The sequence below is a fragment of the Leopardus geoffroyi genome, chromosome C1 (genome assembly GCF_018350155.1).
Source record: "Leopardus geoffroyi isolate Oge1 chromosome C1, O.geoffroyi_Oge1_pat1.0, whole genome shotgun sequence".
NCBI lineage: Eukaryota > Metazoa > Chordata > Mammalia > Carnivora > Felidae > Leopardus > Leopardus geoffroyi.
In genome coordinates, this window is record NC_059328.1 from 107,849,792 (window position 1) to 107,916,935 (window position 67,144).

The 67,144-nt window shown below is 42.6% G+C and overlaps 1 protein-coding gene and 1 long non-coding RNA gene across 7 annotated transcripts; one reads left to right on the forward strand and one right to left on the reverse strand.

Moving 5' to 3' along the window:
• Positions 1–32,157: 32,157 nt before the first annotated feature.
• On the reverse strand, positions 32,158–56,040 carry LOC123598739. The gene is made up of 3 exons (XR_006712763.1): positions 55,839–56,040; positions 36,403–36,622; positions 32,158–35,112 (listed from the first exon to the last, which is right to left on the reverse strand). It is a non-coding gene; the product is annotated as an uncharacterized LOC123598739 (long non-coding RNA).
• LORICRIN (loricrin cornified envelope precursor protein) lies at positions 49,357–53,035 on the forward strand. Of its 6 annotated transcripts, none has more exons than XM_045479313.1 (3): positions 49,367–50,477; positions 51,747–51,953; positions 52,017–53,035. In XM_045479313.1, exons 2-3 carry the CDS (start codon positions 51,770–51,772, stop codon positions 52,799–52,801), a joined length of 969 nt encoding a protein of 322 aa, XP_045335269.1. In that variant the 5' UTR covers positions 49,367–50,477; positions 51,747–51,769; the 3' UTR covers positions 52,802–53,035. The 6 variants fall into 6 exon arrangements, with proteins under 6 accessions (XP_045335267.1, XP_045335269.1, XP_045335271.1 ...); XM_045479315.1 differs by having other exon boundaries at positions 49,369–50,477; positions 51,747–51,950; positions 52,053–53,035; XM_045479314.1 differs by having other exon boundaries at positions 49,383–50,477; positions 51,747–52,103; positions 52,179–53,035.
• Positions 56,041–67,144: the final 11,104 nt, after the last annotated feature.

Below are 67,144 nucleotides of genomic sequence, written 5' to 3' on the forward strand. Positions count from 1 at the left end.
ACCCTAATGACATAGACCTGGACATGGGACAGCTAGGACCCACCTCTTTGTATCTGTGCTGAAGCTTTCAGAAAGAGGGAGAGGGATATCACCAAGGAGAGTCTGGATTTAGAAGTTCTAGTTGGTAATCACTAAGGAAAAAAGCAAAAATGGAGGCCATAGTTTGAAGACCAAACACCTATAGCCACATAACTGAAATTTACAATTACCTTGATTTCCCCCCCAAAATGTGGGCTCTGACTGTAAGTGAATTTAAATTTTCCTCATATCAGCATGACCTTACAGCTTCCTTAGCCAATTGGTTATAAACAAGTAAGTTTATTTATCACTGTTCCCCTAAAAGGAATGTAGGTGTCTAGTGGTCAGTCATTATTAGAGATCAACGTACTTCATTGGTCAACTGAGCTGTCACACTCATTTTGTGTGCTTCTTGCCACTTTCAGCTTGAAATCTTCCAGTTTTGTGAACTGTTCTTTTGTTCTTTTCTCTAACTTGATTTGGTCTCAGTTTTGACACAGTTAACTCAGTATGTGACAAGTGCGGACCTATGGGCTCCACAAGTCAAGAGGAAATGTGTCAAGAAAGCATCAGTGGACATTTATGGAGAACCTGCTTTGCGCAAGACACTGTACCAGGCTCTGGAGGCCCTGGTGGGAGAGACCCATGTGAAGACTTTCATATTAGAAACTGGTGGAATATATTTAGGCTAGAAAACACCCGAGGGAGCAGGAGAGCTGTTCTCAATATTCTAAGTGTTTTTATGAGAAAAGGATTGGATTTCTGTGACGTTCCAAAGGACACAGTTGGGACCAATGGATAGAAGCTATGGGTTTGGTTCAGTTTAAGAACTTTCTTATGAGATCTGTTTGCTGGTGACAGGAGCTGTCCTTGGATGTGTCACATTCCCATGAGTTGGAGGTGATCAACTAGAAAGTGATAGCAAGTGTGAGCACTAGGCCTCCTTCTAACCTGTCTGGCATAAGATTCATCTAACTCATCTAACTCTCCTGAGCAAAATTGGGACCCAGGGGCAGAGGACCTTAACAGTACAGCAAGAATCAGAGGATCTGACCCTAAGGTCGAGAGACAGAACATTACTCTGGCCTCTAGAACACCCCTGGGAAGCCCTGGGGACCTGGGAACCCTGGGGACAGTGTGGATCATGGCTTGATGCTAAAGGAAAGGAGGAGGATACATAAGTGATGGGACGTGACTCCTCCCATGTGTTTTGGGGCCCAAACACTTCATCCTTGAGTGGCACTTTACGGAAATTCCTCACTAACTTCCAAATTCAATCTTCCCAGTCCAGGTTTAGAATACCTCTCCCTTTATTCCTTGCTTCTTTGCCTTCTGGACCTCCTTTCTCTCCTGGGCCAGGGTGGACCATCTGTTCCATGTGCTTGTGCACCTGATGACCCATCGTGGCCTCCTTTCCATTTGCACCTGCCTCTCTCCCTCTTACCCAGGATTCTCCCTCTGCTTGTGTCTTTCAGCCCATGGGTTTCAAACTCTCCTCCTCCAGGAAAACTTCCATGTCAAGGAGCCAGCAGGTGTACCTGCACAGGTTCTGAGGGGTCTATTACACCCTTGCAGCTACCTTATATGTAATTACCTATATCTCCTGTCAGCATGAGAGTCCTAGATGACAGCCCTTGAGCCTCACTCTGCTTTTTGCTTGTCTTCATGGGACCAACTACACTGAAGTCTTAGGTACTCTCAGAGTCAGCCAACCAGAATGTCCTTTGACTCAGAGAGGAAAGAGGCTTTTTTTGTTTTTAGGGTGACCAACCATCATGGTTTGCCTGGGACTGAGGGGGTGTCCAGCATGCAGGACATTGGGCTAGTCCAAGACAAGTTGGTCACCCTGACTGTGTACCTGTGTTAGTAGAGAAGATGATGCTTGGGGCTGTGGGAGCATAGAGGGAAAGCAAATGAGAATTCTGGAGGAATTCAAACCCCAAGGTTGGAAGGGGGAGAACTCTCTGGAAAACTATGTGTGTACCGAGAAGGCTTAGTGACTACTGCCTGCCTTCCTCCACAGCTCCATTCTGTGTGTGTGTGTGTGTGTGTGTGTGTGTGTGTACATATGTATGTTGGGTGAGGGACACTAGACCAACAGGCAGGTCCCTAGGTTAGCCTTGTACAGGCACAAACTGTCAGGTCCTCAGCCAGAGAGTTGGGGGACATCCTCATGCACCACCCCCCTGTCCCCACTACCGTCATTAACATCAGGACACCCTGACCAGTAGGCAGCAGGTCTGGACTCACCCACTCCTGTTTTTCCTTCTCTCCCATGGACACTTGCTTACCACCCAGTGGTGGCTAAAAGAAGAGAGGGTGGGCTGGTAGGGCTCCCCATCTCCCCCATGCCCAACCAGTCTCAGAACCAACCAGCCCTCCTTTAAAAGCCCTGAGGACTGCTTTTCTCTTCCCAACAGCACCACCTACTGACCACAGAGACACTGGGCCTTCCATGGGCCATACCAAGCCTGGCCACATGTCAGAGATGGCTGCACTTGGGACTGGCCAATGCTAGGTGCTGGTGCAGGCAAAAGCAGAGATGTAGCATCTAGTAGAGCAGTAGGAAGGCTTAATGTGCAAGATAGAGTTAAATAACGTCTGGAGTGGGGGCAATAGGCATGGTGGTTCAGGACATAGGCTCAGGAATCAGACTGCAGGGATTCAAACCTAGACTTATTACTTCTGTTCTTTCTTTAAAAAATAATTGAGAGCCTTGGCAGTGCTGAGCATTGTTGCAAGCACTGAAGATACCACAGTGGCCTAGATGCATAGAGTTCCTGCCTCCCAGAGTCTATGCAAACAGGAGACAGACAAAAACCACCTAGGCAAATGCATAAAATTTAAAATGTAGGAAATAAAACAGGGTAAGACACTCTTCAGTCAGATAGTCTGGAAAAGCATCTCTGAGTAGGTGACATCTGAGTGGAAACATGAAGAACACAGAGAAGCCAGCCATGCGGGAACTAGGGATTGGGGGCAACTGCAAGGAAGGCCTGCAGGCAGTGGCCTCTGGAGTATCACTCTGGACACACTACATGATACGTGACACATGATACAGGAATACAGGTTTCTGCTGGTAACAGGAATCAAATGGCCCAACAATGAAATGGGCTGCTTATGCAGTAGTGAGTTCTTCATCACTGAAAGTATGCAAGAAAAGACCAAATGACTAGCCAAGGTAAATAGGACATTTATTGATTAGATTTTTATTTTTTATTTATTTTTTAATATGAAATTTATTGTCAAATTGGTTTCCATACAACACCCAGTGCTCATCCCAACAGGTGCACTCCTCAATGCCCATCACCCACTTTCCCCTCCCTCCCACCCCCCATCAACCTTCAGTTTGTTCTGTTTTCAAGAGTCTCTTATGGTTTGGCTCCCTCCCTCTCTACCTTTTTTTTTTTCCTTACCGTCCCCCATGGTCTTCTGTTAAGTTTCTCAGGATCCACACAAGAGTGAAAACATATGGTATCTGTCTTTCTCTGTGTGACTTATTTCACTTAGCATAACACTCTCCAGTTCCATCCACGTTGCTACAAAAGGCATTTCATTCTTAATTTATTGATTAGATTTTTAAAAATCTTATATCAACACTAAATGAACAAAGCTTTTCTAAAATTTTAAAGAGAAAGGAAAAGAGTTTTATTTGACCTCTAGTTAGGATAGCTTCCCAGGAGATGCCTGAATGTCTGACTCTAGATTTTGGCTCAGGTCATGATCTCAGGGTCGTGGGATCGAGCCCCATGTGGGATATGCACTGAGTGTGGAGCCTGATTAAGATTCTCTCTCTCTATCCCTCTGTCCCTTCCCTGCCCATTCTCTCTCTCTCTCTGTCTCAAACTAAAACAAAACAAAACAAAATAAAACATCACCTGCCATATTAATAAAAATATTTTGGGGAAAGAAAAAGGATAGCTGCATGGGACACACAATCTTCACAAAGAAGAGCGCTCTGGGGAAGGAACATTTGGTACAAGGTTATATACACATTTTTTACATAGTTACAAATCATCATGACAAGGAACATTCCAGAAGGCTATAGACTTTATCTTATGTTTTAGTATGTGCAAGACTTTGACTTTAATTTGATGGTTAATCAGACTTTAATCTGATATGAGGGTTTTTTTTTTTTGTTTTTCTTATCTTTATTTTTGGAATTCTCCTTTTTGTTTTTATTTTTTGTTTGTTTTAGGATGCAGAGTATAATGTGTGCTTGGGGCAGAAATAGAGCCCAAGCTTTGAGGTTTTGCCAAGTCATTTTGACCTTTGTAAATGTTAAGGTATAGCTTCCCTGGGGTCCCAAGAACAGAACCAGCAAATTTTGAAAGTTGAGAATTTCCTTTATCATTTTTAAGTCCCATCTACTCTAGCATTTGAATCACTTACAGATTGCTCTGAGTATAGGGAAAACAGCTTTTTCCAGCCAATCACTGAAGAGACATTTTTCCCAGAGTCCTAGGAACATGCCACTCAGGTGCAGAAAACTGGGTGTTGTATACAGAACAGTTTTTGCTCAAACACAGGGTAGACCCTGGCAAAGATGAGAAGTGGAAGTCTTCATCTCCCCTCTGCTCCTTGCCTCCTTTTTCTGTCACAGCACTGGAGACAGGTAAGAACATCCTCCCCTACAGTGGTCTGAGGAAACAGTAGTCCAAACTATTCAAGGAGATATCCTAGTCTTCCCGAGTCTTGAAACTTTTATGTTGCACTCCCTAATAAAAAATTTGTGCATGACCTATAAACATATGAAGACGGTGTTCAGCCTCACTACTCACCAGAGAAATACAAATTAAAACCTCAGTGGAATACCACAACCCACTGGAATGGCTGGAATTAAAACAATGGTTGGTGGAGTTGTGGGAGTGATGTGGTCTGAAGTGCTGTGTTAGGATTCAGAGCTGACATCTTCAGTACAGAAAGGTGGTTTTATTAAAGCACAGAGACAGGACCCATGGACAGAGGAGCTGCCTCAGGATTGTGAGGAGTGGCTGATTATATACCTGGGTGTTGGGGAAAGTAAAGACAGGGAAGTTTCCAAAAGGACTTTTATATGTTCAAGATTTGCAGGATCCTGGAGGCTAGCTATTGTCAAGCTAAGGTTGTTTTTCCCTCTAACAAAGCACTAACATTAAGACAGTATGGAGTTCTTGGAAGAGTGCTATAATCTGCCTGTCTTAAGTACTTGTCAACTGGCTGCAGGTTATAAGGAAATTTAATTTTATCCTAATTTCTTTCTGCCTTTGTTTCCCACATCAGGAGTGCAAATTGGTGAAGCCACTTTGGAAATCTCTTTGGTAATGATTACTGAAGCTGAGTTTGTGAGTAGCCAATGATGAAACAACTCCTCTCCTAGGCATACACCCTGTTCTAAGGGAAAGAATAACATGGAGTAAACATTGCTAAGAGGGCTATTTCAAATGGAGCTGGGAGCACGCTGAGGAGGTGGCATTTATGCGTATCTCCTGTCTCAAATTCTCACAACTGTTGCTGAACTCAGCTAAAAGCCAAGGCATCTGTTGCATGTTAGAATGGACAAAAATGAACTTTCTGCCCAGCACTAACCCTAGCAACCAATCACGCATAGATTAGTGTAACTGTATAAACCAGCACTAATCATATTTTGCTGAAAACAGTGTAGGTAAATTCTCTCTTTCTTCTTTGAAAGCCCTAACCTCCTTTGTCTTTCCAGAGCACACTCCATTTCAGTCCACTCTATCTCTTCCAGACTGCAATCCCTAATATGATAAGAAACATAGGATAAGACAGGAAGAGAGGGAAAGGTTAGGAACCTGAGGTCCCTGGATGGGGGGAAAACACATATTTTGGAAAAATGCTGGGAGCATCTGACCACAGCAAACTCTCTTGGGTGTAAGGTCCCTCTTAAGAATGTAACAGACACCACCTACTCCCCCTCAGGTTCCCCTCAGGAATTTTGCAATCAAAATACCTAACTAAAATAAGTAAACCATAAAACTTACATTATACGAGGGCAGTAGGACCATAGCCTGACTCCTCACACAATGGAGTCAAGCCAATCAAGAATGGACAACCCAGCACCTAGAGTTATCAAGTCATTAAGGGTAGAACCTGAGAAAGAACAAGAAACAGGAGGCTGGGAAGGGGGGGTGTCGACCAGAACTGTATAAAACAAAGACCCTTGCCTATAGTCAGGGTGAGGGGTGGTATTCACTTTCTAATACCCCCTTTCTGCAGAGAGAACTTTTATATTATTCTTTCTAATATTATCCTCTAATAAACTTTTGCCTGCTGTTCATTTTGTGTCTACCTTTTCATTCTTTGAAGTGGCAAGGCAATGAATCCTGAGTATTGAGGTAAAAAAAAGTCCTGCAACACTGAGACCCAAATAAATGTACACCTTTTATTCTGCAGCTTGCAGTTTTATCTTTGGCTGGTCAATATCCACATTTGATCCCTAAAAGTCAGATATTAGAATGTTCATTCTAGTATTAGTCATAATAGCCAAATATCAGAAACTACCCAAATTGTAATCAATGAATACACAAATTTTGGTATATTTGAATAGGGAAAGGGCTAACAGTAGGCAGGGATAGATAAGGGACCCCCAGCGATGCTGACTGCAGCTGTGGTGGCTCCATCCGGGCCATGCCCTAAACTTCAAGGCCCACCAAAGTGGCTGGCTTTGGCCCTCCTATTCCTCAGCGTGTCCACTGCGCCCTGCCCCCACAGTCCCTGGCTGTAGATGCAGGTGGGTTTGGGAAGAAAAAGGACAAATGCATTCCAGACCTGTCCATGCTAGCTGCCATGAATAGAATCTCACAAATTGTTGTTGAGCTGTGACAAGTAAATGAGATGATTCATTTTCAGAAATACTAAATAAAAGCTGTGCTGTCTAGTTAACAATAGGTTTACAACCTATTGGAAATATGTATGAACAACCCCCACTCCACAGTGGAGTCCCAAACCCTTAGACACATCACTTCCTGGTTCTTCTTCCCTCTCCATTTTGCATGTTTATTTTTGCAGGCTTTGCAATGGGCATGCACCAAAGAACAAAGGAGGGACCGAAAGTCTGGGGCATGTCAGGAAATGTACATTTGTTCCAATCAGACTACTTTTTGCCTTACATAGGCATAGGCAACTCTGGGTAAGGCTCTAACCTCTGTAGTACTCAGCCAATGAGGAACCAGAGGAAGGACTTGCATTCTAGGAGATAAACTGCCTGGTGTAACTGCCTCGGGTGTGCCTGTTCCTCAGACACCCACTCTTGCAAGAATGTTGATTAAAGCCTTGCTTTACTGTGCTCTGGGTCTCCGTGTCCCTCCTTTGATTGGGTCAGTGGACTTACTTCTCATACAGTTCCTGATAGGTCTCAATAAAAAGCCAGGGACAAAAATCCTTGGTGGCAACCCAGTAGAGAACCCACTCACCCTCAAGAGCTTTGTAATTTCCCTAGATAAACTCTATCAACTTACTCATTCTCTTTTGTCCTCAAGATTCATTCTTTGGATCCGCGAGACAAGGACCAGTGTCTCTCCTACCCTCCTGTAAAATATTCATATACTAGAACAACATTATTATAGTGGCCAGTGAATTGGGCAACAAAGAATTGTGAAGAGTAGAGTGACAAGCAGGAGAGAGTTTATTCACTCTCCAAGGGAGGAAAGGGGACAGACATCAAGAGAGATGTTGGCCCTGATCCTCTGTTCAGCTGGGCTTTTAACTTAATTTCTTATTTTCTTAAGGGTCTGAGAGTGTTGCATCTGTTCTCATGGGGGTGTGGGGAGGGTGTGGACTCTTGGCCAGGTGGAGCCGCAGGTGGCATGTTTCTCAGCAGGATTCTGTGTGGGGTTCCTCTGGGATGTGAGTTGTGGTCAGGCTAGAGAAGAATATGTTTTCTTCTTGGGGACTATTTTCTGAAAATGTAGGGCCCTGTGACCGAGAAAAATGTAGAATTAGGGTCAAGTACAGGCAGCTGTGAATTTTGTCTGTAAGCTTTCCTGGGGGGTGAGGGGAGCTTTGAATAGATTCCTTTCAAGCATACAGTGATATCACCAGTTGGACCCCAAGACATTACACTTATTTCCTACCTACTTGTACTCACTAACCATTGCCTTACATTTTTCCGTAACTCTTCTTTCTAGCTTACCTCTTGACTCAGGCAAATGAAACCAGAAAACACTCTTCAGGTGATGGTGACTGCCCTGACAAGACCTTCTGCTGACCCAGACCAGTCAGACATTTTGAGCTGAACCCCTGACTCATGCCTGCACAGATGTACCATGGAGTGACCTCTGGAATGACCTAACATTACCTTTACCTCATTATTATGCTAAAATCTCTGTTCCAGCCTCATTTGTGGTAGAGTCCCTCCCTAAGAAATGTGGTGAAAACCTCAAGACAAGGGAAGCCAACCTGGCTATGTGTGCATGCCTAAGATTCCTCAGGACTCTGTAACATAGACTGCCCATTCAGAATGAATGCTACCATATATGGGAGACAAGGTGAAAAATGGTACAAAAGAGAACCACCTCCCCCCACCCCCCGCTGCACTTGGGGCTCATCCTTTTGGGTCTTAGCCCACTGAGCCCGTGCTGGCACAAAGTGGCTTCCTCAAAAAAAGAACCTCAGTGTCCTCACTCTCTGTGTGTGACTCACCACTACATTTCATGGAAGCTCTCCCCAGAGGCAAAGATAATGTTTCACCTCCCTGTCTCCAGGCTGTGAACCTTGGAGCACCAGGAGAGGAGACCTCACCTGGAGGCAGCAGGCCACTTAATCCATAGGAGACTATCCCCTTCTGGCATGCCAGGGTGAGGGCCCTGGATGCACAAAAGAACTGGGTGAGGCCCAGGAACCAGCTCAGGGAGCACTGCCCATCAGACTGGTAAGAACTCGGGTTTGTTCTTATGCCCCTAGAAGGCATAATGTGAGCCTGATCACCTCCTAGAGTCACCTGAGTAGTTCCATAAGGAACAAAACCCCAATTCCAAGGCTCTGAGAACTGGGCAGAGGTTTGGAGTCACTGTGTGGCTTTGTGTGAATGAGATGGACAACAGAATGGTTCCACCTGACCAGTGGGTTGAAGCAAGTGTTGAGTCCCCATCCATGGTTCTGTGGTGACCTCATATGGCTTAGGGTGGCATCAGACTTCTCAGGAATCTGATCCAGGTCAGGGCTTGATAGTCAACCTGCCAATGCTCAGAGGAAATATCTCTGAGAGGAGAGCGACTGGAAACGGAGGAAGCAAGTGTGCATCCTTAACAAATCAGTCCCTCCCTTCCCCCTTTTTCCTCTCTTGTGCATGAAAGTTGTCAGTTAAGGGCAGGAAATGGGTGGAAAGCAGAGTAAACCGGCTCCCCTAGAGTGTATGTAGAGGAATTTCATAAAGGGATATTCACAAGATTATGGTGTGAAATTAACTCCCAGAAAGTTCCAGACTTTCTGTGAAATTGATTAAACATTGTTTTGGGTGGGCTGGCCCTCCAAGGGCCCACTTGATAAGGAACTAGTTGGCCAAGTGTTCAGGGTTGTTGTAGGGGATCCAGACCACCTTGACCAATTTCCTTACATTGACTGTTGGCAAGGCCTGGTCCTCCTATCCCAGCTGCCTTGGCTAAAAGTCTGTGTTGAGGAGAACTGTAAACTTATGATGCCTCATGTCATGGCTTCCTCCAAATGCCAGCCGAAAACTGAAAAACGCACACTGTCAGGAGGGCCTGAGGAAACCCCACTACCATATGCTCCACTGTACCCCTCACTGCCATCTGTGTCTCCAACCTCTCCAGCTGCCAAAACCCCATCAGAGCCTGCCCCTAGTCCCAAAACCTTGCCACCTTTAGCACCACTGGCCTCTCCAGATGGACCGTCTCACCCGGATCACCAGTCCTAACTCCATACACCTCTCCTCGAAGGTGATTAAAAGATCAGGTCAGTGGAGACAGTCCCTCCCTGCAGCAACACTTGGGAGCCCTACAGATACCACTGAGGGAAACTAGGGGACTCGTCTATTATGATCAGGATGGCCAAATCCAAGGAGGCCAGTGTCGTTTTGTATATCAACCCTTTGTCACCACAGACCTCCTAAATTGGAAGCACCATACTCCCTCCTATATGGAGAAGCCCCAGGCTATTATTCAACTAATGCAGTCCATAATTCAAACCCATAAACCTACCTGGACAGACTGCTGCCAATTCCTCTTGACCCTCTTTGACACAGAGGAGCATCACCGAATTACCCAGGCAGCCCTAAAATGGTTACAGAATTGTCCCATTGGGACACTAGACACCAAGCTTATACTCGGGCTCACTTCCCTGGGGAGGACCCCAAATGGGACCCAAATGACTCAAGTGTAGATGGAGGGCTTGAAAGGACTTAATGGTATCCCTTCTAAATGGCATGAAAGAAGGGTGGGGGGAAAGGCCATATATATAAGTAAAACATCAGAAGTGCTCCAGGGATCCAAGGAGAGCCCAAGCCAGTTCTATGAGAGACTATGTGAGACATTTCATCTCTACACCCCTTTTGATCCAGAAGTGCCCATTAACCAGCAGATGGTCAGTGCAGCTTTCATAGGTCAGGCCCAAGGGGACATCCAGGGCAAGCTTCAAAAGCTAGAGGGTTTTGCTGGTATGAATGCCAGTCAGTTGCTGGAAGTAGCAACTAAGGTGTTTGTCAACCATGACCAGGCGGTGCAAAGGGAAGAAGGCCAGAAGATGCAGAAAAAGGCAGACATGTTAGCTGCTGCCTTGCTGGAGCAGTTGAAATGCTCCCAGAAAGGTGCCTCACAGAGATGAGGTCGGGGCAAAGAAGGGAATGGCAAGGAGGATCATCTCACATAGGACCAAAGTTACGACAGAACCAGTGTGCTCACTGTCATCAGGACAGTCAATGGAAAAATGAGTGTCCCCTGCAGCTGGGTAATTCTCAGCAGGGCCCCAAGCAGAAGGACCTGTGTGGTCCAGGGCCAGTACCAACCATCATCATGGTGTCATGGGGCCACCGAAGATGATTTTGTGGGGCTAGCTGCCATGGAGGACCATGAGGAGGACTAGGACAGACCAGGTTTATTTTGTTAGGCCCCCAAGAGCCTATGGTTTGAATGAATGTGGGGAGCCTCGTTCAACTTCATGGTAGATACTGGGGCAAAACACTTGGTGGTGAACCAACCCGTGGGCCCCCTCTCACACAGATAAACATGTGGGGACCACAGGCAATAGGACACACCATCCCTTCCTGCTGCTGTAGCAATGCATGAAGTCATCCAAGATTTCCTGTACCTCCCCGACTGCCCCGTGGCTTTAATGGGTTGGGACCTGTTGAGGAGCTGGAGGTTCAGATTACTTTCATCTCCTGAAGACAAGCTGTTCTGACCCTACAGAAGCTGGAAACAAAGATTATGACTCTCACGACTCCCCAAGGGGAAGAGTGGAGCCTCTACAGTCTCAGGGAGGAGCCAAAACAGGGACCTGAGCTGCCCTTCAGAGTACTGGGGGTATGGGCTGAGGACAACCCACCAGGACTGGCCTGGAACCTATGTCCAATAATTGTAGAACTAAAGCCATGGGCAGAGCCCATTCACCAAAAACAATATTTCATCCCTTGTAAGGCACAGATGGGGATACAGTAGTACCTGGAGAGACTTCTAAAATATGGGATCCTCCAACCCTGTCCCTCATCTTGGAACACGCCTCTCCTACCAGTCCACAAGCTGGGCACCAATGACTATTGGCCAGTCCAAGATCTGCGTGCAGCAAATCAGGCTGCTGTCACCCTGCACTGGTTGTCCTGAACCCATACACTCTCTTGGGTCTCACCCCTGTGGAAGCTGCCTTCTTCACATGCCTAGAATCTACACCTTCTGCATCTACCTGGCCCCCCCAGAGTCAACCAATCTTTGCCTTCCAGTGGGAGGATCCTGAAAATGGTGATGAGGGCCAGTTGACTTGGACCAGATTTAAAAACTCAAGGTTTTAAAAACTCCCCATTTTTGGCACTGCATTAGCCTCAGACCTAAGAGCTTTCCCAGCAGATCAACATGGCTGTGTCCTGCTTCAGTATGTAGACGACTTACTGCAGCTGGAAGGTCTCAGGAGGACTGCATGGGAGGAACTCGGCAGCTCCTTACCCTCCTATGGGAAACTGGCTATAAGTTCTCAAGGAAAAAGGCCCAAATCTGTCAAAAGAAAGTCAAGTACCTTGGCTTTCACCTCTCCCAGGGGCAGCGCCAACATGGCCCAGAGGGAAAACAGGCCGTTTGTTCTATCCCAGTCTCATCAATGTGACATCAGGCTTGGGAGTTTCTTGGGCCACAGTTTTCTGTAGAATATGGATACCTAACTTCTTGGTCTTGACAAAACCCCTTTATGAGGTTTTGTCTCCCCCCCCCCACAAAGGGGGGGAGAGTGGGAACCTCTGTTTTGGGAGTAAGTACAGCAAACGGCCTGTAAAGAGAACAAACAGGCCCTCACCTGGTCTGGGGCCCCCAGACATGTCCAAGCCCATCTTGTACATTCATGAAAGTACTGACATCACAGTGGGAGTCCTAACCCAGATGTTGGGGTAATGGCATCCCCCATTGGGGTCATGGCATCTCTTCAAGCAGCTTGACTCTGTTGCCCAAGGCTGGCTATCCTGCCTATGGGCACTTGCGGCCATGGCGCTCTTAGAGACTGAGGCTGAGAAATTAACTATGGGACAAGAATTGACAGTCCGAGTGCCACATTCAGTATTAACATTAATAATTCAGTATTAACATAATAATTAATTAATTAACAAGGGACAATACTGGCTAACTAACGCCCAGATGATCAGATATCAAAAAATGCTATGTGAGAACCTGCACATTCACCTAGAAATAGTGCTGACCCTGAACCCTGCAACCCTACTCTCTTTTGGGCCAGGTCAAACAGATCATGACTGCATTGAAGTCATGGATGAGGTATTCTCCAGCCAACCAGATTTGAGGGACCAGCTCTTCAAGGACTGTGACACTGAGTATTTCACAGACAGTGGCAGTTTTGTGAAAGAGGTGGAACACCTTGCAGGATACTCTGTGGTGACCCTGAATTCCAGGGCCTCACTGAGGCCAAAGCCATGTCAAAGCCATGTCAAAGGGGATTTTGGCGCAGAAGGCAGAGCTCATCACACTAATTCGAGCCCTCCCACTGGCAGCAGGGATACGTGTTAATATATACACAGACTCTATGTCTTCACCACCTCCACATACATGGGACTTTATATAAAGAGAAGGGTTTCATAAACTCAGGAGGAAAAGACATAAAGTATGGTAAGGAAATCCTCGAACTCTTATACGCTGTGTGGGCCTCTAAAAGGGTGGCAGCCATGCATTGTTGGGGACATCAAAGGGGAGACACCTCAGCTGCCCAGGGAACCCATAAGGCAGACCAAGAGGCAAAGCTTGTGGCCTCCAGGGGAACAGCAGAATCAGTGGCTTCTGCTGCACTGTTCCCTAGTCCACTGGCAGAATGGGACCCTAATTACTTACAACATGAGAATACCTAGTTTAAGACTGAAAATGGAGCTACTTCTCAGGTGGATGGTGGAAATTTGGAGATGGCCCACTAGCGATTCCTGAGGTCCTGGCTCCAGCTTTTGTCAAGCAGTTTCATTAGGAAACCCATATTGACTGGACAACTCTCGAGACTACATTGAGCCGATATTTCTACATCCCTCGACGCCAGCATAGCTCAAGCAGTATGCCACCAATGTGAAATGTGTGCCTGGAATAACCCACGTCAGGGACCCATGGTCGCCGCTGGGGTGCAGAGTGTCAGAGGAGCCCCATTTGAAAATATGATAGTGGACTTCACTGAGCTTCCCTGGGTCCAACGCTGTAAATATCTGTTGGTCTTTGTGTGTAAATTCTCAGGCCAGGTGGAAGCCTTCCCTACTTGCACAGGAAAGGCACATGAAGGGGCCTGAACTCATTTCTTGATTTGGGATCCCTATAACTATAGGATCAGATAACAGGCCAGTGTTTGTGGCTGAGGTGGTGCAGCTGGTGGCAAAGGGGTTTAAGATCATCTGGAAATTACAGATAGCATATTGACCCCAGAGCTCCCCAGAGCTCCAGAAAGTTGGAATGAATGAACCGAACCCTGAAGCTGTAATTCAGTAAACTATGTCAGGAGACCCACCTACACTGGGACCAGGTGTTGCCAATCGCCTTGTCAAGAATCAGGTGTAGACACACTAAGCAGACAGGTTCTCCCCTGATTAAATCCTGTATGGGCACCTTCCCCCCATTAGCAAGGGTATAAGGGGGGGTTTAAATGAGATAGGCAATCTAACCCTAAGGCAACAGATGCAGACCCTTGGCTCTACCCTAACCACCTTACACCATTGGGTTAGGGAGGGACTACCTGTGAGTCTGACCACAGACACTCCTTTATTATACAGGAGATGCTGTATGGGTGAAGAAGTGGAATGTCCAAACCCTAAAACCGTTTGGGTTTTGGGAGGGGCCCGTTCAGTGTCATTTCATCCACCCCTACTGCAGTCAAGGTGGCCGAGGTGATCATGAGATTCACCACAGCAGTATGAAGCCAGCATCTTGAGACTGGGAGTGTGTTACTGATCCATCAACTCTGTGCAAGCTGACCAAACCAGAAGAAGCAATCTACAACTCCAGAGGTTCTGGGAGACTGCAGCCCTGCTTTAGTCACTCTGGAAGCTGACTAATCTATGCACAGCAGAAGCTTGAGGAATCAACTGTCCGATGAAACAGAAGACTGTCCTTATTTTGTAAATCTGTTTCCTTACTGTGATACACTGTCACCCCTTGTCCCTTGCTGTTATTGTGATTCTTCCTCTACTCTTCGCCATAGGATTGGCAGAGGCTGCCCCAGCTGGCTGGGAGTGTGTTGAGAGGTTTCTGTTAGTGCTCACCTTCCTTTTGTGGATAGGGTGCTTCACTGGTATTGGCTGCTTCTAATCTGGACCCCTTCTGTAGACCTAAATTCCTCATCATGTGACTCATGTGTTTGCATAAACCAGGTCAGGCCAGGGAGTCACTTGGACCTTACCATACCATACCCACTTCTCATGCCAAAGAAAAGTCCTGGGGCCCTGCAGACACAATAAGACCACCTATTCTAACTGCCAATGGGAGATTCAAAACCCTCATAGGGATTACCCTCTTGATTTTGGGAGTTTGCTTAATCCTACCTTGCCTAGCTCCCCTGGTTATAACATCATCTCCAGCCTCATTGAGGTAATGGTAGAAAGGAAAATGGCCACGCATGTGACATATAAAATATATGAAATATATGATATATAATATATATGAAATATAAACCTCTAAACCAAGATGATGCTCTTTGACCCAAAATAGGAGGTCTGTGCATCAAAGGGGGGAATGTAGTAAAGCCCCTCCCTAATGCATGTGGTGAACTGCTCAAGACAAGAGAAGGCAACTTGGCTATGTGCACGTGCATGAGATTCCTCACAATTCTGTAACATAGCCCATTCAGACTATTTGTTACCATATATAGGAGATAAAGGAGCAAAAATTGTACAAAAGGCAACCCACCCCCCATCCAGTTCGCTCAGGGTTCAGCCTTTTGCGTCTAAGCCCACTAAACCCGTGCTGGTACAAAAAAAAAAAAAAAAAAAAAAAAAAAAAGCTGCTTCCTGTAAGGAAAAGCCTTGGTGTCCCAACTCTCTGTGTGTGAGTCACTGCTACACATTTACATAGCATAAAATATATGTATAGGCACAGTTCCTTAAGGCACATGTGTGACCTTATGCCCACCTATATATACAATGACAAGGCTTCCCTTTTTAAATATTTATCCTAAGTCTAAACAAAAGGAGCCCATTCACCCTCTCTTGGGGAGTCATTGCTTTGGAAGCCATTCCCCTGATCTTCTTATTTGCTGCAAATAAAAGTTTTCTTTGTGTGACAACTCAAACTGGTGCAGTTTCTGACTCACTAAGGAACTCAGGTTGGTTTGGTTACAATGTGTGTGAATGATATACAGCTGCACACAGCAGTATGGATGACTCTCTTAAATATAAATTAAGTGGAGGAGAGCAAATAGACATGCAAAAACATTAGAGTGAACTCTATGAAGTTGCCTTTATGGAGGTCAACAACTAGAATATTGACAACTTCATGGTTCAACATAAAACATACTGTAAGGTTCCATTTGTATCATTTATGGTGGGGTTTCAGAGTGGTGGGGATTTGGAGCTGATGGCCAAGGCACCGTTGGTGCAAAAAGGTTATTTTATTAAAGCATGTCGATAGGACCCATGGGCAGGAAGAGCTATATTGGGGTTATGAGGAGTAACTATGGAGTCGGGGGAGGTAAAGGCAAAGGGAGGCCTCCCAGACTTTCATATATCAAAGAGGATTCCTAAGAGGCCTTGCTATTTTCAAGTTAAGGTTGTTTTCTCTCTAATAAGCTATTAACATTAACATTAAGAAGAAAAATGTTACTATCTGTATTTGCCTCAAGTATTTGCCAATAGGCTGCAGATTATAAAGGAATTTAATTTTACCTACCATTTCCTTCTTGGCTTTGTTCCCCACATCATTGTGGAGGGGAGGGTGACATTAGGGGCTCCAGGAAATTGAATCTATAGGTTTCTGGAGATAAGTCTATTGATAAGATTGCCTTTTTCTTGTAATTTACTAAGATATTTGCAAACTGATGGAGACTCATGTCCTGTATGACTGTGATCTCTATCAGTTAGCCATTTCTTTCCTTTCCTTTTTTCTTGGGTAGCCAGGAGTGCCTGAGGAATGTCACACACATCCCACCTGGGGGGGGGGGGGAGGGGGTTGCAGGGTGTCAGCTTGCCTTATGCTCCCTCATCAATTTATATAACCTACAGAAACTGGCAAAGCAAATCTATACCATAGAGGTCAGGACAGCGGTTATACTTGAACTGAGGACAGGATGGTAGTAACTGAAAGGGAGCAGGAGGGAGGTCTGTGTCATGCTAATATTCTGTTTCTTACTTGGTGGGGGGGGATGGGCTGCTTACCTGGTTGTGTTATCACTGAAAATTTTGTTGAGTTGTGAACTTAGGATATTTATACTTTTCTGAATGTATACTTTAATAAAAAGTTTGAATTTTAATTTCATCATATAATACATATATATAATTTATAAGTAATAGATTTGTACAATCATCCTAATATTTTATGTTATAAGCAAACACAAAACATAGATAATTTTAAAGGATGAGAAAAAGATAAACACAGAAAAACATTAAAATATTTTGTTCTGGCCCCAGTGGATGGTTTTATGCCTCTTCAGGGGACAAGCAGCCCCTGCTGGAGATTTTTTGTAGTGGAGTCCTGGGTTACCTAGCAACTGCATGACAAGGAGCAAATCTCCTAGTTTCAGTTTCTGCATTGGTAAAATTGAAACATCGATCACCTCTCCACCTTTCTCCTACATGGCTATCCTCAGGATCAAATGAGATATTTATGAAAACACACTGTAAATGGTAAAATGTGAGATATCATTGATTATTACTGTGATATTGTGATTTATAATAAAAAATACATATTTGGTCTTCGTTGTCTCTTACACAGAGCTCTTACTCCTTGTCCGGTTTCTGAGTAAGAAAGATCCTAAGGATATCTTTTGTTGTGTTAATAACCTGTGACTTTTGGACCACATCTAAGAATGCCTTTGTTCCCCATATCATTACTGAGGGGTGATGTTGGGGTTCCAGGAAACTGAGTCTATAGGTTTCTGGAGATTGCCTTTTTCTTGTAATTTACTAAGATATTTGCGAACTGATGGAGACTCATGTCCTGCACGACTGTGAACACTATCAACCATTTGTTTTCTTTCCTTTCCTTTGTCCTTGAGCCAGGAGTGCCTGAGGAATATCACACACATCCCACCTGGGGAGTGGGGGTGGGGGTTGTTACTAGCTTGCAGTTTGTCCTCAGTCTGCCCCAAGCTACCTCAGAACTATGCACCCCTTCCATCTGGCTGTTCTTGAGTTACAGCCTTTTATAATAAGCCAGTAATCTAGTAAGTGCAGTGTTTATCTCACTCTGTAAATTACTCTCCCAAATTAATCAAACCCAAGGAAGCGGTTGTGGGAACTTCTGACTTATGGCTGGTGGGTCAGAAGTACAGGGAACTATCTGGACTAGCTACTGGCTTCTGGGGAGGTGGGGAGGGGTATAGTCCTGGGGGACTGAGCCCTTAACCAGTGGAATCTGATGCTATCACCTCCAGGTTGATGGTGTCAGAATTGAGTTAAATTGTCAGGACATCAATTTTGTGTCTGAGAATTGCTTGTTAGTGTGGGAGAACCTGGACCACGTTGGAACTGGGATCCAGAAACAGCATGGAGTTAGCATTAGCAGAGTCACTATTAGCATAGTGTTACATGCTAATAAAGAAGCAATCTTACAACAAATCGTTGTGAATTCAGTTAGAAGTAGCTCAAGATTTCAGGAAGAGCTTTCCCCATCACTAGCATTGGCAAAACTACCTGCCAGGAATGTTGCAATCATTTTTTTTTAAGTTTATTTATTTATGTTGAGAGAGAGAGAGAGAGTGCAAGCAAGGAAGGGACAGAGAGAGAGAACCCCAAGGGGCTTCACAGTGTCAGCACAAAGCCCAATGTGGGGCTCGATCTCAAGAACCATAAGATCATGACCTGAGCCAAAATCAAGAGTTAGTTGCTTAACCAACTGAGCCACCCAGGTGCCCTACAATCATTGCTGTGCCAAGTAGAGAGTAGAGATAGATTAGATAGATAGATGATAGATAGATCGATAGATAGAAATAGGAAGAAAGAAAATTGTAATACTGGAAAATACTATGTAGCAGATATTTTCGAAGCACTTAATGTATATAAATAAATCTATTATAAATAAATAAATCTATTATAACCCTTATAACAACCAAAAAAAATAGGTCATCTTATTATCACTATTTTATAGGTAAGAAACTAAGGCTCAGAGAAGTTAATTAACTTAATTAGGGTCTCACAGATAATAACTGAGAAATCTGAGCTTCAAATCCAGGTTGCCTCATTCTGGAGTCTGTATCATACTTAAAAAAGATGTCTTCCATATTATCTTCTAAAGCTGATGCTAACATTTATAATCTCTTCTCATTCAATAAAGCTTAGTCTGATATAAAATAAACTTCCTTCATTAATCTATTATTCACAAAATATTTGTAGACACCAATTACATACCAGGCACTATACTTTCAATTGGGTGTGTCAAACTCTGATGGGTCTCTGACCCATCCCTGACACCCAAGGTTACTTTGGTGTGTGGATATGATGGCTGGGATGAATATGTACATGCATATGTGAATACTTGTTTACATGAATAAGCATGCACCTACCTGTGTGTCCCACTACACCTCAAACAACGTGTATATGGTGTTAGATTTTATCCAAAGTGCAGTGGGAATATAACTGAACTAACATGAGTTGGCTTCTTCATGAGTCACAGCAACTGCACCAGGTGAGCTGTTGCACAAAGAAAACTTTATTTGCAGCAAATAAGGAGATCAGGGAAATAGTTCCCAAAGCTGTGGCTCCCCAAGGGTGAAAGGTTTCCTTTTGCTTCGAGTTTGGATGAATATTTAAAAAGTGAAGCCTTGTCATTGTATGTAGAGGCAGGTATAAGGTCACATATGTGCCTTAAGGAAACATGCATATATATATATATATATATATATATATATATAGTATGTTATGTAAATGAGGCTGGGTCTCTTCCTGGGGCAGAGCTTTTAGTATTATAATGAGGTAAAGGTAATTGTAGGTCATTCCAGAGGTCACTCCATGGTCACTCCTGTGCAGGCATGAGTCAGGGGTTCAGCTCAAAATGTATGAGTGGTCTGGGTCAGCAGGAGGACTTGTCAGGGCAGTCACTATCACCTGAGGGGTGTTTTCAGGTTTCATTTGCATGAACTAAGAGGTAAACTTAAGCTGGAAAGAAGACCTTAAGGAAAAATGTAAGACAATGGTTAGTGAGTCCTAGCAGTTTGACAGTGTCAGGTCTTGAAGTCTAGCAGGTGACAGTAAGACCCTGAAAGATTTTAAGCAGAGAAGTGACATTTGATTTGACTCAAGACCTCAAAACGTGACTCAATCTGCAAAATGGATAAAGGAAGGATGATAGAGCATGCCTAAAAGGACATGTAGTTATGAGTAAAGACAATGGATGGCAGCAGCAGAGACAAAGAGGATGGACCTGAGAAGTGTTTTGCAAGAGAAATTAACAGCATTAACAGGTGGATTCACTATGTGGCACAAAAGAGGGAAAAACACAGAAGTACTCCCAGGTTTTTATCTTGAGTAGATGGTAGGGCATTTACAGAGAGGTGAAGACTAGGAGATATCTGGATATATAATTCTCAAGCTCAGAGATGTTTAGGGCAGAAATATAAATTTCAGAGTCGCTGAAATCACCCAAGGAGAACAGGGGACCCTGCAGGTCTCAAGTTTGAACAGTGGAGGAGAAGCCTGTTTGGCCAGCCAGCTAATAAGGAGCATGCAGTGAAGGCAAGTGAAGTCTCAGAAGACAGGAGAATAGAGGAGCGGAAGAAATCAAGGAGAATCAGTCAGTTGATTCAAACATCACAGAGGTCTCTGACACCTTTGACAAGACTGGTCTGAGTGACAGCAGAGAAGCCAGGATAGAACATGGTGCTGAGGTCTAAGGGACAAAAGGGAGACGCCAAGGTGAAGATGATCTGTGTGGACTGTTCTTTCAAGGTTCTTGGCTATGAACATGAACAGAGAAAGTAGGTGATAGCGAGATGGAAAATAGGAGTCAAGGACACTTGAACTGTTTGGTTTTTCTTAGGGTAAGTGACACTAAGAAATGATCCAGGAGAGGGGGAAGATTGAGGATAGAGAGGGAGGAGAAACTGAGGACTGAGGTACTTAAAATAGATACCTGGCAGCCTCACTGTTTAGGTCCCAGCTCATGCTAATTCTGAGAAATTCTTACATGCCTCCTAGCTGTACACACACATACACGCACACACATGGCTGTCACCATCACCATTATTACCATCATCATCATTCTGTTTTCTATGTGTTGAGTTTATTTTCTTCTTAGCACTTACGTAACACAATAATAATATAGGTAAAAAAACTTTCCTATCCCCCCATCCACCTCCCCTCTGGCAACCACCAGTTTGTTCTCAGTATTTAAGAGTCTGGGTTTTTTGTTTGTTTATCTCCTTTTTTTTGTTGTTGTTCATTTGTTTTGTTTCTTAAATTCTGCATATGAGTGAAATCATATGTATTTGTCTTCCTCTGACTGACCTATTTCATTTATCATTATACTTTCTGGCTCCATTCATGTCCTTGCAAATGGCGATATCTCACTCTTTTTTATGACTGAGTAATATTCCATTGCATATACACACCACATCTTCTTTATCCATTCATCTATTGATGGACACTTACGTTGCTGCCATATCTTGGTTATTATAAATAATGCTACAATAACCATAGTGGTGCCTATGTCTTTTGAATTAGTGTTTTTGTTTTCTTTGATAAATACCTAGTAGTGGAATTACTGGATTGTACAATAGTTCTATTTTTAATTTTTTAATACTGTTCTCCATAATGGCTGCACTAATTTGTGTTCCCACAAATTAGATTCCTTGCCCCCCACCCCAACCCCACATCCTCACCAACACTTGTTATTTCTTATATTTTTGGCTCTAGCCATTCTGACGGGTGTGAGATAATATCTCATTGTCATTTAGACAATGGTGATTAATGATATTGAGCATCTTTTCATGTATCTGCTGGCTAGATAATAATTCTTTGTTTGGATGTTTATTCTGATTTTTCCCATTTGAATATGAACTCTAAAAGGACATGGATTTGTCAGTCTTGTTCATGACTGTATTCATACCATCAGAACAGTAAGCTACACAGCAAGTATCAATAAGTATGTGTGAATTGAAGGGTTCATGTGGAGAGAGGGGAGGAACACTGGCTCAGTGGTAACAGGAGGGAGGATGGAGAAAAGGCAGCTAGCTGTTTGACTTGGTGGTGAGGAGACAAGGCAGTTCCCAGCTGAAGGCTTCTGTTTTCTCAATGAAGCCCACGTTGAGGTCTACAGTCATGGGCTGGGAGTAGAAGCAAGGGAGTATAGGAGATAGTATAAAGGACTTATCCAGTAGGCAGTACTTGACAGCCATAACTGTTCCAAATCATGGAAGTTCTCAAAACATATTCGACTTTACATATGTTCTTCCCTCTCCTGGGAATGGCCTTTTCCCCACTTGTCGCCAGGCAAACACCTCCAAGATTTAGCCGAAGTGTCACATCATCTGTGGGGCTCTCCAGCAGAGCTTCTTTTCCTGACAGCCTGAGCTTTGCTCACCTATTTTGTGTCCCCATTTGTACCTATTCACATAAAAGTCATCCCTTGGTGGTGGTCCCACTGGATGTAATGGTTTGTAGGCATGGTAGTCTCCCCGAACTGCCTGCAGGCCCCCAGAAAGCAAAGCCTATCATTTTCTTCCCTTCATCCCAAAGTTCTGCATGGGGACTGCCACACAGTGATGTTAAATACAGTATCTCTGGATTTAGTTGGATTTGTTTGCTGTTCAAAGAAAATTGCAGACCAGAGCTACCTTGGGACATAAGAGGCCTTAATGAAAGATGTGTGGCTGTGGGTGTCAGGTGTGGACAAGCTAATGGGCAGGATCATGGCTGAGCAGCCTGCTTCCCAAAACCAGGGGAGAAGCCAACCCTGAAGCCTGGGCTCCATTTATAGGGCTTTCAGGGTGGACCTGGAACTTGCATGAACATTGTGCCCCAGTTATAAATGCAGCCCCACCTGAGCCTTTAACACCATAGAGGCTAAATCAGGTACAAATGGTGAGTGTGCTTCAGGCCATAGTCAGATTCCACATGGAGCTGTACCATGAAGTTCACCCTATCCATCCCTGCCTCTCAGCCCCCACCATGTCCTAGAAGAGGGAGCACCACTTCCTCTTTACCCTTTAGAGCCTCATGCATACATGAGGTTTACACACTGTACCCATCACACCAAATGCCATGACACATGTAAACAAACACACACACACACACACACACACACACACACATCCTCCATGGGCACACACTACACTACACACACATGAACATAATACACAAGCACCCACATACATAACACATGTGCATTCACATACATAAACATAACACATAGGCATACACATGTGTATAAAATACACACACACACACACATACATACATACATACACACAGCTGGCTCTCCTCCAGAGCCAGTGCAGGTAACTCTGGATGCTGGCACCATGCCTGCCCCCTTGCCCTTTGCCTACTGCTTGAGCCTGAAGCACAAGCCACGTGGCCACAGAGGCAGAAGGAAAATTATGGTTCTATCATTTGGTAATGTACCTCTATCATTTTTGTCCATCACAGCGTCCTCAGTTGAAGGTCTGAGTGTCTACAGATTCCATCCAGCATTGGAGGAATCATTCCATCTGATGATCCAGCCATTACCACCAGAGACCCCCAGTTTAAAGACAGAACACAGCTAGCCTCAGAGAGACCCCAACCCTACCCTCTGGAGCCTCCAGAGAGACACACCCAGTTTGAAGGGCAAGGAAAAGCCCCTGGCCTCAGAAGCCCCCACATGCTAGTGACTGTACAAAGTTTGAGAGTACTCATTTCACACACCTCCACCTCACGTTTTCCAAACTTTTATTTTTTTTAATGTTTATTTATTTTTGAGGTGGGGGGGGATTCAGAGGATTGGAAGCAGGCTCTGTACTGTCAGCACAAAGCCCAATGCAGAGCTCGAACTGAGCCAAAGTTGGATGCTTAACCAACTGAGCCACCCAAGTGCCCCCAACTTTTTCTTTCAGAAGACATTCTATAGGGGCACCTGGCTAGCTCAGCCAGTAGAGCATATGACTCTTGATCTCAGGGTCATAAGTTTGAGCCACACCAAGGGCATAGAGCTTTAAAATTATAAAAATAAAAGTATTTTTAAAAAAAAAGACTATAAGAAGCATTATCAACAATAGCCAAACTAAAGGGGCACCTGGGTGGCTCAGTCAGTGAGCGTCCGACTTCGACTCAGGTCATGATCTTGCAGTTTATGGGTTTGAGCACTGTGTCAGGCTCTGTGCTGACAGCTGTGAGCCTGGAGCCTGCTTCAGATTCTGTGTCTCCCCCTCTCTCTGCCCCTCCCATGCTCATGCTCTGTCTCTCTCTGTCTCTCAATAATAAATAAATGTTTTTAAAAATAAAAAAAACAATAGCCAAATTATGAAAGAGCTCAAGTGTCTATTGACTGATAAATGGGTAAAGAAGATGTGGCATATATGCACAATAGAATATTACTCAGCCATGCAGGCACCTGGGTGGCTCAGTTGGTTAAGCATCTGACTTCAGTTCATGGCTCATGTTCAGTTCATGGGTTCAAGCCCTGCATCAGGCTCTATGCTGACAGCTCAGAGCCTGGAGCCTGCTTCAGATTCTGTGTCTCCCTCTCCCTCTGCCCCTCCCCAGCTCGTGCTCTCTCTCTCTCTCCCTCTTTCTCTCAAAAATAAATAAAACACTAAAAAAAAAATTATTCAGCCAAAAAAAAAAAAAAGAATGAAATCTTGCCATTTGCAATGATGTGGATGGAGCTAGCGTATATTATGCTAAGAGAAATAATTCAGTCAGAGAAAAACAAATATATGATCCCATTCATAAGTGGAATTTAAGAAACAAAACAGATGGACATATGGGAAGTGATAAAAAAGGGAGACAAACCATAAGAGGCTCTTAACTATAAAGAACAAACTGAAGGTTGCTGGAAGGGTGTTGGATGGGGGAATGGGCTATAGGGGTGATGGGTACTAACGAGGCCACTTGTTGGGATGAGCACTGAGGGTTATATGTAAGTGATGAATCACTAAATTCTACTCCTGAAACCAATATCATACCATATGCTAACTAGAATTTAAATAAAAATTTGAAGAAAAAAAGACAAAAACATGGTATAAAAAGCAAATGAAACACACAAAGAGAAACTTACTAAATTATTCATGTTTAAAGAACTGTGTAAAATCTGACAAGCATTTTTCCACCTATATGTTGAGTACTCAGCTGAGGTCCAACCCAGGCTAGGGTCAGAACACTGATTCTGACATTCCCAGTCTATATATAATTGCAGCTTAATACACTACTACCAACACCATCACCCACATTTACCTTGACCCAATTTTAAACTCAAGAATTTAAATTGCTCTCCAAATCCCAGGTGACATTCCCAAGACCAGATCCACTTGACTGATGACAAAGCTCACTACGTCTGACTCAGAATGAGTTGCCTCATGCACATTTGAAAGAAGAGGACAGTTATGCAACGTGTTTTGACAGACTGTGAGGAGGGCCGGATGTGTGGCAGCAAGAAGAACCAGCTGATAATTATCACTGCTTCTACTGGAATAACCAGGTGACAAATCCACCTTGGTGCCCATAGACCCAGATGTTGTGAAAGCCAGAAATGGGTGAGTCTTATTGGCTATTCCATCCATGGACTCACATGGCATAAAAGGATTACTCTGTTTCAGCTTCATCTGGGATCAAATCATCAGATCCATTTGCTGCCCTCTTTTCTATCTCTGGGGTGGGTAAGAGCCAAGGATATAAATAATGTTGAGCCCCTTACCTGTGAAAAGAAGAGATTGTACTAGATGCCCTCTAGCCACATCCAGTGCTCTAAGCAGGAGTCAAGAACGCTGGAGTGGGAAATCACCCATACATATATGAAGTATATGAAACAATGGGGGACCTACCCAGAGCACCTTAGTATAAGGTCCCAGGAGAGGAAGGCTGGTTTCCAGCTCCACACTGCAGAATAGTGGCAAATCCCTGGCATAACGAGTGTTTGACAGCTAAGTATGAATGCAAAGATTGCTCATGAAACTGGCATGGTGTGTTCATTGGTCTGTGCATTCATTCAATACACATCTAGTGGGAACCTTCTGTGCCTGGCTCAATGCCCTAGGAATTCAGAAAATAAGACAAAGTTGCTGCCCTCAAGGGGCTCGAAGTCTACTGGAAGAGGCAAACATATGAACAAAGAAACAAATACAATATGATGAAAGAAATACAATGCTAGAAAAGTGTCTAGCTTAAAAGGTGGCCAGAATGAGCAGGTGGATAAGAAAGTTATTTCATAAAAGCAGAGATAATTGAGCTATAACTTAAAAAAAATGGACCTGGGATCCCTTTAGCTTGACCTCGAATTCTTGGTACTTATAAGCTATGTGGAAGTCACCTGTGTCCTCAGTGTCATAAAAGGACAGGTTTATAAGATGAGGGTATGCCCACAATGCTCTTATCTAGTTCATAAAGTACTGAAAATCAAAGAATCAATACAGTGACTCCAAGTGCAGGCAAGGACCCAAAACATAAGTATGATTCAGTCTCTACAGGCCAATGTCAACCATGAGCTCAGGCCCTAAATAAGTTTCAGGTAAACGCTCAGTCCTTAATGTTTGGCAACATTCAAACCTCAATCTAACTGCAATATCATAGGTGTCATACATCTTCAAACATTGGTGAGTATGGCAATGTTTTAGCATCCCCTTAATGCCTATCTAATAATGCAACAACACTTTGGGATATAATAAATTTATGCCTTCAAGCCATGTAGAATTGGAAGGTGAGTGATACAGTTCTATATCATGGTTCAGGTAAGGTCTCAAGGGACCAGGTCTAGACTATAATTACCTCCAGAGCATATGGATCAATAGTAATTGATCATTACTGAAAATAGCTGTCTTTGGCAAATTTTCTCTAAAATTCAGTTGACTCAGTAATTCCATGAAGCAAACTTGTACATTCCGCCAAAAATGGTAGGAAACCATTTTGCAGCTAATTCAAAACCACGGGGTCCTGAGAGAAGCCTCTTGGCTCAGGATCAGGGGAATCTTGCTAAGGTATTCCTGTAATAAAACTTTTTGTTTTCAGAACAAATTAATTCTGCCTGTGGCTGTGGGACAGAAGACTGGGGCCTCAGTCAAGGACCTCTATAAGGGTTAGAGCTGAGCCTAAATTCTTCCCAGAGAAAACTCAGCCTTACCAGCAGGTGGCCCCAAAGCCTGGCTCTGTACAAACACAGGCCACCTACCATGTAGGTTTGAGCAGTGGTTTGACTTCTCAGTTTTCATAACAGATTATGAAGCCTGCTTCCTACTCCCTTGTTTCCAAATCCTGTATTTGCACAGTGCACAAGCACTTCAGGCATTTATCTGAAATGGTACCTTCTCATTCAGTGCTCCAGAATCTACTAGAAGGCTCAACCAAGAGTAGGGTGACCATAGGCAACATTGTTGTCCATGTATGATATGGATATCATCCACACCACAGCCCTCTCCAGTAGGGCCTATGCTTATTTCATCTGAGACTGGGACTCTGAACTTTAAAGATGTCAAAGTCAGAAAACTAGTGAGGAGGTGGAGCCAGGACTTGAACCTGGGCAGTTTGTCAGCCTTTACTTCTTTTTTTAAAAAAAATTTTTTTTTCAACGTTTATTTATTTTTGGGACAGAGAGAGACAGAGCATGAACGGGGGAGGGGCAGAGAGAGAGGGAGACACAGAATCGGAAACAGGCTCCAGGCTCTGAGCCATCAGCCCAGAGCCCGACGCGGGGCTCGAACTCACGGACCGCGAGATTGTGACCTGGCTGAAGTTGGACGCTTAACCGACTGCGCCACCCAGGCGCCCCTGTCAGCCTTTACTTCTAACACTGAAAAGAGAGTCAAAGGAAGCTGCTATCTAACCACTCCTGTCCTCTAAATTCTATGTAGGAGACAAGTTAGACAAGTTAAGACTCAAAAGTCAAATGCATTAACTTAGATGCTCAAAAAGTGACCTTTCTTGGACCAAAATGTCATTTGCTGACCTAGGATTTTATGCAGGTTTTAACAAAAGGGGGCTATGGGAAACTATGTATGTTACCACACTCTTACTGGAGACTGGGTGCTCTGGGTCACCCAATGCCTCTTCTGTAAGGTCCCACTGATATTTCTTTTTTAATGAAAAGTTTCCTTTGAGGAAAACAAGACTTCCATAATTTATTCTGATTTTCCTTTTTGCTCTAGCTACCATGACCTAAAACACAATGTTTAGTATAATCATGAAAAAAAAAAAAAATCAGACAAACCCAAACTGAGGAACATTCTGCAAGATATCTGACCAGCACTCCTCACAATGGTTGAGGTCATATAAAACAAGGGAAGTCTGAGAAAATACCACAGTCTAAAGACATGGTGACTAATGTGGTATCCTGATGCTGGGGCAGAAAAAAGACAGGTGGAAACAAATAGGTGGACAAATTGAGTATGGACATTAGTTGATAATAACACATATTGATATTTGTTTGTTAATTGTGGCAAATGTATTACAATAATGTAAGATGTTAACAATAGGGAAAACTGTGCAGGGTAACAGGAATGCTGTGTTATCTTTGCAACTTTTCTATAAATCTGAAGCAATTTATTTTAAAATAACTTGATTAAATAAGTTATAAAGATAAGAGGTTATCTCCATGTTTCTAGGTAGGTAAATAAACAAATAAGAGATAACCTCCATGTTTCTAGGTAGGTAAATGCAAACAGCAAAAATATCAATTCTCCCTAAATTAATTTATAAAATGAATACAATGCTAATCAAAATCAGTAGTGTCCTTAGAAGTGACAAATTATTCCAGAGTTTATTTATGGAAATAATCAGATGATAATAGCCAAGAAAACATTTCTTTAAAAATTAGTGAAGAGTGGACTTGTGTTAACAAATATTAAAGTATTTTATAAAGCTACAAAAAATTTAAAATACAAACATGGGAAAAGAATAGACAGCCAATGGGGCGCCTGGGTGGCGCAGTCGGTTGAGCGTCCGACTTCAGCCAGGTCACGATCTCGCGGTCTGTGAGTTCGAGCCCCGCGTCGGGCTCTGGGCTGATGGCTCAGAGCCTGGAGCCTGTTTCCGATTCTGTGTCTCCCTCTCTCTCTGCCCCTCCCCCGTTCATGCTCTGTCTCTCTCTGTCCCAAAAATAAATAAACGTTGAAAAAAAAAATTAAAAAAAAAAAAAAAAAAGAATAGACAGCCAAGAAACAAACCAAAAGATATAGTTTAGTCTATAATAATTGATAATTAAACAAAAAAGTGGGGAAATTAACTATTAAAATTCCAAATTAATTTCATTTGAATTCAAAAAGTAAAAGTAAAAATTATAAAAAAAGAAAAACTGGAAAAATACAGCAACATCTCATGGTACTCTTTTCAGTATGCAAGCATAATAGGCAAGAACAGCAAATAAAATACAATTTCTGTGTCTATAAGTAGAAACAAAATAATTGGGGAACCTGGGTGGTTCAGTCAAGCGTCCAACTTCAGCTCAGTCATGATCTCACAGCTCATGAGTTTGAGGCCCACATCGGGCTCTGTGCTGACAGCTCAGAGCCTGGCACCTGCTTTGGATTCTGTGTGTCTCTCTCTCCTCCTCCCCCCACACCCCCATTCATGCTCCATTTCTCTCTCTCTCAAAGTTAAACATTTTTTAAAAAAGAAACAAAATTAAATAGCACAAGAAAAACTGAAAACAATACATTTATAACATATGACCAGCAAAAGGTTAATATACATTATTAATAAATTAAAGAAATTCATAAAGAAAAAGATGAACAATTTATCCCAAACCAAAAAAAAAAAAAAAATCATGAGTAGAAAATTCACTAACAAATAAACAAATACCAACAAAGACATCAAAAAGAATGTTTATCACTAGTAACCAAAGAAGTAAAATTAAAGCAACATGTTTGCTTATCAGGTTGGCAAACAATGAAATAATAAGAGGAATGATAATACCCCATGTTGACAAAGGTGTGTAGAAATGAATGCTTTCATACAATACTTGTGGGAGTTAAAATTGAGACACTCTCTCAGAATGATAGGTTGGCACCCATAAAAACAATAATGATAATGATGATAGCCAAGAATTTTGTCCTTACTGTGGGCCAGGCCAGGATCTAAGGACTTACTATGTATTAGGCCACTTGCCTAATTGAGTCATGGCAACTCAATAAAGGAGGTACTGTTAATATCCACATTCACCAGGCAGGAAAACGCTGGCTAACAGGGTGGAGGTTGAGGGAGGTGGGAGTGGCTAAATTAAGTTCTTAAAATAAGGGAACAATGGAACTGCTCTATCAACTGACTTCCTTTCATGAATGATTTCTCTGTAGCATAGGATGCTATTTGATAGCATTTTACCCACAGTAGAACTTTCAAAATCAAAGTCAATCCTCTCAAACCCTGCTGCTGTTTTACTAAGTGTATGTAATATTCTGAATCTTTGTTTTCATTTCAACAATCTTCACAGCATCTTCACCAGGAGTAGATTCCATCTCGGGAAACCACTGTCTTTGCTCATCCATTAGAACCCGCTCCTCCTCCATTCAAGTTTGATCATGAGAAGGCAGCAATTCAGTCCCATCTTCAGGCTCCACTTTGGCATTCTCTTCCTATTTCTACCACATCTGCAGTTACTGTCGCCACTGAAGTCTGGAACCACTCAAAGTCATCCATGAGGGTTGGAATCACCTTCTTCCAAACTCCTGTTACCTTTTGACCTCTTACCATGAATCATGTATGATCTTAATGGTATTAGGATGGTGAATCCTTTCCAGAAGGTTTTCCATTTACTTTGCCCAGCTCCATCAGAGAAATCACTATGGCAGCTATAGCCTTAGGAAATGTATTTTTTAAATAATATGGCTTGAAAGTTTTTTAACTTTAAAAACTACTCCTTGGTCCAGGAGCCACAGAATGGATGTTTTTAGCATCATGAAAACAAGATTAATATTATTGTATATCACCATCAGATCTCCCGGTTGACCAGGAGCGTTGTCAATGAATAGTAACATTTTCAAAGGAGTCTTTTTTTTTCTGAGCATTATGTCTCAACAGTGGGCTTAAAAATGTTTTGTAAACTATATTGGAAACAGATATGCTGTCACCCAAGCTCTATTGTGCTATTTCTAGAGCACAGGCAGAGTAGATTTAACATAATTCTTAAGGGTCCTGGGGTTTGTGGAATGGTCAATGAGCACTGGCTTCCACTTACAGTCACCACTGCATTAGCCTCTAACGAGAGAGTCTGCTTGTCCTTTGAAGCTTAAAAGCCAGGCATTAACTTATGCTTTCTAGTTATGAAAGTTCTAGATGGCATCTTCTTCCTCTACAAGGCTATTTTATCTACATTGAAACCCTGTTGTTTTTTGTAGCCACCTTTATTAGTGATCTTAGCTGGATCATCTGGATAACTTTGCAGCTTTGACATCGGCACTTGCCTCTTGGTCTTGCACTTTTATGTTATGGAGGTGGCTTCTTTCCTTAAACCTCATGAACCAACCTCTGTTAGCTTTAAACTCTTCTTCTGCAAATTCTTCACCTCCCTCAGCCTTCACAAGAATGAAAAGAATTAGGGCCTTGCTCTGAATCTGGTTTTGGATTAAAGGGAGTGTTGTGACTGGTTTGATCTTCTATCCAGACCACTAAAATTTTCTCATATCAGCAAATAGGCTGTTTCACTTTCTTATCATTTGTGTGTTCACTGGAGTAGCACTTTTAATTTCCTTCAAGAACTTTTCCTCTGCACTCACCACTTGGCTGTTTGGCACTAGAGACTTAGCTTTTGGCCTATCTTGGCTTTCAACACGCCTTACTAAGTTTAGTCATTTTCTAGCTTTTGATTCGTGACTCTTCCTTTCACTTGAACACTTAGGGGCCATTGTAGGATTTTTAATTGGCCTAATTTTAATATTTTTGTGTCTCAGGGAACAGTGAGGTCCAAGGAGAGAGACAGAGGCAGTGGAATGGCTGGTCAGTGGAGCACACACACAAGTCAGAACACATATTTATGATTGTTTGCAATTTTTATATGGACGTGGTTTGTGGTTCCCCAAAACAATTATAATAGTAACATTAAAATCACTGATCACAGATCACCATAACAAATATAATAATAATGAAAAAGTTTAAACTATTGTGAGAATTAACCAAAATGTGACACAGAGACATGAATTGAACAAATGCTATTGGGAAACAGTGGTACCAATAGGTTTTTTCCATGCAGGGTTTCCACAAACTTTCAATTTATAAAAAATACAATATCTGCAAAGCATAGTAAAGCAAAGTGCAATAAAACGAGGTGTGCCTGTGTTTGAAGAACCAAAGAAAGTGTGAAAGGTATCCTACTTTCCTTAACTCAGAGGTGTGGCTGCCTACAGAAATGCCAAGACCCAGGGTCCTGATGCAGCAGAAGGCATCAGGGTGGGGTAGGGTTGCACCATAGCACCATCAACCCACTCATTCTTATGGCTGAGCACTTAAGAAATCCCTTTTTCTTGTCACTGAAACATTGCAGAAGAAAGGGAGCACCTGGGGGGCCAAGGTGCCCTGCTAAGCTCTGTTGCCAGTCAGTCATGTCCTGGGAGCAGTTTTTCCAGAAGTGATGATGGATTTGTGTTGGTCCAATCATTCCCTTGTGATGAGAGTCACAGGCCACTTGTCCTTGCCAGCCCTTGGAGGTCTCACCTGCTGCCTCCACCTTGGGAAGAGGGAACTGTCGGGAGAACATTTAGCTCTTCAGGTCCCTCACACACCTCCTCCTCAGAGGGATATCTGGCCATCACCTCACATACCACATGGGGCCCTGCAGGGCCACTTTACCACAGAAGGCATCAACTCTGGGCACTGAAGCTTTCTGCAGCCACACAGAGTGATGCCCCATTCAGGAACTCAGCATAATAAACTCTGTAGTCACTTCCCTGGCCTTTGGGGACACTCCTGGCAGCAAAGGAGTGCTGAATTGTGCCAAATGAATACTGGCACTCACACACTATGGGTTCTGAAGCCACTTTCTTGACTTCTGTGAGCCTTCATTTACTCAACTGCAGGGTGGGAGTAACAATGATGCCAAAATCACAAGTTATTTTAACGATTAAATGAAACAATTCTGTAACTACTGATCAGGATAAAGGTATTCTCTGATTTATTTGTTTGTTCCATGTGAGACTATCAGACCAGCCAATGTAGTCAGTCAAACTTGGTCATGGTTACAAGATCCACCTTCTAACATTTTCCCAGGCTGCTGCCAGCCCCTTCCTGGACCCCATTCCTGTTGTGCTCTCTCTCCCACAAGTCTGCTCCCACCTCAAGGCAGCCCAGCTTTTCCTCAGGGTGCCAGTATTTTAAGAAACACCTTGTGCAATTAAGATTTAATCAAGCTTTTTCTTTCTAAAAACAAAAACCAAACAAACAAAAAAAAGACAAAATACCTTTGGTGGCTGCCCATATCCTTTAAGATAAAAGTCAAAACTCCTTGACATGGCTTTCAGCCTCCTTCATGATGCCTCACCCCTCCCTCCTCACGTGCACCACACCACACAGTCATCCTTCCTGGCCCTGCAGTGCCCTACACACCCTGCTGTGTTACACTCATGTCTTCTCACATGCCTCTCCCTCTGCCTCAAATTCCTGCCCACACTCTGTTCCTATGACATATTCTGGAAGATTCTAGACCCCACCACACTTTGTATGCACCTCTAGAGTATGTTCCTGTGTGTCACCCGTGGTGCAAACATGCATCAACAATTCTGTCCTCTGGAGGTCAAGGGCTGTGTTTTCTTCATCTTAGTAACCACATCTTCTACCCCATAGTAGTGTTTAGTGCATTAATATATGCCATTCCCCCCAGAAGGGAATTGATTTCATAGTCTGCTTCCAGTGTTCCAGCATCCCAAGCCAACTGACCTGTCCTCCTCAAGGGCCAAGTATAGGCCTCCATTACTCTCTCATGGGCATCCAGTGCAACTCTGCTCCCCACCCACTGGCTTCTGCCCCATCACAAATGAGAATTTATGTGCATCCACACTTTATATTTAACTATATGTGTATGTATCTTATCTGTGGGTAAACACCAGGGTGCTAATTATGGCAACTTTCTCAAAGTTTAAGCATGTAGTTTGTGGCTATGGAACAGAATAAACTAAATTGGCCAACCAAGGCTTGAAACCACAATTCCATATCATTTTGTTAAGACAAATGAAGTGAACTCCCCAGAGATAAGCTTTATCACATTCTGAGAGTAGTAAAGTAGTGATGGTAATAATAATTCTACAGCCCTAATTATCACCAATTAATCCTAGAATAACGCTAACATCGATTGCATGTTTTCTGTATGTTGAGCAGAATACTAAGAAATTTTACATGTACTGATTCAATGTTCACACCTGTACAAAGGATCCACCACTTACGGTTGTGTGACCCTGAGTAATTATATTGCTTCTTTTTGCCTCCCATTTCCTAATGAGTAAAGTGGGGATAGTCATGCAGTCATTACTACCTCATAGTAATTAAATAAATTACTGTATATAAATGCTTAGTAAGCTTCCTCAAAACATGACCCCCTTACCCTCAAAATTCATCTGAACCTGAAGTTATCAGTCTTAACCAGTAGGGTCTATTACTTAGGAGCTGCTAATATGGCTCAGGCTGCCCAAGGGAATAACTAAAACCAACAGGTAGAAGAAAGAGAAAGCAGACTCATAATTTTCTAATAAAGCCTTTAAAATTATAAATGCAGCAATTTTACATCTTCTCTATCTTTGAGAAACTATTCTTCATGTGTAAAAGGAAGCATATATAAAAATACGCGTGGAAGCCTTATTTGCAAGAGTGGAAAATCAAAGCAATCTATATGGCCATCAATTTAGAAATGGCTAAATAGACTGTGGCAGAATACATACTAATACATTACTAAGGAATAGTGACAAGCAACAATGTGACTTTATGCCTCTCTACAGTATGTGCAGGGCACTGATCTAAGTGCTTACATAAATTAATTCATTTAATCCACACATGAACTTAATGGGTATAGGCCCACTGTAATCCCTTAACAAAGGAGGAGACTGAAGCTAAAGGAGGGTCAATAATTTAGATCATGCAAATAACAGATGACGGAGCTGTGATCTGAATCCATGCAGTCTGGCTCCAGAGTGCATCCTCTTCCCCATTCTACTAATCTGTTGAGTGAAAAAACAAAAACAAAAAAAAAAGCAAGGGTCAGACACAAAAAGTATGTGTACACACAAATGTACACACAATGCAATACTACATTGTTCCTAAATATGTGCATAAATTCAAGAGAATGACTTACTAAAAAAATCATAGCAAATTATAACATTGGCTGCCTGTGCAAGGCAACAAGACTTATGAACAAGAATTGGAAATGGTGTCTAGGAGGAATTTTACCCTAATCTAAATTTTACCCTAATCTAATTTTACCCTAATCTTAGCTTTTGAGAAGACAATGTATTTCAGTATTGTAGAATGATTAGAAACTTAATATAAAAATGGCTAGAAGGAACCAGCTACTTCAAGTTAAATGAGTTCCCTAATCCTAAAAGAATTGGTCATCTACAGCTTAGATTGCCACTTTTAAGGAATTCTTTAGAGAGGACCCAAGCATCAGTGAGTGGGATGCAAGGCCACCTACTGGCCCAATCCAGGTGGTTGACACCTTAGGCAAATAAACTTAACATGCTCCAAATTACTCATTATCTTTTATCATCAAACTTCTCACCCTTCTTGTCTGCCCTAGCTCCATGAAACACCTTGCTTATATTCACCAAGATTAAATTCTAATTCCTTTTAATTTCTGTCCATTTTTCTAACTTCTTTACCCACCCTAAGTAACTTTAACTATTCTACAGACTTTTAATCATTCAAAGATGACTATTCATTAACCCCTAAGTCTTCTCTTCCCCATGCTAGTTGTAATAGTGGTGGTGAAAATAAGTAGTGATGGTGATGGTGATGGTGGTGGTGGTAAGGGTGGTAACGGTGAGAATGAATCACAGTGGCAGTAGCAGGGGTAACAGTGGACATAGTGAAGATGGTAACTGATGGTGGTGGTGGTGGCAATGACTGTGGTGTCAGTAGTAAAGAAGATGGTTGAAGTGATGATGCTGATGACAGTGGTAGTCCTGCTAAAGGGAGTAGATGTGATAGTGGTGATGGCAGTGGGAATGGTGGAAGTGGTGACATTGGGGATGACAAAGTTAGTAGAGGCAGCGGAGCTGGTGGAGGTGATGGCAGCAGTGATGATAATGAGCAGAATCAGCAGGAGTAGTAGTGGGGAAGGTGGTAATGATGATGCTATTGAAGCACTTTAATATTGAAACTACTAGCACTAGTATTGAAACAATGCAATATAGGCATGGTGGCAATGGCATTGAAGATGATGGAAATAGATATGTTGAATTCAAACTAGGCACAAAGCAAAAATCACCTCTATATGTAAGGCAGGTTACCTGACTGCTTAGACCCAAGTCCCTCCTGCTTTATTGCTGCCATTTGGCAGGACAAGCAGAGGAGAAGCACATGGACTGAAGTTAGAGCAGCAAAGGGGATGACACTTCCCAGGAGGGGTGGGCTGTAGGATAGCACTTTCTCCTTCCCAGCCATAGCAGTTTTTTCTGCATCTCAGCCTCCACGTCCACTTCATTTAGGGTTTGTCCAGGATGGCAATTTCTGTGTGCATTTGAGAGAAAGAAAAATGGGAATACAGAGTAAGGTAAGCCCACCAAGGGAGGCTTTTCAGGTGTTTCTACCATGGGCTAGACTTGGCCAGACCTGTCAGAGCCTGGCCCTACTAGTTGTCATTTCCTGTGGGGAGAGGTCAACAGGCAGAAGTGTGAGGTCACATTCCAGTGGTGTTGGCAAGGCCCCACCAGCCACACCTGACTCAACACCCGCACAGACATGGAGCCCCGCTGAGGGACACTTGGCCTGTTCTGCCACAAATGGAAAGGTGAGCAATTAATCTCAGGAATCAGAACACAATTTATTTTAAAGGAAAAAAAAAATGCTGTGCCTATAACATCTTGTGCAGAGTAACCACAACAGCCATGGCATCTCTGGAATTCAGTGCATTTCTGAGACTCATTTCAGCAAAGGCAACATGTAAGTTGGACTCAAACCAATTTAATTCCATCCCCATCATCCAAGAGTTTGGCTGAAGCACCTCTATTATCTCAAATTTGATTTCCTGAAGGATTAGGCACACTAGGCAGCAATTACCATCACCTTGTTCTCATCTCTTTTTGTGCTTTCCCCTGAAATTACTGGCTTGCCAAGATCTGACACTTACTGAGCAAGGCTCAGGGTTAAGTGTGGCATCCATATATCCTGTCTGTAGCCAAGTCTTAAGTAGTGATGATAATGATGGTGGTGGTAGTAGCATCAGTGAAGGCTCCAAACATGGACTGGTGACCCATTCACCATGACAAGCTCATCTTCCAATGAAATAGCATCCTTCTAGAGCCCCAAATGCCAATCATCCTTAAAATCTTACTCTTTCCTCTTCTTCCCCTTCTCTTAAAGGTCTGGTTACCTGCTCCCTCGTGGGTACAATCACCTTGGTTATGACATTTCTCCACATCTATAAGACACCACTTCATAACAGACACTGCACTGAGTACTAAAAATTGGATGCTCAGTAAGTTTCAGTTCTACCCTCAATTTCTTAGCCCGGCAAGGAAGATAGACATTAACACATAATGTAAACACAATATGGCAGGTGGTTTTTAAAAATATAATAATAGCGGTGCCTGAGTGGCTCAGTTGGTTGAGCATCTAACTCTTGATTTTAGTTCAGGTCATGATCCCAGGGTCATGAGAACATGTGCCAGGCTCTGTGCTGAGTGTTGAGCCTGTTTGAGATTCTCTCTCTTTCTTTCTCCCTGTCTCTAGGATGGATGGATAGATAGATAGATAGATAGATAGATAGATAGATACATAACTCAGGCCATTTTAGGGGTTCAGAAAGGGGGCACATAACCTAGTGTTGGAAGAGGCTTCTTGGATTGCATAATATCTGGCTTGGCTGAGAACCTCCTTTCTATTCAGCCCAAAGCAAGGTCAACTTAGGGGTCCCAAACCCTAGACATCCCCTGTTGAAGAGAGCCACAATAATGTCCCCCATTCCATTACAGAAGCTAAGTAAGTCGGCTTTAATTCCAGCTTCTAAAGGTCCTGAATTTTCTGGGTTCCTCAGAGGTCTCATCCCAGAGGAGGATTTGTGTGTGTATGTTTTGCCCGTGCCTAGAGCGATGGGTGACAACTACACACCTCTCAGAAAACACTTGCTGATGCTGATGTTGATGTTGACTTGTATCCCATAGGATAGCATAGTCTGAAGAGCATGGGTTCTGGAGTCAAACAGACCTACCCATAATTCTGGCTCAGTTACTTTTCAGCATGTGACCTTGGACAAGTTCTTTATATTCCTCAGACCACATTTTGTCATCTGCAAAATGTGGGTAATAGGAGTACCTGGGCAGCTTAGTCAGTTGAGTGTCAAACTTCAGCTCAGGTCATGATCTCACAGTTCGTGACTTTGAGCCCTGCATTGGGCTCACTGCTGTCAGTGCAGAGCTTGCTTTGGATCTTCTGTCCCCCTCTGTCTCTGCCCCTCCCTTGCTCATGCTCTCTCTCAAAAATGAATAAACATTTAAAAATAAAATATGGGTAATAGTCTCACAGTACGTGGTAAGGTTCAAATGAAGAAACACTAAAATAGTGAACATAGTGCTTTTCACATAGTATGTGCTCAACAAATGGTCATTGTCAACATTGGTAATAATAGTATTAAGTACTGAATGAGTGACTCAGAGAGAAACATGGGAGAAAACTGGACAAAAGGGACAAGGCCAGCCAGAGCCCAAGCCCAACGTTAGCCTTAGGGAAGGCAACACCACTGGAGAAAATCTGCCCTGGAAAGATTTCCCCTGATCACATCTCCACCCTCAGCTCCCCAATGACACCTGACATTTTACCATAAGAGCAACATTCTTCCAAATATAATTCTGACCCTCACAAATCGCGTGCCCCCAGATGGAAAACCTCTTTGAACTAATATCAGATGTGTACACTCTGTTTTAAATGAATTGTACAATCTTTCCTTGAGTTTGACATTTAATCAAACACCTATTATTTTCCAATAGTATTTCCAAATAATAGATCTTGTTTAGTCCTCACAACACCCTCAATACATAGGCAGATAAAGCCTTTTATACCTAGAGATGTAGCCCTAAGAAGGTTAAGTAATGTATATGCGGCCCCACAACCAGTGACTCTGCCCCATGTCTCTGACACCTGTTCTGTCACCAAAGTCTTGCCACAATGCAGAGACATTTCTGAGGATGATCTGGGTATAGAATGGAAGAGTCTGGGGGCTCCAAAGGAAAGAGTACAACTCAGAGGACACACTGCCTGCTTCAGGGTGACTCTGGCCTGCCCCCGAAGGCAGAGCTCTGGGTCAGCTCCTGAGTCTTAGTGTTCCCCAGGTCCATGGTGTTTCAGTAGGACAGAGATGGGCCTGCTCTCATGGTTGGAGCTTCCCCACCCACAGCTGAACCTGAGGTCCAACTTCTACACCAGTCTATATTTCCCAGGAAGATGTTTGGAACCCTCCAAAGGAAAATAGCAGGGCCCGTGTTGTAACTTAGGGTGTCCAAACTCTCAGGAAATTCACATATTTCCTTCACAGTTTTCCCCATATCCATGTCATCCCTGTACTATTAATACTTTTCTCTAGATCAACTCACTGTTTTACTTAGCCAAATTTATTTCAAAGGTATATTACCACGGTATTACTTTATTTTACTTCATCCTACACAATAATATCCATAAAAATTATAAATTTGAAGTGCTTGTTCTAGTACACATTAAAAATAGTGCAAAAGTATAGATAAATATTTCTAGAAATATTTCAAATTTTATTTTATTTATTTATTTAATATTTTTTGTTTGTTTTTGAAAGAGAGAGTGTGAGGCAAGGAGGGGCAGGGGGAGAAGGAGACACAGAAGAAGGCTCCAGGCTCTGAGCTGACAGCAGAGAGCCAAATGTGGGGCTCAAACTCATGAGCCATGAGATCATGATCTGAGCCGAAGTCAGACACTTAACCTACTGAGGCAGGTGCCCCGAGAAAATATTTCAAATATTATAAAACTATAGCCTTTGTAGTCTATTCATGGCATGAAGAGATGAGTAAAGTATTTTGACAGTTTATCAAAGTTAGCAAATGAATGAAAATATTAAAACCATTAGGATCTTTTTGAAGGTCAAAAGTAACATTTGTTTGCCTTTTTTTTTTTTAAGTAAACTCTACCCCTGATGTGGGGCTTAAACTCACAACTCTGATATCTAGAGTCACATGCTCTATTCACTGAGCAAGATGGGCACTCCCAAAGATTCCCCCCCCCCCTTTTTTTAAAGTAACTCACAACCTTGAGATCAAGAATCATGCTCCATGGACTGAGCCAGTGAGGTGCCCCTAAAGTAACATTTTAATAACAGCTTATCTATTCCTTTTGAAAATTATCATCCACTTACATATTTACATGTGTGTAATAAAGGTTTTCTACCTTCATCCACAATCTCAAATGTGAAGAAGTCATTTTCATTTTTTAAAGGGAGAGATAGGGAGGAATATTTTTTTTCTATTCATTCTCAAATACACATAAGTGATTATATTCCCAGATTGTTTCCTAATCTTTCCACCTCAATTAGAAATATTCATTCCGTGATCCAGTGTTGAAACTTGGTTCTTTCATATACTAACCCAATAATTGTAAGGTTGATATTTCTTTGTACTTTTTACTTTAAGGTAAGGTCGAGTGACTGCCCCAAAGTCCAAAACTGTTTAAGGAAATAACTCAGAAATTGAATACATGGTCCAGCACAAATCTTAATATTTTCATATGGGAGGGAGGAAAGTAGTACACAGCTATTACAATAAGAAATGCTTGTGATTCACCAGTGGAAAGCACACCTCACATTATGTAACTCCTTTGTAATCCATATAGGATCTAGCAGTGATTATGAGGAGTAAAATGTCTTCATTAATCATGGAGAGCAATTAAATACCATGAATAATTTAATCAGATATTAATATCAATCTATTTGAAATGAAATCACAGCAAAAAGCCACAAAACTAAAACCTTCAGAAAACTTCTGAAATGATATAATGTCTGATTATTTCCTTCTTTGGGGGCAAATGGGTCTTATAACTTCATGGAGTTGCCAGAATTAGACCAGAGAACCCAAATTTGGGAAGGGAGAGAAAGTCAATATTCTGTTCAGACTCAAACCATAAAGCTTGCAACAATTCTCCTGCCCTTCCTACCTTCTTTTTCTCTCTCTCTTCCTTCCTTCTGTTCTCCACTTCATTCTTTCCTTTTTTCTTTCCCTTCAATAAACACTGACTCAGTGCCTGGTGTATCCATAGGCTCCAAGTTTACTGAGAGCTGCAATGCCACCCCTGCCCTCCAGGAGCAAACAATCTTGTCTGGGAAGTGAAAATAGGACAGAGACCTAATATGTTCCCCACCCAGGCTAAAACACAATGTCCAGGCCACTGACAATTCTAGACATGAGCTGGATTCTACCAGCATCCACTGCATGTTGTGCCAGGCATGTGCTGGACGCTTGGGATGCAAGGAGCCCCCAGTGTGGTGGGAGCAGGATTACTGTGCTGCAGATGAGGTGCTCCCTCAATCAGATGGGGTGTTGGGCAAGGTTTTTTGGAAGAATGATGTCTGATGGAATATTGAAAGGAAAATAGAAGTTAGACAAATCAAGGAAAGGGGGCATTAACAGATGTAGCAAAAGCACAGGAAAAATACAAAGTTATTAAACACAGCCTAGATCAGTGGCAGAGAGGGTCACTGAGTTTGCAGCAAAATGCTTCTACAAGGGAATAGTCAAACATGGGCAGTACTGAACCACAAAAAGCCCTTTGGACTAAGAAATCAGGGCTTCATCCTCATGTGGAGACACTGAAGACTTTTAGCTGAAGCATGACCTTATTGGGCAAATCTACTACCATGGCTAGAGAAACAATGGAAAATGATGTGGGCCAGTTTGACACGTAATACAGTTACTGTGGACACTGAGGGCTGGCTGACAGCAATTCCAGAGCCAACATTCCCAGGAGAGAGGGAACAGGTTCTATGAAGAAGAGTCTGATGTGAGGAAAGATACTGAAGTCTGTGGAAAGGAGACAGAAACACATATACACAGATATATATACACACATCGCACACATATATGTGTACACATAAACATGGACACATGGACATATGGACACACACCCCACACAGACTCAAAGACACATACACATATCACACATGCCTACACACGTGTATAAGCATATAATATGTACACACAAACATGTGTGCACATATATACACAGACAGGTACACACATTATACATGTCCATACACATCATTCATTCACACACGCATCACACATGGACACATACACATCACACGTGTGTACACACATCACACATGCACACCTAGCCACATACACATGAAAGGAAATATGAGAACCAAAGCTCAAATCTGGAGAAACCTATCTACAGTTTTCACTATTTTCCAATCCCAACTCAAAACACCTCTTCCATGAAGGCTTATCCAGCGACTCCTTTTCTCTGCATCCCCTTATCCCATGGGCACTTGGCTACTATTGCCCTAAGTGACTTGTTTTTCAAATGCCCCATTAAACTGCTGACTCTTCCTCTGCCCCTTACTCCTACTCTCCCACACATACACTAAAAGGTTTGCAACAACATGAATGGAGCTAGAGAGTATAATGCTAAGTGAAATAAGTCAGTCAGAGAAAAACAAATACCATATGATGGAATACTCATAGATGGAATTTAAGAAATAAAACAGATGAGCAAAGAGAAAAAAGAGAGAGAGAGAGAGGCAAACAAGAAAACTATAGTTAAGAAACACTCTTAACTATAGAGAACAAAGAGATGGTTCTGAGAGGGGATGGGCAAAATAGGTGATGGGGACTAAGGAGTGCGTCTGTGATGAGCACCGGGTGGAAGCAATCACTGTGTTGCAGACCTAAAACTAATATTTCACTGTAGACTAACTATACTGGAATTAAAAATTTTTTAGAAGGTATTGTTTCTGACTGCACATTCCCAAGGGAATCCTGGCCCTGTGAGGAATAGATGGAGACAAAATGAAAACATCTGATGGAAAATAATGACTCTGTGGAGTTAGAATCAAGGGGAACTGAGGCACTAGGTTCTGCACAAAGAGTCATCGGAGATGAGAACTAAAGGATTGGGGATTGGTTCTCATGCAACTAACCTTTCTCCTCACCTACTATGAAGCCACTCTGTGCACATAAAGGAAGATAAAGATAATTAGCAATCTGTCAGGGAGACAACAAATACCCACTGAAATTCAACAATGAGGTCTTAAGGGTAAAGAGGTTACAGGGCAGGTGGAAGTAAGATAAGGAGCAGGAAAAGCACAGCCACTAAAACTAATGGAGGGCCATGGGGATATGTGCATGATGAAAATGTCACGTGGAAAATCAGCACCCAAAACGGAGAGTTTATATGAAAGGAAGGTATAAGAAGGAAAAAGAGATGAAAGTACTAACCAAGACTTAACATTAATTGTATTTAAATACTGGAATTAAATGTAACTTGTTTTCTCTGCTTTACTTTTCAAGTTATGGTGAGGCTACTTGGTTTTTGTTTTTGTTTTGTTTTTCTTTGTATTTTACAACAGAATGATTTACTAGAAAGTAAGGGGCCAGTTCCACCACAAGGGGATTCACTTCCAGGGAACATTCAGGAGATAAAATAATCCTTCCTCTGAGACCCAAAGTGATCTTTGCTAATCATAGAAGGATCTAAGGCAATAGTAGCCTGCCCACATGTTTCTCTTAATCCCCAGCAATTATATCCACCCTGGGTAATGATACTCTGCAAAGGTTACTCATAGCACAGGCCAACTTTCCTCACCCAACCCTTCTGCTAAATCCCTCCCTTCTCCTCCACAGCAAGCTTGGTGGGGGGAAATGCTCTTGGGGAAGAAAAGTACCCAAAATGCCTCTCACTGGAACAAGGCTAGCACACAGGGAGGTATGAGAGTTTCTAACCTCTTTTCCCAGGGGCCCTTGATTCTTGTCATCCCACCTAGTTTCTTCCCTATTACTACCTCTGATCCTCATTTCTCCTTCCTCTCTGTCCAGAGTGAGGCCCTGGGAAGGAGGGACCAAAAGGAAACTGGACAGAAGTCAGACTGACTGTATGCGTGGAGAAATTGAAGTTAGGGGAGGGGGGGTGGGAAATGTGAGCCCAAGATCACAGGTTTAGAGCACAAGAACTCCCAAGACCCCAATACCTCAGAAGAGAAAAGATTCTAATCCTTAACCTTCAGAACAGACCAGAGACTGGCAAACCTCAGAAGTACCCCCGGGTGCTGCTTCAGGCCCCTCCAGAAAGCTGACCACTGGACCATGGGTGATTAGTATCTCTAGGAAAGCATGATCCAAGGGATATTCTGAAAAAATAAGAAAGGGAGATGATAGGGGAATCAGGCACCTTGAATGAAAGATGGGGGTGGCAGGGGAAAGCAGCTTGCCATGACCAATCTATTTAAAGTAATTTCCATGGAAAACTAAATCAGATTGTATTTTCCCTGGGATATGAGGCTAAAATTCTCATCATCTCCTTGTGAACAAGTACATATGAACAAGTACATATCAAATACTGAGTTAAATGGAGAAATGGAAAATTAGGAGCATCCAATCTTGCCTAGATGCTGCTCCTAGTCCAGGAGAGAAGGCCCTAGGAATCCACACCAGATGTGAAAAATGGTTCCATAGCCCTTCACCTTGGAACTCTCTGAGCATATGAAAGCACCCAATGGAAAAGTCACTAGAGGCACACAAAACAAATTGTGATTATTCTTACATTTCTAAGCAATCAAAAGGTTTCCCATAAATCATCCACCCAATTTGAACAGCTTCAACTATTGAAATAAGGCATAGTTTGAAGAATGAACAAAAATAAGGATAACCAGCAAATGTGATGAAAGAGCTTTCCTGGTCAAAACACAGGCTGGATCCAGATTCTGGTCTTCAGTAGTAAATCCCATTAGCTGTCTTTGAGTCAGAGAGTTCACATCCAAAGCCTGCTGTAGCCCCAGGGAATTCCTGAGAGACGCATGTAAGAGTTAAAATTAGATTTGAGACCAAAATGGAAAGAGCACTTACCTTACCTTGATTTTCAATGACTCCCAGTAAAGGAGAGGTATATTGGTGCTGGTCATCTAAAGCAGCATGCTCCTGAAAGAATTTGGGTTAAAGCTTTAGGCCAAAGAGCCTAGAAGGCTGTGGGTCTGAAATGTTTGTGCTTTTTCCTTCATATTGTTTTGATTTCCAGATTTTATTTGACTTGGGAGTCAGTTAAAGCAACGATGCATTATCTGCCCAAGGATAATCAGTGGATTAACAGTGGACGGGCTGAACCAACATTCTTGGGCCACCAACTACCACCAGGCGCAAAAGTCCTGAGAGGCCTCCTCTGACACAGCCTATCTCGGAGCAGGACAGGGCCCATAACTGCTGTTCACTGCTCCTCCCTGCTTGTAAAGTTTATATGTGAGCCCTCAGGCTATGCAGCAGCTGCCCACCTGTTGGAGGAACTCAGCATCAACAATTTCCTTCCAGGCCCAGAGGCTAGAGCACTCAGACCCAGGAGTTTACCTGAACATGTCAGCTCAATACTTTTACTGTCTTTGTAACTACTTCCTGGTCTCACTGCCAACACCTGGAGCTAATCTTGTCAGGAGAAATCACAAAGCCTCTGCGGAGTCTGCAGTGGGAAAAGCTTAGAATGGGAAGGCCGGAGACCCAGGCTCTAGTCCCGGGCCCGTTGTGTGGCCTTGGGAAATAGTTTGGCTTCTCTGGGCCTTGGGTTGTTCATCTACCTCCAACAATGGTAAAGGTCTATCAGATGACCTCTACCTCCTCTTGGCTCCTACAGTCCACTAATAGAACCGTCCTTGAGCACCTGGGAGCAACCACAAGAGTGAGATCTGTTCCCTGCCTCCTAGAGGGTGTGAACCTGAGCCTGCCTGGGATGTCATCCCCTCATTCTGCCCATATTGATTCAAAAAGAAGAGGCATGTAGTACTTGGAAAGAATGCAAAATTTGGAATCAAAACAACTGAGTCTGAATCCTGGCTTTGCCACTTAAAGGTTGGGGAAATGTAAGCAGTTCCATTAGCCTCTATGGGCTGATTGCTTTATCTGGGAAATGAGGATGACATCACTGAGCACCCTTGTGAAGAATAGACAAGACCCATATGCAGCAGCAGTCCATAAACACCAGAGTCTGTCCACACCAGAAGTGTCTAAGCCAAGCAAGTGCAGTCCCTGGGCACACTGCTCATCTTGCATGCATCTACAAGCTATTCAGGAATGCTGGAACAACTCTGCTGTGGGCCTCCTTCTCCATGCAGGGATGAGCTCCAGAAGCACCCAAAAGAGAGTCATTCAAAAGTCAACACGTCAAAATAAAGCTCCAGGATGCTATAAACTCTCTTTGAATCTTAGGATGCAAAATAAGGAATAATGGGGACCCAGCTGTCAAGGACAGTTATAAGTTGAAAAAAGGAGACAAGGCTACTGGATGTGTCATTAGCAGGCTGTAACTGGTACAGTAGTTCCTTAAGGGATTGGAAAGGGACAGTGGCAAAGAAAATGGAACCAGTGGGTGGATGGACCTAGGGAAGCTTCCTGGAGAAGGAATTCTAGCAGCCATGAACCACTAGAGAGCTGTCCTTCTCCCAGTTCTCTAACAAAGACAACCACCTCTTCAAACTGCTGACCCAGGAACATTGGAGAGAGGATGAATATGTACCCTGGAGCAGTGGGGGGCGGGGGGGGGGTAGGGGGGGGCGGCTGTTCTGAAGCTCTGAGGCACCTCCTGGGCAGGACTAGAAGAGGAAGCTTTCACAGTGAATGTAAACAATGTTACGTTTAGGGCTTCCAAGCTCTATGCCTGCCCTGCCAATGCTCCTGAGCCCTTGCCCTGTGTCTTTTTTTATTCTTTACAAACCACCTGTTGCCCTTTAACCCTCAGTTAGGTAGGTTGTCAGCACTCAATCATGAGGATGCATGTGTGTAGCTTTAGACACATAAAGACTGTAATGAGTAGGCTTCTATCAGGCTGGGGGGTCCCCATATTCAAGAGCTGTGATCTCCCTTCAGACTGAGGATTGCCTGGGATAAGGACCATGCCCCCCCCACCACCACCACCACCACCAGAGCTGTTAGTCAACAGGCATTAAGAATTCCTTTCAGGGGCACCTGGGTGGCTCAGTCGGTTAAGCTTTTGACTTCAGCTCATGTCATGATCTCACAGTTGGTGAGTTTGAGCGCTGCATCGGTCCCTATGCTAACAGCTCAGAGCCTGCTTCTGATTCTGTGTCTCCTACTCTCTCTGCCCCTCCCACACTCACGTTCTGTCTCTCAAAAATAAATAAATCTTTAAAAAAATTTTTTAATTAAAAATAAAAGAATTCCTTTCATTTCCACCAAGATTCAGTGAGCAGCTATTAATTCCTAGCACCACACTGAGCACTGAAGCATTTGCTTTCTGGTCCATCCCCTCTAAGGATACAGGTAAAGGCAAGAACAAAGATGTGATCTGTGAGGCTGCAGAACTCAGGTGTGCTAGCACACATTCAAGGTAAGTATATAAGGGTTATAAATCTTAAAAATATGACATATGAAGTCAAAAAACTTCAAATACCCAAGTGTAATAATTCTACAAACTTCCATCATTTCCTCACTGATTTGATGAAATGTGATCATCAATTGCTGTCCACACAGTATCTCATTACTTCTGGTCTAGAGGGATAAAATGGAGAAGCAAGCTCATATGTTCACCTCAGGCAAGGTTAACTTAGAGCCTACAAGATCTAGCATTGCTGTCAATACCATGTTGCATCAGCCACTTCTACATGTTAGCAAAGTAGAATGTACTAGTTAGAAAGGTTTTCTTACTAAATGCTACCTAGAATACCAAAGGCAGGCATGGAATATCCCTCTCCAAAATCCACCAAGGAGATCCGTGCACAGCTTTGACAAGGTTTCTGACTCTATTAATGTTCAGTGTAGTACCCAGTACACTGTGTTGGCTGGATTAATGCATAAAGCTCTAGAATCTCAAATCTTATATATAGAAAGAAAGAAAATATCATATCTTTACATACTCCAACTGACATGGGCAATTTGAAGATTATTAGCTTTATGGGATTACCTGCACTTGAGGCTTCCAAACTTGAGAATTTCATATAGTAACATTTCCCTCTCTTCTGTGATAGCCAATTTTTATAGTTTGACAAGTAAGGACTTGAAACAAACTACAACCTCCTGGAGTTTCCATCACTTTTAAACAAAATGATATTTTTAACACACACAAATGTAGGAAGGCCATGATTTCAAAATAAAAGACTTTTCTTCTCAAGAATACACTACTGAGGGGCACCTGGGTGGCTCAGTCAGTTAAGTGTCCAGCTTCGACTTAGGTCATGATCTCACAGTTCGTGTGTTCGAGCTCCACGTTGGGCTCTGTTCTGACAGCTCAGAGCCCGGTGCCTGCTTCGGATTCTGTGTCTCCCTCTCTCTCTGCTCTTGCCCCACTCATGCTGTCTCAAAAGTAAATAAACATGGGGGCGCCTGGGTGGCGCAGTCGGTTAAGCGTCCGACTTCAGCCAGGTCACGATCTCGCGGTCCGTGAGTTCGAGCCCCGCGTCGGGCTCTGGGCTGATGGCTCAGAGCCTGGAGCCTGCTTCCGATTCTGTGTCTCCCTCTCTCTCTGCCCCTCCCCCGTTCATGCTCTGTCTCTCTCTGTCTCAAAAAAAAATAAATAAAAACATTAAAAAAAAAATTTTAAAAAAGTAAATAAACATGGAAAGAAAAAAAAAAGAGTACACTGCTGATATCCTTTTACTTACATTTTCCTCCAGACTAGAGAACACACAGTAATGGGCCAACATGGGCCCACAGATCAGTGCTGGAATTGTACATGGTCTACACCCTCTCTCTTTCTCCAGTGCTTCCCAACTAAATAAAACCAACCTTTGTTATACCCATGGTAGTCATCTAGTTGGGGCTTATTTCCCTTCAAAATCTCACTGGTGCCTCAGCTTCAAGTTGAGAAACATGCTTTCTCCAATAGGTCCTGGCTTCTGCCTTCTGGCTAGTCTCTTAGGAGAGCATCTGGGTTTGCCTGGGTTCATGCCTTTCAAACTAAAACTAGAGCCACGGGTTTCTGAAGGCCACAGTCTAATCAGGACCACTTGATCATTAAAACTCCACCATAATTAACAGTCAATTTATTATTGGAGCTGTCATTTCAACACACAGATGGGTGGAACAAAGTTCAAATGCCATAATTTAGACAATAACAATTGAGTTCCAGTGATGAAAGAAGGGGGGGAGCATGCCATTCATACATAGAGGTGATGCTACTGATCCAGGGTCAATGGGGAATTTTTTAGTTATTTTCCCACTAAGAACTTGCCTCAAGTTACCCATGGACTCCCTTCTGGCCTTGGTGTCCAAGGGTAGGCCACGCTGGAGGTAAGACTGTGCTGTAATAGGAGAAAACAATAAAAACAAAAGCATCACCTTCTGCACTTTATATAACTATTCCTGCTTCCTGAGTCTATGGAACAGGTATTATTCTTATTTGATAGACAAGGTCACTGAGCATCAGAAACCTACTTATTCAATAGTCAACAAATAACTGCTAAGTGCCTCCTATGTCAGACACTGGGTAAGGTGCTGTGACTTTGTTCAAGGTGACACAGCTGACAAGTACCATAGGGAGCACCCAAACCCAGTCACTTAACCTCAAGTCCCCTCCATTCCACGGCTGCCTCATAGGCTGAGGTCACTGTTGCCACTTAAGACCTCAGGATGTCAGGGCCAAAGGCCATGGTGGGAAGGACCACATGGTCCTTCCTTGCTCCTCTGCAAGGAAAGTGAGGAATAAAATCTGCAGAAATAAATAAATGTAGATACCCATGTTCCATTAGTAATAGCCCTGTCTATGGTGTAGACTCTTGGGCCAACTCTTGGGCCAGTTATAGCCCTGTCTATGGTGTAGACTCTTGGGCCAACTAAGAGTCTGAGACCTAGTCCTCAAGCACGGACCTCTGTTCACAGCATGAACCCTTTGTCATAGGTTGTGGAAACAATGACTGCCATCCACTCTAGCCAGCCATCCCTGCTGCCACACAGTTGCATCAGAGAAGGGGCCAGTCACACACTATCTCAAGAATGCCAAAATCTTCATGAATGGGCCACCCTGTGCCTGTAATCAACAGACAGGTGGGGTGACAGCCATGGGTCACATAACTGAGGCCAAACATGAGAGGCTGGCCCAGATCAATAGATGAGTCAGGGCTCAGAGTATAAAACCTTGGGCGCTCCAGTGCTCCTAACATAAGCCAGCATCTCCTCTCCTCACTCAGCTCCTGGTGCTTCAAGTAAGTGTGAGTTCTCCTGACTCTCATCTTCCCAGCTAGTCTTCCCCAGGCCTGTGCAGGCTAGGTGGACTAGGGGACAGATTGGCAAGACCTCTGACCCCTTTGGAAACTATAGGACCTCTGACTTTCCAACTGCATTCATGTTTAGAGGGAATTCAGGCAGGAAGGCAGTGGGGGCTGAGCTGTTGCTGTGTGGATTTGTGTCTCTGATCTTCTGGCCAGAATAGGAACTCCACAAAGACAAGACTCTATCTCTATGGCACCCCTCTAGGAGCAGGCAAGTGATGGGCACAGAGTTCCATCTATCTCTATGGCACCCTTCTAGGAGCAGGCCAGTGATGGGCACAGAGGGACATTCTGCAGACTGCTCCTATGATTGGGCAGGATGGACCTTATGCACTGGTCAGGAGAATAGGCTGAGTCTTAGTTCCAGAGAGTAAGGGAGAACAAGGAGAGTAATGCAGACAATGCTGCAGATGGTGGATATTTGGGGAACCTCAGGAACCCAGTGCCAGTTTTTCAGAGATGTTCTGAGAGAGAAATGGCATGAGATGCCATGGCACAACTTCCTACTATTAATGGCCCCCCTCAACCAAGCTTGGCTGTAAGCAAAGCCTACATCTTCTGGTCAGAGATTCTGATGCAAAGGACCACTGGGTCCTTTCCCCTGTGTACAGACAGGACCAGACCAGGGGGAGACTGCTTTTTCTGATAACTAGCTTCCAGATCATGGCTAGGCTCAGTGGGACAGACCAAGAGTTTGAACTAAGAGCTTTTGCAGAGAAGGGGGGGGGGGGGGGGGCAACAGCCCTCTGACATTCGGACAAACCTCCCTCTGTTTTGTCAGGGATAGGTAAAATCCTCCACCCTAGGTGGAGGTTTGTGGAAATTTCTATTTGCATTCAGAGAATCCGTGTTGGGATTGGAGGAGGCATGAGTGATGAAGTGCTCGAACTGTCTCATTTTTTAGGAAGTGAGGATAGAGGTGGGACTGTGGGTCATTTGCTCCCAAATCACTCAGATGCCAAAGGCAGAGCTGGGAAAGAGAAATGCGAGCAGTACCTGGGCTATTTACTGCTTGGTAAAGACTTTCTGAGGGGGAAACGACTAATCCCAGGAGTCCCATATGAGAGTGCTTCCCGGTCTAAACAGAGGGCATCAAGCCCAGCCTGGCCGTGCTGCCCTGGAGGATGATGGGCGTTTCCACGGCTGTCCCTGCCTCTTCCATGCGCTTGCGGTTGGTCCAGTGATGCTCCCTGCTCTTTCTAGGCTTCTCTCTCTCCTTAAACAAGATGTCTCACCAGAAAAAGCAGCCCACCCCCATGCCCCCAGTGGGCTGCGGGAAGACCTCCGGCGGGGGCGGCGGGGGCGGCGGAGGCGGCGGAGGCTCCAGCTGCGGAGGCTACTCAGGAGGCGGCGGAGGCTCCAGCTGCGGGGGCTACTCCGGCGGCGGCGGAGGCTCCAGCTGCGGAGGCTACTCAGGCGGCGGCGGCGGCGGCGGCGGTTCCAGCGGGAGTGTGAAATACTCTGGGGGTGGTGGCAGCTGCGGGGGCGGCGGAGGCTCCAGCTGCGGAGGCTCCAGCTGCGGAGGCTACTCCGGGGGCGGCGGAGGCTCCAGCTGCGGAGGCTACTCAGGCGGCGGCGGTTCCAGCGGGAGTGTGAAATACTCCGGGGGTGGTGGCAGCTGTGGGGGCGGCGGAGGCTCCAGCTGCGGAGGCTACTCCGGGGGCGGCGGAGGCTCCAGCTGCGGAGGTGGAGGCTCCAGCTGCGGGGGTTACTCCGGGGGCGGGGGAGGCTCCAGCTGCGGGGGCTACTCCGGGGGCGGCGGAGGCTCCGGGCAGCAGGTTCAGTGCCAGAGTTATGGAAGCATCTCTAGCGGCGGCTGCGGCGGGGGCTCCTCCGGCTGCGGAAGCGGCGGGGGCTCCTCCGGCTGCGGGGACGGCGGGGGCTCCTCCGGCTGCGGGGGCGGCGGGGGCTCCTCCGGCTGCGGGGGAGCTGGCTACTTCTCGTCGCAGCAGACCACCCAGACCTCCTGCATGCCGCAGCAGAGCTACGGAGGGGGGTCTTCCTGCGCTGGGGGCGGCGGCTCCTCTGGAGGCGGCGGCTCCTCTGGAGGCGGCGGCAGCTGCTTCTCCAGTGGTGGGGGGTCGTCCTGCGGTGGGGGCGGCGGCTCCTCCGGGGGCGGCGGCGGCTGCTTCTCCAGTGGTGGGGGGTCGTCCTGCGGTGGAGGCGGCAGCTCTGGTGGGGGCTCCGGAGGTGGCAAGGGCGTCCCGATCTGCCACCAGACCCAGCAGAAGCAGGCGCCTACTTGGCCAAGCAAATAAGGCCAGTTGGACGCCGCGGAGACTGAGGAGCTGGAGCCGTTTTCCGTGGGCGCCTATGGGCTCAGCGCTCTCTTGATATTGCCGAAGTTCCCAAATGCTTCGTGTGTTACACCCAGACGAAGCCTTAGAGTTCTGGGGCTGCTTCTTGTTCTACAGGTTTTCCTCTTTGGTTTCTGTACAACTACCTCCCAACCCCAGTGCCTCCTCAGTCAATAAATTTGCAATTCATGAGAATTTCTGGGTTTTAGTCACCTTTGAATCTTCCAAGTCACATTTCATTCATTTCCTTTCCTCCGTTCACTCATCCGTCCATATATACATTCTTTCAACAAATACACTTATTTTGTTGGGGGAAGGGGGTCAGCAGAGGAGGGAGGAATGACTGGCAACCAGAAGCAAAGATGTGAGCTCTCTGTTTTATGGCTTAAGATGGTGAGGTGATCCTCAAACACAAAGATTCTGCGGACAGATTTCCATGAACATCCCCTAGTGGGTTGGATTGCCACTCTGGGTCTTCTTCTTGAGCTCAATGCTTTTTAAAGACAGGTCTGCCCTGGGGAGATGCTGTCTCTCATAGTCCAGAACTTGCTCTGCAAGGTCTGAAGGAAGGGTGGCTTCACATGAGGAGCACTAGCGTATGCTACCCAGACTCACAGGAGAAAGAATAATTGTACATATGTGACTCTCTACAGCGTGTGAGATGTTTACTAGGTACCTGTAGGGAGAGGAGGAAGTACAGGAGCTGTTTCCTGATCTCTTAAAGACGCTTCACCTAACTTAGGAACATACAGCATAAGTGTATGCAAAAAACATACCAGTACCAGAGAGGTCATGGGGAAACACAGGAAACATACCAATTAGCAAGGAAAAAGCTCTAATTGCTCTGTTAATTGCGTAGGTCTCAAAAGAGATATAGAGTATCAGTCTGGCCAGGAACTCTCCACGCCCCATTTCATATCTTGATTCTACTACCTCTAGGTAAATGTTAACTTATTGATTTGCCTGAAGCAAAACACCTGCTACACCAAAAATCCAAAGTACTCTCCTTACCCAGTCATTGCCGGAGACAAAAAGACAAATTATCCCTCCCCAGTTCTTCTGTTTAGAGAGACAAAGCAGATAACAGCTTTAAAGACCCAATAGTCCAACCACTGCATATTATATATACATATACATATGTATATTTTTTAAATAAAAGTAAGACATTTAGTTCTGTATCAGATGGAGTCGATGCACTTCTCTTTATTGCTCCAGTTAAATGTAACTAAAATATCTGGGCATAATATATTTAAAAAAACATAAGGACAGTCTAAAAGGTGGAGAGAAGAAGGCAGAGTAGCTAGGGTCCTCAGAACTTGAGGACTGACACTGTCTGTGGTAAGTTTCCTGGGTTTCCTTTTTGCTTCCTATTATCTTAGATTGGGCACTGCAAAGTCTGCAACCAAGAAATGCCAACAGGTGCAGACAAATACCTCCCACCATATCCAAAGGACCAAGAAACATGACCTAGAGAGGCAGAAATCTTTTATGATAATATCCACCCTACTATAACTAACCACCCTGGAAAAAAAGAACGAGAAGATTGGACTTCTCCTTTCCAGTGGTAAGGAGATAACACCCCCTATGCACACACTTCCTTCACTGGTGTAGTATTAGCAGAGACCTGCTGTAATATAAGATTTGAATAAGATCCAGGGTCTCAAAACATAATGCCTGGAATGTCTAGCACACAATAAAAAATTACTTACCATACCAAGAACCAGGAAAATCTCAACTTGAATGAGAAAAGACACAATACCAACACTGAAATGAAACAGATTTGGGACTTTAAAGATATTATAAAAATGCTTCCACAAGAATTTACAAACACACTTGAAATAAATAGAAAGTCTTGGCAAAGAAATGGAAACTATAAAGAAGAATTAAGCGAAGATTTATAATAAACAACTGTAGAATTAAATTTTAGAATTGAAAAATATAAAATTCACTGGATGTGTTCAGTAGCAGAATGGAAATCACAGAGTAAAGAATCAGTGAACTCGAAAATAGGTCAATAGAAATTATCCAGTCTCAATGACAGAGAGAAAATAGGCTGAAAGAAAGAAGAAGAAGAAGAAGAGAGCTTCAAAAGCCTGTGGGACAACACAAGATTACATGAAAGCAGGTAGAGAAAAATGACACATCATCTACAGGGAAACTATGGTTTAAATGACAGTAGATTATTCATCAGAAACCAGGAAGGAAGGAAGGAAGGAAGGAAAGAAGGAAGGAGAGAAGGAAGGAAGGAAGGGAGGGAGGAAGGGAGAAAAGAAGGAAGAAAGGAAGGAAGGAAGGAAGAAACCATGAAGGCCAGAAAGAAGTGGCACATTTTTCAAGTGCTGAAAGAAAAAATTGGCAACACCAAATTCTATATGCAGTGAAAATATTCTTCAGGAATAAAGGTGAGATATAGTCTCAGATGAAACAAAACAAAACAAACCAAAGATTGTTTCCAGCAGACTTACTCTCAAAGAATGGCTAATAGAAGTTCTTCTAACAAAAAGGAAATGATCAAAGAAGGCACCTTAAAATACCAGGAATGAAGAACAATGCAAAGTATAAAATTATGAGTAAATTTAGGACAGTATCTTTCTTCTCTTGAGTTTTTAAAAATAATATTGAGAGTTGTACCAATAACCAAAACATTGATGTAGTTCTCAATGTATGTAGAAGAAATATTTAAGATAATATAATTGGGGAATTTAAGTAAAGGACCAAAATGGAGATAAGGTCTACCTTTCAAAATGTCAATAGCAATAGTCTGTGATAAGTTATGTTGTATACATAATGTAATATCCACAGTAGCCACTAAAATAAAAAACTATACAAAGAGATACAGTCAAAAATATCATCATAGGTAAATCAAAATCAAATTCTAAAAAAAAAAAGAAAAGTAAAATTTTATGGTAGTATAGCATACATTTTCAGATGGTCTCTAACTTACAATGGTTTGACTTAAAATTTTTTGATTTTACAATGGTGTGAAAGCAATACTCACTCAGGAGAAACCATACTTCAAATTTTGAATTTTGTTATTTTCCAGGGCAGCTCCCGGTCAGCCACACAGTCATGAAAGTAAACAAATAATACACTTACAACCTTTCTGTACCCATACAACCTTTCCATTTCCCACTTTCAGTACAGTACTGAATACATTACATGAGACATGCAAACCTTTATTATAAAATAGGTTTTGCATTAGATTATTTTGCCCAACTGTAGACAAAAGTAACTGTTCTGAGCACATTTAAGGTAGACCAGGTAAAGCCATGTTGTTTGGTAGGTCAAGATGTAGTAAATGCATTTCAACTTAAGATATTTTCAATTCACAATGTGTTTACTGGGATATAACTCTGTTAACAGACTTGGGTCCCTGGTCCTAGCAAAGGTAGAAATGAGGCTGGACCCAAAATTTAAAAGCACAGGCAAAACTTTATTGGGGCTTATGCTGGAGCACAAAGGAAAGAGTCTTTAGGCTGACTCACTGAGGAGAGGTCAGGGAGGATTTTTTAAAGAAACTTAGGTGGGAAAAGTGTGCCATCTAAGCATGTAGAAGTGGGGATTTATTAGCACCTGTGCACTTAAACACCATGCTTCTTCATGAGTTGCATGTCAAATTAACATGTTAAATCTCCACACCTGAGAGTGACTTTCAGTATTATAATGAGGAGAAAGTTGGTGAAAGTTCAGCACTGGGGTCCATCTTGGTGCAGACTGGTTTGGACTGGTCTTGGCTTGCTCCTTAGCTGATAGTTTGCTCTGTAAGAAAAGTGCTAAGGGCCACCAGGCAGCAGGAGGCTTTCCAGGTGCACAGGGCCTTGCTCCCAAGGTTCCTGACTGTTTCAACCCTGCTATAAGTTGAGAACATCTGTGTACAAATGCACAAAATAGAAATGACAGATTAATTTTTACCAAGTGAACGCACCCCAATAACTAAACCTTATCCCTGTCTTAGTCATTAAATATGTCAGATGTATCATTATTCTGACTTCTAATATTTTAGGTTAATTTTGCTTATTCTTGCAGGTTATATTAAATATAGTCCTGTGGTATGCATTTTTTGTGTCTGGCTTTTTTTGCTTAATATTATCTCTGGGAAATGTGCTTGCTTTGAGCAGTAGCTTCTTATTTTTCATTACCATTTGGTTTACCAGTGTGTAAATATATCATAGTTTGTATTTTCTATTGTCATTAGAAATTGTTTTGTTTCTTTTTGTTATAGCTTTGAGACACTCAAGTCAGTGATTAGTTTTCCACAAATCAAATCTTTTTTTATTATATTTTTACAAATCAAATCTTAATATTCTGTGTTTTCATTACCACTTATTTCAAAATATTTTATATCTTCTGTGATGTTTTTTTCCTTAGCCCATGAGTTATTAGGAGTGCTTTACCTAATTTCTAAATCTCAAGGGATTTTCTAGATATTTTTTTTAAAAATTTAAATCCAAGTTAGTTAACATACATTGTAATAATGATTTCAAGAATAGAATGTAGTGATTCATTATTTACATATAACACCCAGTGCTCATTCCCACAAGTGTCCTTCTTAATGCCCTTCGCCCATTTAGCCCATCCCCCCCACCTGACATCCCGCCAGCAAGCTTCAGTTTGTTCTCTGCATTTAAGAATCTCTTATGGTTTACCTCCCTCTCTGTTTTATTTTTAATGTTTATTATTTTTGAGAGAGAGAGAGAGACAGAGTGTGAGCAGGGGAGGGGGAGAGAGAGAGGGAGACACAGAATCTGAAGCAGGCTCCAGGCTCTTAGCTGTCAGCACAGAGTGTGATGCAGGACTTGAACCCACAAACCGTGAGATCATGCTGAGCCCAAGTCAGAAGCTCAACCGATTGAGCCACCCAGGCACCCCCTCGCTCTCTGTTTTTATCTTATTTTTGCTTCCCTTCCCCTATGTCCACCTGTTTTGTTTCTTAAATTCCACATATGAGTGAAATCATATATTATTTCCCTGACTGACTTATTTTGCTTAGCAGAATACACTCTAGTTTGTAAATAGCATTGCAGTGCACATTGTTGTAAATAGCAAGATTTCATTCTTTTTGGTTGTCAAGTAATATTCCATTGTATGTATACACCACATCTTCTTTATCCATTTATCAGTCAATGGACATTTGGGCTCCTTTCATACTTTGGCTATTGTCCATAGTGCTGCTATAAACATTGGGATGCATGTGTCCCTTAGAATCACCACTCTACCCTTTGGATAAATACCTAGTAGTGCAATTGCTGCGTAGTAGGGTAGTTCTATTTTTTTTTAATAACAATCTTTTTTTAAAAGTTTATTCATGGGGTGCCTGGGTGGTGCAGTCGGTTAAGCGTCCGACCTCAGCCAGGTCACGATCTCGCGGTCCGGGAGTTCGAGCCCCGCATCAGGCTCTGGGCTGATGGCTCAGAGCCTGGAGCCTGTTTCCGATTCTATGTCTCCCTCTCTCTCTGCCCCTCCCCCGTTCATGCTCTGTCTGTCTCTGTCCCAAAAATAAATAAACGTTGAAAAAAAAAATAAAAGTTTATTCATTTATTTTGAGAGAGAGAGACTGCAAGTGGGGGTGGGGGTGGAGAGAGAGAGACAGAGAATACCAAGTAGGCCCTGCACTGTTAGTGCAGAGCCTGATGTGGGACTTGAACCCACAATCCATGAGATCATGAACTGAGCTGAAATCAAGAGTCGGATGCTCAACCAACTGAGCGACCCAGGCACCCCTGGGTAGTTCTATTTTTAATGTTTTGAGGAACCTCCATGCTGTTTTCAGAGTGGCTGCACCAGTTTGCATTCCCGCTAACACTGCAAAAAGGTTCCCCTTTCTCCACATCCTCACCAACATCCATTGTTGCCTGAGTTGTTAATGTTAGCCACTCTGACTAGTGTGAGGTGGTATCTCATTGTGGTTTTGATTTGTATTTCCATGATGATGAGTGATTCTGAGCATCTTTTCATGTGTCTCTTAGCCATCTGGATGTCTTCTTTGTAAAAGTGTCTATTCATCTCTTCTGCCCATTTCTTCACTGGATTATTTGTTTTTTAGGTGTTAAGTTTGATAAGTTCTTTATGATTTTGGATACTAACCCTTTATCTGAAATGTCATTTGCAAATATCTTCTTCCATTCTGTCGGTTGCCTTTTAGTTTTGCTGATTGTTTCCTTTGCTGTGCAGAAGTTTTTTATCTTGATTAGGTCCCAGTAGTTCATTTTTGCTTTTGTTTCCCTTGCCTCTGGAGACATGTCAAATGAGAAGTTGATGCGGCCAAGGTCAAAGAAGTTGCCACCTGTTTTCTAGGATTTTGATGGCTTCCTGTCTTAAATTTAGGTCTTTTATCCATTTTCAGTTTATTTTTGTGTATGGTGTAAGTGCATGTCACTGTCCAGCTTTCCCAACACTATTTGCTAAATAGATTGTCTTTTTCCATTGGATATTCTTTCCTGCTTTGTCAAAGATTAGCTGGCCGTATGTTTGTGGGTCCATTTCTCGGTTCTCTGTTCTGTTCCATTGATCTGTGTGTCTGTTTTTATGCCAGTACCATACAGTCATGATGATTAGAGATTTGTAATACAGCTTGAAGTCTGGAATTGTGATGCCTCCAGGTTTGGTTTTCTTTTTCAATATTACTTTGGCTATTCAGGGTCTTTTCTAGTTCCATACAAATTTTAGAATTGTTTGTTGTAGCTCTGTGAAGAATTCTGGTGTTACTTTGATAGAGATTGCATTGAATATGTGATTGCTTTGGGTAGTATGAAAATTTTAACAATATTTGTTCTTCCAATCCATGAGCATGGAATATTTTCCCATTTCTTTGTGTCTTCTTCAATTTATTTCATAAGCTTTCTCCAGTTTTTAGTGTATGGATTTTTCACTTCTTTGGTTAGGTTTATTTCTAGGTATTTTATGGTTTTTGGTGCAAATGGGATTGATTCCTTGATTTTTCTTTCTGCTGCTTCATTATTGGTGTGCAGAAATGCAACTGATTTCTGTACATTGATTTTATATCCTATGACTTTGCTGAATTCATGTATCAGTGCTAGCAGTTTTATTTTTTAGTGGAGTCTTTTGGGTTTTCCACATAAAGTATCATGTCGTCTGTGAAGAGTGAAAAAGTTTGACTTCCTCCTTGCCAATTGGATGCTTTTTATTTCTTTGTGTTGCCTGATTGCTGAAGCTAGGACTTCCAACACTATGTTGAATAACAGTGATAAGAGTGGGCATCTCTGTCATGTTCCTGACCTTAGGGAGAAAGTTCTAGTTTTTCCCCATTAAGAATGATGTCAGTCTTTTCATATTATGACATTTATGATCTTGAGGTATGTTTCTTCTATCCCTACTTTCATGAGGGTTTTTATCAAGAAAAGATGCTGTATTTTGTCAAATGCTTCCTCTGCATCAATTGAAAGGATCATGTGGTTCTTATCCTTTCTTTTATTAATGTGATGTATCACGTTAATTGATTTCCAATTCATTAGTTGAACCAGCCCTGCATCTCTGGAATAAATACCACTGGATCATGGTGAATAATTCTTTGAATGTATTTTTGAATCCGGTTGGTTAGTATCTTGTTGAGAATTTTTGCGTCTGTGTTCATCAGGGAAATTGGTCTCCTTTTTACTGGGGTCTTTGGTTTTGGAATCAAGGTAATGTTGGCCTCATAAAATGAGTTTGGAAGTTTCCCTTCCATTTCTGTTTTTAGAACAACTTCAGAAGAATACCTGTTAACTCTCCATTAAATGTTTGATAGAATTCCCTTGGAAAGCCATCCAGCCCTGGACTCTATTGGGAGATTTTTGATTACTGATTCAATTTCTTTACTGGTAATTGGTCTGTTCAAATTTTCTATTTCTTCCTGTTTCCATTTTGGTAGTTTATATGTTTCTAGGAATTTGTCCATTTCTTCCAGATTGCCCTATTTGTTGGCATATAATTGCTCATAATAATTTGTTATTATTATTTGTATTTTTGGGGTGTTGGTTTTGATCTCTCCTCTTTCTTTCTTGATTGTATTTATTTGGGTCCCCATACTGCTCCACCATCTTAACTCCTCTCTAGATATCTTAATGTTACTCATTTCTAATTTAATTTCATTGTGGTAAGAAAATATATTCTGTGTGATTTCAGTTCTTTAAAATATATAGAGATGTCTTATGGCCCAACACATGATCAATCTTGAAGAATGTTTCATGTGCATTTAAAAAAACTTTTTAAAGAATTTTAACTCTTGGATGTTTAAGTCAAATTGGTTATTGGTTAATAACATTGTTCAGTGTTCCTAAATCTTGGCTGATTTTTGTCTACTAGTTCTATCAATTCCTGAGAGAGAGGGTGTTAAAGTCACCAACTGTGATTGTTATTAGGTACAAATGCATTTAGAATTGTTACATCTTCCAGGTGAAACATTATGAAATGTTTCCCCTTACCTATCATTATCTCTTGTTTTGAATCCAGCTTTATGTGATAGCAATATAGTCACTCCATTTTCATTATACTTACTCTTCACATGGAATCTCTTTTCTCATATTACTTTCAACCTCTCTGTATCTTTATATTTAAAATGTTTCTCTTATAAATAACATATAGGAGGCCATCTTTTTAATCCAGTCTGAGATTCTTTGTCTATGATTGTTCCCCTGATGGTAATGTGTTCCTTTTCATTGCAGACTTCTTAATTTTTTTTTCTCTTCATCTTTGGTTTTCAGTAGTTTGACTAAAATAGACTGAGGTATGGTCTCCTCTTTATTTGCCCTGATTGGCATTCTCTGAATTTCTTTTATCTGTGGTTTGATGTGATTCATTATTTTAATGAATAAAAATATTATCTCCTCAAAGATTTATTCTTCCCCATTTTCCCTGCTTCTGTTCTTTTTTTTTTTTTTTCTGGCATTCTACACACTTGTTAGCTAATTTGATATTGCCCCACATGTCTTTTTTTTTTTTTTTAATTTTTTTTTTCAACGTTTATTTATTTTTGGGACAGAGAGAGACAGAGCATGAACGGGGGAGGGGCAGAGAGAGAGGGAGACACAGAATCGGAAACAGGCTCCAGGCTCTGAGCCATCAGCCCAGAGCCCGACGTGGGGCTCGAACTCACGGACCGCGAGATCGTGACCTGGCTGAAGTTGGACGCCCAACCGACTGCGCCACCCAGGCGCCCTTGCCCCACATGTCTTAAAACTATTCTGTTTTGTTTATTCTATTTTCCTCTTCTATTTCAGTTTGACTAATTTCTATTTCTTTTTCTTCAAGTTCCCTGATTCTTCAGCTGAAGAGAATATGTTCTATTCTTCTTAATTCTATTTTGAATATTATATTGTAGTTTTCTTAGAACATTTTCCATGGAAACGATGTTTTGTTTTGTTTTGTTTTTAAACCATGTTTTTGGAAACAAAGGGCATTAATATTCTGCTTATTATTCACCTTGTAAAAGAGCAGAACACTTGGCAATTCTTGTAGCATCTGAACCATTTTTCCCAAATGTAAAGGACAAATGCATTCCATAACTCTAGAGAAGGGCAAGTAATATTCTGCATCTTGCTAAATATTTGGCTTATTTCATTTGACATAAGTTTTTATGGCAACCCTCTATTACTATAAAAGTGTATGTTCTCTACAATTCAAAGCAGTAAATGCAACTTGTGTACAATATTTCACTATAGTTTTAATTTACATTTTTCTGATGAAAAATAAAGTTAAGGGTATTTTCATATATTTATTAGATATGTAGGTATCCTCTTTTGTGATTTGTCTATTCTTATCTTTTGCTCATTCTATTATTGAATTGTAGAGTTTTTCCTATTGATTTTTCAGAGTTTTTAAACCTATTTTTAATATAAATAACCATTGTCATTTCTTATTCCATGTCTGACAATTTTAATATATGATCCATTTATGGAGCTAATTCTTCTGTCTCTAGTTTCTGCTGATTCTTACTTTTTGTAAGAATTCTTACTCATTGTATCTTGTCTCTTTCTACGTCTTGTGATTTTTTTTACTGTGTCATGCTCAATTTAGTAGGAGCTTTAATATGTAGGAATATTTTGAGACTGAGGCTGAAGCTCAGCTCTATGGGAAATAGGTTTAAGAATTCTCTATCCTTAGGGGTGCCTGCGTGGTTCAGTCGGTTGAGCGTCCAACTTCGGCTAAGTTCACGATCTCACGGTCTGTGAGTTCGAACCCTGCATGAAGCTCTGTACTGACAGCTCAGAACCTGGAGCCTGGAACCTGCTTCAGATTCTGTGTCTCCCTCTCTCTCTCTCCGCCCCTCCCCAGCTCATGCTCTGTCTCTCTCTCTCTGTCAAAAATAAACGTTAAAACATTTTTTTAAATAAAACAAAAAGAATTCTTTACCCTTACACCAATGGGTTAACAAGGCTTAGGGTGGAAAGCCACCTCAGGGAGAAAGTGCCCAAGGCTAGTCACTAAGTAGAACAAAGCATAGAATGAAAAGCTGCTTCCACATGACTAAAGCATCCCAGAACAGCTAGAAGCAGAAAGCTGTCTTAACAGGATGATAGCTTCAGAGAACAGCTGATATACACGTAGTAATGGAATCTTGGGTAACTTATTGTTTTCAGGGTAGCATGCTTCATTTATCTTAGTCCTTAGAAAAGTCAGACAACCAGATGAAGTACCTGCAGGCAATGGCCTTCTGCTTGGTCCTGAGATGTTTTTTCTTGACCCTAACCTCTAACACCACATGCCTTCGCCTTCCAGACTCTATCTCTCACATAAGAGTTAATGATTACTCTTTTATTGTTTCTTTCTGCACGTCTATCATGTATGTAAACTTTCAAGATCCTAATAAGTTTGGAGAACAGACCCTTACTCAGGGCTCTTGTCTCCCCAATAGACATTAGCCTGTCTCGTATTCAATTCTGTGTCTACTCTCTTGGTGGACAAGAGAGAACTCTAGACTCATAGTCTGCGACACAGCTCCCCCTGAAAGAATGTATACCAGTTCTTCCAATCCCCTGGGGGGACTCCTAACATGTAATCGCTTTCAATTTTTCAATCACATTTATAGCATGCATTCATATCACAAACTCACGTGAATTCTAGCTGGTACTTACAAGTTCTGAAAGGATTTTTTTCTTGATACTACCAATTTTCAATAAAATATTTTGTTCTCTTCTTCAGGATCGGTTTATTTCTCATTCACCTTTATACTGAAGGAGTAGTCCTTTGGGATCTATGATGGTTAGTTTGAAGTATTTACTTGGCCATGCTATAATACTCATTTCATAAAGCACTCATCTATGTGTTGCTGGAAAGGTATTTTGTAGATATAGCCATTATCTATAATCAATTGACTTTAAAAACAAGAGATAACCCTCCATAATGTGGGTAAGCCTTCTTGGGAAGGAAAATTGTTTCTTTATACTTAAAGATTCTTCCAGCTAGTCCAAGAATTAAATTAGTTACCTTAATAACTAGCAAGAGAAAAAACACACACAAAGTGTAATTACATGCATATGGAAACCAAACAATAAACTTGAGACCCAAAGAAATGACCAACTCATGTAGCATTTATACATTTTAGACAAAAAGACATAAATCTCTGAGGAATTGACAGTACAAATAAAACTTATATTTGGGAGCTTCAAATAGTAAGAAATCCTAAACAGGATTTGGGCCTGGGGTAGTAAATTAGTAAAAGTACAAAGGTTATTTAGACAGCTTTCTTGGCCCTGTATTCCCTATTTCTGATGATAAGGATGTCTCTTTACCTCCTGGTACAGAAAGGGTACTTTTCACATGGGAGATCTATTTCCTGCTTTCTGGAGACAAAGGAGGGTCATAATGTTCTTCCTGCACTGGCTGTTTCTTAGGTAACTGTAACTCAAAATAATCAATATGCCATTGTGGCCTTTCTTGGGGCAAGCTGCCCTAGGCCCCTAGAGCTCATTCAATCAGTTAATTGAGCAAAAACTGAAATTTCTTGGGAAAGATGGGATTCTGCCTTTAGATTGTCATACAGCAATCCTACCTGAATTTTCTGTCATATAGATTTCACACTTGCCAGCCCTGACAATCACATGAGCTAATTCCTTAAGATAAATATCCCTCCTTCTCCCCTCACCCACCTTTCTCACCTACTTGTTATCTTTCTCTGGAGAACCCTGATACATTTATGCTATTGTCAAAGCAGATGCTCAGTACCTCTGTGGTTGAGCAGAAACCTTTAGGGCAAAAGCTAGCTTTGGCACTCAAATTTCTCCCATTTCCTGCTTTCACTTGATTTTTAATATTCTGCGGGTTTCTTGGTTTTGTACCAGTTCAGGACTACACTTTGATAAGTTTTCCTTTTAACTGTTGCAAGCATTTTAGTTGCCTCAATTCAAAGGATCATCCGGAGTATATAATCTGACATACTGACAGATATAAAGAAGTTTATTGGATGCAGCTATTATCTCCATTTACAGGGAATATGAGACTTAAAAGAATAACATGCCTAAATTCACACCCAGAACCACTAAGCATATTTCCTGTGGTTGAGTAATTAAAAATACCAAAAAATTATGAGATGACTTTGTCAGGGAGGAAGAATTCTTGCACCCTTCAAAGTCTCTCTAGCTGGACTAAAAATCAAATTGACATGAGGCAGATTCATAGAAGAAAATCAGATTTAGTAGCATATGTACAGGGAATCCCATACTGACATGGAAATTCCAAAGACAGTCAAGCAAATTAAGGTATACATGTAATCTAAGCAGAAGGGGGTAGGGGTTGGGAACTTTTATCTTCAAAGGGAAGGCATGTAATACACAGGACAACAAAAAGAAGAGAAGATATTTAATAATTAGATGTTTGCCCTGCCATACAGGTGAGTCACTCAGATAAAACTTACCTCTGGTAATGCCCATTCTGGAAAAGACCCTCAATTTAGATTCTCCTCTTAAAGGGGGGACAAAAGTTTCTCTTGAGCCCACAGGGTCTTGATTGCCTTCAGCTCAAAATAGTCGTCATGCCTAAGTGGCCCATCTTGGGACAGCCTGCCCTTGGCCCCTACAACTTCTATCAGGATGAGTAGAAAGAAGGTAGGAGTCCTAGATTTGTGGTTGGAGGAGACGGGTTCCAAATCTAGTTCTGTCACCTATCCTCAATATCTTTATTACTGAAGAGTTGAAATATAGAGACCATGCCTGATACTATTTAATGCTTGTTTACTGAATGACATGAGGGCCCAAGAGGATCCTGTATTATTTTGAGAGGGTGTGAAATGTTATTGGAGAAGAATATGTACAGTCATTTTTCAGAAGATTTTATTCTTCTGATCTTTCAAGGCAATGACAATTCTCATTTAGAAATCTTCCGGTTATTTGGTTAAAATAGCTTCATTTTTTGAACCAGGGAGTTTCCTCTTTAAAAAACATCTGAGCTCTCTCACTTCCTTGACTGTTGGAATCAGAACTAAAGACTTTTAGGAAAACTTTTGCAAGAATTTGGTTCTTAGGCAACATGGCTACTGGAGTTTTTCAATTTATGGGAGAAGCTAACTTAGAAGTCTTTCCTGAAATGTGCTAATTCTTCCCCATACATCAATTCTAAAGCCACAGCCCCTGACTCCATTTGTTTTGCCTCCATTTTCTGCTGAAAGCAAAATCTATTTTCATTGACTATGGATAAAAGAGGATGAACATATACACACATATACACATACATTCACACAGCTCAAGTTCAGCTCTTCTGGTCATTTTCTTTTCTTCACTGTGTCTATTCATTTGGAATGCTTTTACCTTTTTTGGCTACTCTTCTCTTGGTCTCTTGCCCTGTGTCCAGAGCTTTCATTTCAGATACACAACAATGTAATAACAACAATGACAATTTACAAAGCACCTTCCATGGCTGCATCCTATTTGACTTTTTACTCCTGTGAAGTAGAGTGGAAATTATGCCATCTTATCAATGAAGAAACTGAGGCCCAGAATAGTTAAACTCATTTAGCTAAGGTCACTGCTCAGGGCCAGAATTAGATCCAAAGCCCTGGGTGAGGTGATCTGGGAGACCCAAATCTCAGTGAAAATTCAAATGATTTAGATGAGGTCATGAGAATGGACCCTCATGATGTGATTAGTGCCCTTATAAGAAGAGATGTGTTCTCTTTCTCCTTGCTATGTGAGGACACAGCAAGAAAGCAGCTGCCTGAAAACCAGGAAGAGGCTCTCAGTATAACCCAATGCTGCTGGCATCCTGATCCAGGATGGCCAGACTCCAGAACTATGAGAAAATAATTATCTGTTGTTTAAGCCACACAGTCTATGGTATTTAGCCCAAGATGACCAAGACATAGAGTTTTTGACTACT

What these genes read in the sequence shown, in the direction of transcription:
- LORICRIN (XM_045479311.1), top strand. Translation starts at nt 51,770, where the DNA reads ATGTCTCACCAGAAAAAGCAGCCCACCCCCATGCCCCCAGTGGGCTGC.